This window comes from Bos indicus x Bos taurus, chromosome 18 (genome assembly GCF_003369695.1).
Source record: "Bos indicus x Bos taurus breed Angus x Brahman F1 hybrid chromosome 18, Bos_hybrid_MaternalHap_v2.0, whole genome shotgun sequence".
Lineage (NCBI taxonomy): Eukaryota > Metazoa > Chordata > Mammalia > Artiodactyla > Bovidae > Bos > Bos indicus x Bos taurus.
In genome coordinates this window covers 39,821,502-39,891,729 of record NC_040093.1, presented here as the reverse complement: position 1 = coordinate 39,891,729, position 70,228 = coordinate 39,821,502, and the positions used below count along the sequence as shown (strand labels likewise).

Here is a 70,228-nt window from a genome sequence, read left to right as displayed (position 1 = left end):
GCACACACCTGCAACCTGCCAGTCCCCAGCCTGGAGAAGGCTGTCTGTCTTGGGGAAGCCACCACTGAGCCATTCTGCCCTGTCCCACTCCCTCCCTGGCTGTCCCACTCCCTCCCTCCCAGTCTGCAGCCGTTCTGCATAAACCAGGCCCTCCCTGCCTGACTGAGGTGTGAGCTGCAGCTCCTGGCCTCCTGGCCTGAGAATCCAGGCTCCCCTTTCTGTCCTCCTATCTCTGGCTCCAGCACCTAGTCCACTTAAGTGCCTTTGGTTTTCATCAGAGAAGCTTTGGTCTTTCCCCACCCCCTACTCCTCCCCAGACACACCTGTAGGCCCTCAGCCCTCCTGCCCTGCCCCAGGGAGGTGACTCAGGCTGCCAGAGTTCACAGGTGTGGTGCCCCTGCCACTCAATCATGGGCACACCCACTTTCCCTGAGCAGACTCCTGGGTACCTTCCTTGCCCTTCCCCAGCAGCTGAGGAGGAGAGCAGACAAAGGAGGGTAGGGGTCAGCTCGAATTCTGCCTTTGACCTTCAGGTCTAACTGGTGAGCCACAGCCCCAGGCTTCCGGTGTTCCAGTCTCTGTCCACACTTCTGTGCTGGCCCCTGGGGCTCCGCGGGTGTGCTCATATTAGTGCCCTGTCCTAACGGTGGAGCAGAAGCTGCAGGGGCCCCCATGCCCACCCTCAAGGGGAAGAGGTGTGATCGTGTGAGGGCCTTGTCTTTGAGAACCTATAGAAGCTGAATCTTCTTTTCTTTCTATTCTCTTATCAGTAGCAAGCCACTGTTCTCCATACTTTGTTTCAAAACCCAGGGAGAAAGGGGCTGATGAGTGCTGCCGGGGACTCGGGATCTGTTGGGCCACGCCCTTTATGCCAAGTCCTTCTCCAGGGCCCTATGTTTGGGCTGCCCTGGGGTCTGGTCAGTCGGCTGCCTCCTTGCAGAGAACAGCTCTGCATGCGCTCCGTGTCTGTGCGTCACAGACCTGCCTCTTCTGACCCCTAGACGCAAACTGCTTCATTTGTGTCCAAGGACAGTGGGGAGGAAATAACCTAGAAACACACCCAGACGCCGCCCCCCTCCCAAAGAAGACTTCCCCCAGAATCCCTCCAAATACTTCCTCCAAAATCCCTCCAAATACTGCCTGCATTCTCTAATACCAACTCAGAATAACAAGACTGCCCGGCAAGGATAAACCTCTCCCTGCCAAGCACTGGGTTCTGGCCACTCCTCCGTGCCCTCCAGGTGTTCCCTGCCATGGACCCCTCTGCCCAGCTGACAGTTTGACTTCTGCCTGAGGCCACCTCAGCTGTGGTGGTCTTTGTGGTGGCTGTAGCTTTCCACCTCCAATTAAAGTTGTTGCTATAGACTGAGTGAAGCCCCTCCCCTCCCTCTACCTACCCCCCAGCTTTCTCAAATAATATGTTGAAACCTAACTTCCCCAAGGTGACAATATTTGGATGTGGGGGCCTTTGCAAAGTGATTAGGTCATGAGGGCAGAGCCCTCGTGGGTGGGATTAGTGTTATTCTAAAAACTGTCTGAGGGACTTAACTGGTGCTGCACTGGTTAAGACTCCAGGCTTCCAATGCAGACGGTGTAGGTTTGGTCCCTGGTCAGGGAACTAAGCTTCTCTCAGTGATAAAGAATCCACCTGCCAATGCAAGAGACACGGGTTCAATCCCTGGGTTGAGAAGATCCCCTGGAGAAGGAAATGGCAACCCAAACCCATTCCAATATTCTTGCCTGGAGAATTTCATGGGCGGAAGAACGTGGTGGGCTACAACCCATGGGATTGCAAAAGAATTGGACATGACTTAGTGACTGAACAACAACAGTTAACTAAGATTCCACATCCCTCACGGTGCGACTGAGGTGTAAAAAGATAAAACACAAAAACTGTTGGAGAAATCTCCCTTGCCCCTTCCATCGTGTGAGGACACAGCAAAAAGTTAGCAGCCAGACCTGAGCATGCTGTCACTCTGAACTTGAATTTCTTACTTCCAGAACTGGGAGAAATAAATGTTGTTATGAGCCACCCAGCTTATGGTATTTTTATTATAGCAGCCAGGATGGACTAAGGCAGTTGGCACCTTCAGTGTCATCCCAAGATTTATGTAGTTCACACAGCTGGCTCCTTAGGCAGGGGCCAAACCCCGTGGCCAGCTCTGCCTTGGGCGTGGAGAAGTGTTCTCTGGGTCAGCAGAAGCAGAGAGGGCTTGGGGCTCTCTGCTTAGAGCTTCCTCCATCTCAGAGAGGGCCCCAGGAGGAGTCCACAGATGACGGTGAGGACCTGGCACCGTCAGCTGCTGAGCACTCCAGGCCTGAGGCACACAGTAGGCGCTTTCTGACTGGACAAGCCTCGACTGAGTTAGGCTCATATGAAGCCGTTCCCCAGCAGGACCCTGATTTTAGGCATGCCTGAGCGCTTTAGGGGAGTAGCACAGATTTTTGCAGCTGTGTTTTGGAGCAAAAACAGCAGAGATGTTCAAGGTGGGCCTGGATCACAGAGACAAAAAGGAAAGCCTCTCACCAGCTCCCGTTTCCCTCGTGGGATCAGCAGACAATGAACAAATAGACCCAACTCAACCTCTAGGATCTAGACAGACAGACCCTGGGTCCCAGCCATTAGCCAGCCCTCAGACATGCCCCCATGGCCATGGAGGCTGGAGGCCAAGGTTTGGAGCTGCTCTCCAGGACTAACCCTTGAACCTTGGGCACCACCTTGTCCTCCTCCCAGAGGGTACTGATCACCACTGCCCCCACCCCCCAGGGGTGAGAGCCCAACTTTGAGTCCACTGTATTTGAGCACGGCGCCTGGTACATAGGAAGTGCTTACAAAATGGTGGCAAAATACAGTGAGACACAGATGGCATTTGCTGTTGGGCAAATCATTGACCCCATCGGAGCCTCAGCTAGGTAATACGGTTAGAGACAGTTCCACAGCATCACTGACTCAGTGGACATGAATCTGAGTGAACTCTGGGAGATAATGAAGGACAGGGAAGCCTGATGTACTGCAGTCCATGGGGTCGCAGAGTTGGACTTAGCGACTAAGATAGAGCCTCGGTTTCCTTGTCTACAAAATGAGACTAGTGGTAGTGTCTACGGGATGGTGTTATTGGGGAAATTCAGTGTGGTTGTATATAAAATACCCAGTGCTTCACACGATATCCCTCACGCAGTGCCCAGGGGAGAACCAGGCGTTACTTGTGAGCACCTTCAACATACTTGATTCCATCCTGGGCAGGGCCTACAGGTGTTTTGTAAGATTTTCACGTTTAATCCTGAATTAGCTCTGTAAGTTTAGGTGCAGTCATGACTTCACTGTACAGAAGAGGAAGTGGAGACTGTGAGGTGAGAGAACTTACCCTTGATCCCGCAGCCTGGATGGTAGCAGAGCCGGTCAGTGTGGCTTGGAGCCTGAGCTCCCAGCTCCCGGCTGGGTGAAAGGCTGCAGGTCAAAGCCCAGGGTGTCATTTTTTGGAAGCTCCATGGCCAGACTGGAGCCTGCTGGGCCAGAGCCAGGTGGGAAGGAGGGGATGGGGGTGGGGCCAGGGCCTCCCTCAACCACGGGAGCCGGGAGCCCTACCCCCACCTGTCCAGCCACTCGGGCCAGGCCCACTGAAAAGACCACACCTACCGGGGGGTTTCCAGGTGGACCGCCCAGGCCTGGCCCTCAGCCAACCGGAAACCACCAGCCAACAGGGCCCTTTCACCCCACCCCTGCCCACCCACTGGCCAAAGGACCCGGCTGTTGTTTTCTCCAGGTTAAGGAGTGTAGGGGGAGGCCCCTGGGTAAAGAAGCGGTGTCCTCTTCCTTCCTGTTTCCCTGGCCTGACATCCCCACCCCGCCGGCTCTCCCTACCACCCGGAGCCCCTTCCCCACCTATAGCTGTCCCATCTTGAGGGCTTAGATTTGAGCCCCAGGAGAGCAAGTGTGTTCTCAAACCACTTGAATATGACCCATGCTGCCTCTAAAGGAAGTAAATGGTCCACCAACGACAGGGCGGCCTGGCTTGGGGCCCCCGTAACTGGTCCCAGGACACCGTGAAAGGTCTGTGTCCACTGCTGACAGGCCTGACAAGACGCCTTTTGTGCCTGTCTGGGCAATCCTGCCAGGGTCTGCCTGGCCTGCAGAGAAAGTGGGATGACAGAAGCAGAGCTGAGCCAGGAGCGATTGCTCTTATCGTGTGGGGTCTGATAAGGCCGGGTGGGAGGGGGCTCCACTGATCTGAGCCTGGAGGAGCTGGCTGTGGGGTAGCTGAGGCTTGCCCCTACCCTGAGACTGCTTAATGCACATTATTGATCTGGTGGCTCCTTCCTAGACACGCCCTCAGGATGGGGGAGGGCCTGCCTTGGCAAGGTCTCAGCAGTCCTGGGGAGCAGCCTTGCTGATGTGGCCCAGTGCCCAGACCCAGACACCCATGGTGGGGAGGATTAGACTCCCTCCCCCAGTGCCCTCCCCCAGCACTGTGCTGGGCACGGTTCCCCAGATGGGCCAGAGCCCAACATCCCCAACCTCAGGCCAAGAGAAGCCGACAGTGCTGCCTCCGGGCTCCAGTTCTACCCACAGACCTGCTGGGTGAGCCGTGCACCCTCTCTGAACCTTCCAGTCTGTAATGGGGATAGGCTACTTGTGAGCATTGAATGGGGTGATGAGAATCAACAGCCTGGCTCCTGCAGATTCTCAGCCCCAGGCTGCTATATTTATGACCTCTCCTATAGGGCCAGGGGGCCAGGAATGCCCCCACCCCCAGACTCCTGATGGCTCTACATTTCCCTGCCTGGGGCCAGCCACTCACCTGAAGCTTCTGTCCATACTTATGGGGTGGGGTCTGGAGCTGGAGAAAGAAGTAGCTGAAAGAACAGGTTGGTGGGGCCCGTTCTCCCAAACAGCCTCCCTCTCTGGGCTGCAGGAGGCAGGAGGGGGCCTCGTGCTCTCCCTGTAGAACCCTTCCCTGCCGCCCACTGGGCAGTGATCCTCACGGAGGGGGTCTCCCTACTCTGCTGCTTATGGGCCTGCCTGAGCCTCAGTTTCCCCTTGTGAAAAACAGAACTTCACTGCTTGGTTCATCCCACCTGTGAGACTCGGGTGACAGGAAAAGGAGTCCTGATGGAAGGGGGAGGGAGGCAGTGTTTATACCGGTAGGAGCAGTGGAGCCTTGAGCAAGCCTCTCCCCCACTTTGAGACCAGGGTTCTGTCGTGACTTTGGGAATTGCTCCCCATTTTTGTCCCGTGGCTGCAGAGCCCTCAGGAGACTGGAGTCAGGGCAGCACCTGCCCTACGCCTGGTGCCTGCCCCCGCCCCATGCTCTTTTCCTTCCACCCCCAGGGCCTGTCGCACTTAGAACAGTCGGGTGATGAGAAACTTCCTCCTGGATAGTGGCGGAGGCAGGGTTGGGGGCAGCCCCAGCCCCGAGGGTGGTGTAGACTGGTTGGTGCTTAGTCAGCTCTGAGCCCATCGCTTGCCAGTCAGGCGTCTCCATCAGCTCCTTCGCCTTATCATCCAGGGACTCAGCTGCTCTGCCAAGGCCGTTTCAGCCTGGTCCACTCACGTCACCAGCCCTCGGCCTCAGCTTTCTACCCAGACACTGGCCGAGAGACATTTGTTACCGAGGAGGCTTGGCTGATACCGAGGTGGAAGCTCTTGGCTTCCCTGGGACTCAAAGGGTGCCTGGTAGTGTGACGGAGGGTCCACAGGCACCCTTGGGCCTTTGGTGTCAGCCCCCGAGCTGCCTCAGTACTGAAGGGGCCCCTCTGCCCCTTCCGCCCCGCCGGGCTCTGGACCTCTTCACTGCAGACAGGCCCGGCTCCCTCCCTTGCCCTCCTCTCCCCTCCCCAGGGCCCCAGCCAGCCTCCCCCGCCTGCCCTGCCCTCCTCCTGTCACTCGCCAGACACCACTAATCAGCCCCTTGGTGGCCTGTGATTGCGCTCCCCGGATATTTTTACCTTATGCAAATAGGTGATGTAGAGGTGCCCTAGTCTGTCAGCTGCAGCCCCAGGCCCTCCCCCCACCTCCAGCCGGATTCCTGTCACTGTGAGAGCTAGCCAACCTCACAGCCTCGCCTTCTAGATCTCTCCAGGCTTCTTCAGGCAAACCGTGTCCATCAAGGGTGGTGGACGTCCCCCTCTCCAGACATAACAGGCGCCTCAGGAAAGGTTTCTGTGCTTGGGAAGAAGGCTGTGGAGGGTGCCCAGAACATTGCCAGGGTCTGGAAGCTGGAGGAAGGAGCTGGAGAGGTGAAGGAGGCCTGTAGGGGGTGCCTCAGGGCACTCCGACCTCCCCCAGCCCTGAGGCTGCCTTGTCCCAACCGTTCTAGGAACAGTGGGGCAGCCCTCCACCCCCACCCCAGCCCTGTCATTAGTAATGCGCTTATTGAGCACTTTTCCCGCCCAGCACAGTGCCCAGGGCTCCTGTGGACATCCCCATTTCATCCTCATGGAAACCCCTGAGATGAAGCAGGTCCTGATACCACCCCTTTAACAGAGGCACGGGAATATAAAGGGGGCTGACGAGGCTCTGTCTCCAGAGCTGTGGTGGTTTCCCAGCTCGGTGTCTCTGCCTCTTTCGTTGTCCTGTGACTGTCACCCAGGGCCCTGTGAGCCCTCCAAGCTGAGGCTCGGCATCCCCAGCCTCTGGCCATCTCCTGACTCCGCCCTTGTTGGCTCAGCCTCTGCTCCCTCCAGTGGCAGCCTGGCATGGCTGAGCCAGGCTGTGTGGGCAGCCCGTCCACTCCGGGGTCCTGGCCAGGTGCCAGGGTGGCACCGAGGGGAGCCAGTACCTGAGGAACTGGACGTGGCCCTGGTGGCAGACTGATGTGGGCATGGCCCAGGTTGACACATGGCTGTCAGCCCAGAGCAGTGTCTGTGTCCAGCCGCCATCTGCCCCGCGGGCCCTTGCTCTGCAGCCTCTGCCTTCCAGAGCCTCTCAGAGCAGGTCCCCTCACTTGGGTTTTCAGAGACTGAGGATAACAAGGAAAGCTTCAAAGGACACGCTTCCATGGCCAAGGCCCACACAGCAGTCCCTGGCCTCTGTGCTGACCAACCTCCCACAGTGGTCACCATGATCTCATCGCCTTGTGGGCACGAGGTGGGCAGGGCAGAGTCCCCTTTCTCAGTACCACTCAGCTTGGCTCACTGGGGATCCCACCGTCGGGTTTCAACTGCAGTGGTCCTGTCTGCTCACAAACTCACAGGTGTGAACTTCTCTGCAGTGGGTCTCCCCGGGGAAATCGTAAGCCCCTGGAGGTCAGCCGCCTCCTCCATGGCCTCCAGCTGGCATGGTGCCTGGCACAGAGAGGGTGCTCAGAAACATTTGGCAGGGTGGCTGGCTGGGTGGGTGGACAGACAGACAGATGGGTAGATGGATGAGAAGACTTGCTCAAGGACTTCCCTGGTGGTCCAGGGGCTAAGACTCCGAACTCCCAATGCAGGGGGCCTGGGTTCGATCCCTGATCAGGGATCTAGGTCCCACATGCTGCAACCAAGAGTTTGCACGCCACAGCTAAAGATCTCACATGTCGCAAGGAAGATCAAGGATCCCACATGCGGCAGTCAAGACTCAGCGCAGCCAAATAAAGATACAATTTTTAATATCTTTTTTATATATATAAAAAAAAAGACTAGCCAAGCAAATCCTGAAGGGGATAGGCGCCCCCACTGTGTCCCAGCCGCTCTTCACAGGGTCATCTCTTTCACATTGCACCCACCAGTAACCCTATGGCTCCCCATCTTTCACATGAGAAAAGTCAGGCCCAGAGAGAACAGAGTTAGTGGCAGAGCAGAGACTGAACTTCAGGCCTCCGGTCCCACCCTGCTGGGCCTGGGTAGACTCCCTGAACCCACATGCTCTCCTTCCAGAAGGCTTAGGATCTGGTGAAAGTGTCAGTCGCTCGATTGTGTCCGACTCTTTGCCATCCCATGGACTGTAGCCTGCCAGGCTTCTCTGTTCATGGATTTCCCAGGTAAGAAAACTGGAGTGAGTAGCTGTTCCCTTCTCCAGGGGATCTTCCTGACCCAGGGATCAAATCCGGATCTCCCACATTGCAGGCTGATTCTTTACCACCTGAGCCACTAGGGAAGCCCCATGGTTTTCCTACTAGGTGAGAACTCAAGAGGTTCTAAACCCCATAGAGGTCCTAGGGGTCTGCCTGGATGGTAGGGGACCCACCCTTGCAGGGGCCAGTGCAATAATAAAGATGGCAACTGTGGGCTGTCCTCATGGACACAGCTACCATCCTCATGGGGGAAGACAAACGATAAACAGCCAAGTGAAATGTAGTGTGTCAGATGGTGACGAGGGCAGGCAAGCAGGAGAGGGAGGGCGTGCAGGGTACAGCAGGTGGGTGTGTTTTCTATATTTGTCAGAGAATACCCCTCCAATAAGGTGAGGAAGCAGAGACCTGAAGACAGAGAGGGCATGAGCCATGCAGATGTCTGGGAAGAGCACTCCAGGCAGTAGGAACAGCAATGCGAAGGCCCAAGGCAAGAGTGAGCCCGGCTGGGCTGAATGAATGATAGGAGCGAGGTCTGAGAGCCAACCTGGGGCCCAGTAGCTCCTGTAAGAATTGGCTTTTCCTCTGAGGCGGGGAGTCTTTGGAGGGTTCTAGGCAGAGGACTGATCAGACCCGGCCTTTTGTTCCAGCTCTTGTGTGAGAACAGACCACAGGAAGTGGAAGCAGAGAGAGTGGTCCAGAAGCCCACACTGGTGGGAGGTGATGGGGGTGGGAGGGGGTGGGAGGCAGACTGCGCATGCTTGGAGGTCAGGGGGCCAGGACCTGCTGACCAGGCCGTGGCCTCTCCTTTGCAGAACTGGCTGCGGCTCTACGGCTACCTGCCCCAGCCCAGCCGTCACATGTCCACCATGCGCTCCGCCCAGATCCTGGCCTCGGCCCTCGCCGAGATGCAGCGCTTCTACGGGATCCCCGTCACGGGTGTGCTGGATGAAGAGACCAAGGCGTGAGTCCTTCCGTCAGGTCATTCCCAGACCCCACTAGCACCTGCCCTCCTTCCAGCCTGCTGTGATAAAGGCTTGGCCTGTGGAGTTTTCCAGGAAAGGGTGGCCTAGATACAAGGTGGCAAAGGGTTTGATCCTCCATGCTAGCTCTCATCGGTTGGGAGGGGCTGCTGCTGTCTTGTATTGAGAAGGCTCCTGAGGCTGAAACCCAGCTCAGCAGCAAGGAGCACAGGATTGATTAGTGGTGTCTGCCATTGGCTTGGGAATGGGAGGTGTGGTATACGTGCTGTGATTGCCTAGTTAGGCCTTGCTCTGAGTCTGACAGAGATGCTGTGACCCAGAGCCACATTCTTGATGAGCACTCAGAGCAGAAGGTATCAGGGATAAAAGGCCTTAGGGTAACTCAGCTCCTGCTCCTGGGTGATACTGGTAAACAGGGGCTCTCCTTTGCAGAGCCACTCCTAGACACGCAGTCTTCCAGTACCAGGCCATCATACCATTTTCCTGAGAAGGAGCTCAAAGCTTAGGGAGAGTCTTCTCACTGCCGCTGCCCTCATAATAGGTGCAGCTGGAGGCCGGTGGCTGGAGGGTGGGAGATGGTGGACTGCCTGGAAGAGGCGGTGCCCAGCAGGCAGGTGTGTTGAGAGGAGGCTTTGTGCTCCCAGGTGGATGAAGCGGCCCCGCTGTGGGGTGCCAGACCAGTTCGGGGTACGTGTGAAAGCCAACCTGCGGCGGCGGAGGAAGCGCTACGCCCTCACGGGGAGGAAGTGGAACAACCACCACCTGACCTTCAGGTAGAGACCCCAGCTGCCCAGGGTGGCCTCCCCTCAGGGCATGTTTCTGAAGTGCTGGGACCGCTCCTTCCCTGGGCTGAGGCCTCAGGCTTCCCAGTGGGCTTGTCTGGAAGGCTTCCTTTCCCAGCAGCCCACTGCAGGGTGCCCGGCCTCCCCATCCAATCCCACCCCCATGCTGATTAGATCGGCTCCTCCCCCACTGCAGTTTCCCTCTAGAGAATGGTGGGGCCCTTTGAACTCTGCTCTGTCCTCCCTTCCTCCCTCCCTGCACCCACCAGCAGCCAAGGGCTGGCCTCACCCACCCAGGTGGGCTTCTACACCAGTGAGAACTGGAGGCTTTGGGGGTGTGAAGGATAAGGGAGGCCCTGGAGCATTTGGGCAGTCCAGCATCTGCCCGGGGGGATGTGTGCACCGAGTCACCCGCACAAACCCTGCTTCAAATACCCCTCCTTCCTTTCCGCCAAATTCTTTGGCAAGAAACCCCCATGAGCCTTGAGCTGCATGGCAGTCCTCAAGGGTCCCCCTTCCCGTTCCAATCCAGCCATGACCCACCCTCAGCTCCGTCTCCCGAGGAAGAGCAGCTCTCGAGGTCCTGAGGAACCCAGGCCACCAGAGTGAACTCACGATCCATGAGCTGATTCATGATCTCTGATGGAGCTCTGTCTAGCACACAGATGCTTAATCTGCTTTAAATGGGATCTAACAGGCCTCACCATGCTTTTATCATGTGCCGGCACATGCTCTCCGTGAGTTAAGCCGCTGACTCCTCCCAGGGACTCCGTAATAGAAGTGCTGCCCTCCTTTCCCATTTCACAGATGAGGAAGCTAAAACTCAGAGAGCCTTAAGTTGCTTGCCCAAGGTCACACAGGAAATGTTAGAGCCCAGCCTTGAACCTGATTCAGCCTGACTCTGGAGCCCAACATTCAGAACCACTTGGCCTGTGTTTCCCAAACCTCAGCCGTTTGCATCCCACTTTCTAGGCCTTTCTCTTGGCTCTGTATCACCTATACGTTTAATTACTTAATGTTTTCTTAAAATAAGCGTATTTGGCAAAATGCAACCTTATTCAGTGATATCCTAATGAATTCCTGGGCTTGACAACTTAATTCTTTTTTTTTTTCAAATTCACATCAGAGTAAATTAACAGTCGGTATTGATGAGCATCGTCCATGAACCGGCTCAGATCCTATGCCCTTTCCCTGGGACCGTGTGTCCCCGCCCCCAACCCAGTCGATGCTAGCAATGGACAGCAGCCCCGGCCGTGGGCTCACTCACGTCTTCCCGTCTGCCTGCAGCATCCAGAACTACACAGAGAAGCTAGGCTGGTACCACTCACTGGAGGCAGTGCGCCGGGCCTTCCGTGTGTGGGAGCAGGCCACGCCCCTGGTCTTCCAGGAGGTGCCTTATGAGGACATCCGACTGCGGCGGCAGAAGGAGGCGGACATCATGGTACTCTTTGCCTCTGGTTTCCATGGCGACAGCTCGCCATTTGATGGCACAGGTGGCTTTCTAGCTCACGCCTATTTCCCTGGCCCTGGTTTGGGCGGGGACACCCATTTCGATGCAGATGAGCCCTGGACCTTCTCTAGCACTGACCTGCATGGTGAGCACCTCTGGTCACAGAGACAATGGGGGTGAGGGGTGGGGGGTGGGGAGGGTAGAGCTGGGGGCTGGGAGGTGAGAGCATCCCCCATGCAGTTCTTGGGAGCATTGACTCTTGGTCTCAGTCTGCTGTCCATCATCTCCAAGGAGGGTGATAGGGAAAGGAAGGAAGGGATTGGTGTACCCATTTTCCAGATGGGGAAGATAGAGGAAGATAGAAGTCACAGTGGCTCAGCTTCTTCTGAGAGTAAAGCGTGGGCAGGCTCTTTGGGTCCCTCAACCCATAGAGTGGGGTGTCCAGGTCCTGGGCCAGGCCAGAGCTGATCCCACTGCCCGCCATGACAGGAAACAGCCTCTTCCTGGTAGCAGTTCACGAGCTGGGCCACGCACTGGGGCTGGAGCACTCGAGCAACCCCAGCGCCATCATGGCACCATTCTACCAGTGGATGGACATCGACAACTTCCAGCTGCCCGAAGACGACCTTAGGGGCATTCAGCAGCTCTACGGTGAGCCGGCGGCAGTGGAGGACAGGGGGCTCTGCATGCCTGCTCTCAGCTCCCAGCCCCATGAAGCATAGGGACCGTGGCCACACCCATTTTGTAGATGAGGAAACTGAGGCCCCAAGAGAATTAGTGATGGTTCAAGTCATCCAGTCAGTAGAGGATGGTGCTAGAAATCAGTCCAGGGCTGGCTGACTCCAGGCCCAGGCCCTCACCCAGAGATTCCATGGTGGCTCCAGGGGACACAGGTGACCCCAGGGCCCCTTACTTCCCCCGTTTTCCTCCTCAGCCTGAGGGATATTCTTATTAGACCCAGGGTGTCCCTGGGGTCCCTGTTCCTCCCACCATTACACCCAGCCCAAGCGTGTCCCACTGAGGCTGTCCTCTGAGCATTGCTGGTTTATCACTTCCCAGCTCCTTTGAGGCAGGTAGCACCCCCCACCCCCCACCAAGGAAGCCCCCAATGGGGAGGTCTCTGGGGGCCAGTTCAGTGGGTCAGTGCCCACCCCAAGCCCTCGCTGTGGCAGGAACCACATTCTTCCCTCCGCTTGTGTCTATTGCTTCTGGAGCCTCCACTGGAACCAGCCAGCCTCCTAAGAGGAGCATCCCCAAGGGGAAGTGCAGCCAGGGGTGGCTTTAGGGTGCAGTGACCCTAGCGCAGTGTGGGGAGGTCAACGAAGGGACTGGAGGAATGGAAGAGACTGGAGGTCCCCCCTAGCGATGGTGGTGTGGGGAGGGGTCTGCTGTGGTCAGATAGGGCCTCTCACCTGGGTGGGCTGCCCGTGGGGCACAGGACTCCTCAGGCCACCAAGGTTCTGAGTAGGAGAAGCTGGCATCCTGGCTGGGTTCTGGGGCTACCCTCCTCACTTCCCCCTCCCACCCCTCTGCAGGCACCCCGGATGGCCAGCCACAGCCCACCCAACCTCTTCCCACTGTGACCCCCCGGCGGCCTGGCCGGCCAGACCACCGGCCCCCCAGACCCCCTCAGCCACCTCCCCCGGGTGGGAAGCCGGAGCGGCCTCCAAAGCCAGGCCCCCCACCCCAACCCCGCGCCACAGAGCGGCCCGACCAGTATGGCCCCAACATCTGCGATGGGGACTTCGACACGGTGGCCATGCTGCGGGGGGAGATGTTCGTGTTCAAGGTCTGGCCCCCGTCTGCGCCCCCGACCCCAGCCCCTTGGCCCAGGCTCAGAGCAGAGAGCTCCCTCCCACTTCTGCCCCAGACTCTTGCCCCACCTCCGCCCCCCTCACTCAGCAGCCCCTGCGGAGCCATCAGACCCTAGACCAAGAGGAAAACAGCCCAAGGGACAAGGGACTTGCCCGGGGTCGTACAATAAGCCTAGAGGCCCACACCCATCTGGGGCTCTCTCTCCTTGTGCCCCCTACCCCTGCCCTCTTCCTAAGACCCCCTGCACCAAACTCTCCCAGGCAGGGGGAGTCGTCCGCATCATCCACTGAGTAAAGGTGATGCTGGAAACCAAACCCAGAGCTGTCCAACTTCAGGGCCTGGCCCTCACTCGGCCCTCACCCAGAGCTTCCATGGTGGCTCCAGGGGACACAGATGGCCCCAGGGACCCTCGCTGCGCTCTCTTCGCCCAGTCTGAATATGTTATTAGACTGAGGGTGTTCCTGGGCTCCCAGGACCCATTCTTCTCACTATCACTCCCAGCCCAAGTGTGTCCCACTGGAAGGGGTGGGTGGGGGGCCCTCATGCCGTCCACTCACCCCCACGCCCTCCCCAGGGCCGTTGGTTCTGGCGGGTGCGGCACAACCGCGTCCTGGACAACTATCCCATGCCCATCGGGCACTTCTGGCGGGGCCTGCCCAGTGACATCAGTGCCGCCTACGAGCGCCAGGATGGGCGTTTTGTCTTTTTCAAAGGTGAGTTGGGGCAGGTGGGAGGGAGAGGGCTGGGCAGCCCTCCTGCCCTCACCTCTGGCCTGACCTCTGACCCAGCTGGGCCTGACGGAGGATGGAAAGGAAGGACCACGTGCACATTTCGTCTTGTCGCCCACTGCGGGCTTACTCAGGGGGACCTGACCCTGGCAGCAGGGCAGGGGTGGGGGTGGGGTAGACAGAGACCAGAGGCCTGGCGGGCAGAGGTGGACTGACTGAGGGCAAGTGTCCACCTTCTACAGCACAGGGCTCCGCCCCATCGCCCTCCTTCCTTGCATCCTAGGCCTCTTCCTTGCCCCTTCCTCTTAAGAGCAGGTCCCTGAGCCCACTCTGGGGAGTGTCCCTGGGTCTGTCTACAGAGACAGTGGAGCTCCCTCGCCCCAGCCCCTCCTCTGAGGCCTGCCCCCAGGAAGGGCCCCAGGGCAGCACCTCTGAAGGATTGGCTGTGTCCCCAGGCCCCCTGGCCTGAGTCTCAACTAGGCAGGAAGTCCCCAAGGACCGGGCTGGGCTCACACTACAAGGGAGAAGCCTGGGCCATGCACTGGGGGCCCCTCGGACACAGTCCCCAGATCCAGAGGCCAGGCCTCTTCCCTCTCTCTGTGCAAGAACTGTGTGTGGGGAGAGTGGATGTTCAAACAGGATCAGAGGCTCGTGTGTATTGCAATTGAGTGTGTGGTGTGTGTGTCACTGTGAGCTGGCAATGTAAATGTATACATGTAAATGGGTGCATTACACATACACCCTGAGTGCCACGTGTGTCCCTGAGTGCCACGTGCGTGTGATGTGAGCATGAGTTGTCTTGGGTATGGAGTGTCAGTGCTTGTTCTGTGTACAAGGATGAGAGTGTGTGTGCGTGGTGAGTGTAGCAGTGAATGTGAATTTGGGGACCTAGATTCTCACTCCCCGTGCCTGCCCCTGCAACGTCTCCCGCAGGTGACCGCTACTGGCTCTTCCGAGAAGCGAACCTGGAGCCGGGTTATCCACAGCCACTGACCAGCTATGGCTTGGGCATCCCCTACGACCGTATCGACACAGCCATCTGGTGGGAGCCCACAGGTCATACCTTCTTCTTCCAAGAGGACAGGTGAGCACCCCTCCGCTAAAGGGAAAAGGCTCCCATCCTCAGGCCCTCCAAGAAAAAACCCACGGCCTGGACAGGCCGGGCACAGCCCACAGCCTGGTACTTTTGGCCACAGGTATTGGCGCTTCAACGAGGAGACACAGCGTGGAGACCCCGGCTACCCCAAGCCCATCAGCGTGTGGCAGGGGATCCCCACCTCCCCTAAAGGGGCCTTCCTGAGCAACGATGCAGGTACCAGGGCCAGCCCCTGCCCAGCCTGCCCAGCATTCACCATCCCCCCGCCTCCACACACATGGGACAGGGCTTGCTTGCGGTCACCAGCATCAAGATGGCAGGCACGTGGGACCCAGCTGGGCCAGGCGACCATTGACACTATTTACAGAGGCCAAATAGAGCTTGAGTAAAGGTCCCCAAATCGCACAGTGAGGAAGTGGTGGAGTCAGGAGTCCAGCCAGGCCGGCCTGTGTCCAGAGCTGGTACTCAGAGCTGCCCTGCTCCCCGCAGAGCCTTGAGCCCGGCGGGGTTGTGGGGTGAGCTTGGGCTCAGAGCCTCGGGAGCAAGAGTCCTCCCGATGAACCCCCCTTACCTGCCTGGCAGGGAAGCCTGATCTCTGTCGTTATAACTGAGCAACGGGGAGTTGCAGCTTTTATTTCTCCAGCGGGGTCTCTGGTGAGTTTCAGAATGCCCATCAGCCTTCAGGTTCTCAGGGGCTTAGGGGAGATCCAGCTGGCTTTGCTAATGTCCAGGCGGGTCACATGGCTTCTGTGCACGGTGGCTTCACTCTGCGGCTGCTGTGACCTCATTGTGCCCTGCGGAGCAGGGATGCATCTGGTGGCTCAAACCTGGTCCTTCCTGGGGTTTAAAGGATGTGGACAAAATGCCCTGGACCAGAGATCTGGTCTAAGGGGGCATCAGGCTCCACTCAGGGTCTGACTGTGTGGCCTTGAGCAAGACACTGTCCTCTCCAGTGTAGGAGGAAGCCAGACTGGATCCCCTGACTCTAGCCCCCGACCCAGCAGGCTCTAGGACCCCTCTCTGCACTACCCTGGTCAGTGTCAGCCCAGCCAGAAAGTATGGACAGATTTCAAAATGCCCAGGGAAGCCAGTGAGAAAGAGGGTGTTTTAAAGCCAGGGCCCCTTTAGCTCTCCCTGGTTCTCCTCACGGGTCTCTGGCTGGTGGGGAGCCCCCACCTAACACTCCTCTGGCCTGCTTTGCCCCCTGCAGCCTACACCTATTTCTACAAGGGCACCAAATACTGGAAGTTTGACAACGAGCGCCTGCGAATGGAGCCCGGCTACCCCAAGTCCATCCTGCGGGACTTCATGGGTTGCCAAGAGCACGTGGAGCCGGGGCCCCGATGGCCCGACGTGGCCCGTCCACCCTTCAACCCCGACGGGGGTGCAGAGCCCGGGATGGGCGGTGACAGCGAGGAGGGCGAGGAGGGTGGTGAGGCAGGCCCTGGCGGTGGCGGCGAGGCAGGGCCTGACGAGGACGGGGGCAGCCGCGTGGTGGTGCAGATGGAGGAGGTCACGCGGACGGTGAATATGGTCATGGTGTTGGTGCCCCCTGTGCTGCTGCTGCTCTGCATCCTTGGCCTCACCTACGCCCTGGTGCAGATGCAGCGCAAGGGTGCGCCCCGCATGCTCCTCTACTGCAAGCGCTCCCTGCAGGAGTGGGTCTGACCCTCGGCGCCAGACCCTCCCACTCCCCACGGTGCTAAGGGGCCAGGCTGGCCGCGCCTGTGGTTCTGAGACGGCTCCTGGGGCCTTTCATCTGGAGCTTTCGGTGGCTCCTCAGCCCCCCAGTGGGGGTCCCTCCAGGCCCGCTGACATCCCTGCCAGCCCCGCCCCCTTGTTTATTTATGTCCAGGTATCTTTTTTTTTTTTTTTTGCACACTAATTAAGCATTTCTTCCTACTTGCCTGACCAGGGCGGTCCCTCAGGGCGATCCCTAAAGGCAGGGGCTTAGAGGTTTCTAAATATACTTCTGCACCAGACAGGGAGTTAGGCTCACACCCACCCCTGGTTTAGCCAGAGGAGCAGTGGGTCAGAAGGCCCTGTTGGAAAAGTAATCGAAGGGCTGCTAGGTTGGTCTCCACCCTGAGCACCTGGGTCAGAGCCGAGGGCTCTGTTGGTTTTAGAGCTTGGTGGGGCCTGACTGGTCTCCAGCCCCCTGCGTCTCAGAAAGAGCTTCCACCTGTGGCAGCCTCAGGCCAAAGGGGGCGGGGTGGGGAGGGGAGGGGAGGGGGCCCGCTGATCGAGAGTCCTGTTGAAGTTTGGTTGCTTCCCAGCCCACTTCTAACAACCCCAGCATTCGGGATTCCTTAGGCCCAAGAACCCTGCCTGCTCCTGGCCAGCCCGGGGCCAGCAGCCCCCAGCTCCCCTGTATCTCCTCCCCTCTGGGGAGAAGGGACCCTGGGCCTGCCTTACCAAGGACCAAAGGGGGTCTGCCAAGGCCCCTCCCCCAAGGGTAGCGCCAACCACGCCCCCCGGGGGCTGGGCTTCCAGCCTCCCGCCCACTCTCTCTGCTCTGAGCTGCGACTCAATTGGGTTCTTTCCACGAGCATCTTCCCTCCCCCTGTCACCCCCCACCACCACCCGCAGGGGTCTCAGAAGCCCACCAGCCTCAGGCTCAGCTGCCAGTGTCCTAGTTCTCCCGGGGAGAGAGGGGGTAATGGGTGCCCAGGCCGGGGTTGTAAGTGTCCAGAGACGCATGCCTACCAGGCTTAAGGGGTTCTTCCCCACCAGCTCGCTGACCCCAGGGACACTGGTGGGGGTGGCGTGGTGGCCAGCAGCTCATCCTCTCTCTCAGACTATGGGACGGGACTGTGGATCCCCCAGAGGAGCCCACTGTAGCCTGGGGCCTCCCCCGATCCTGGTTTCAACCCTGTGGATGGAGGTGATTCTGCCCTCTTCCTTCCTGAAGCAAGCAGGAGGCGAGGCTGCCGTGGGAAATGGTACTGTAGAGCCGGCTCTGTCCCCGCTGCTCCCCTAGCCCTGAGCAAGCCGGCCTGCCGCTCGGAATCCCTGAGGCCCCTGGGGTGAGGGGCCCCTCATGGACTGGCCCCCAGTGTGGGTCCAGCAGCGTCCTCCCCACTCCATCCTCAGAACCACTGGAGAGCCAGCCGAGGGGGGTGGGGAGGGGATCAGTGTCTGTAAATAATCTGCACTGATTAAATCGTTCTGCCGGCGACTGCGCCTCCTTTCTAAGAGGCCTCAGGCCTCTTAGAGGCCTTACAGCTGGAGCTTACAGCTAGAGGGACTGCAGGTGACTTGGGGGCAGGGGGTGGGGAGTGGGGGGGAACATGGTCCCAGCTTGGATTTGGGGACTTATTCCCCCCACGCCAAAGAGAGCTGATTCCCAGATCTGTGGGGGTTCTTTCCCAACTGGCCCTGGGAGGGGCAGGCCTCTGGGCAAGGCTGGGAAGTAGCTGCCCTCAATAGACCAGAGCAGGATAAGGCAAGGTACCAGGGATGGCCATGCTGGCATCGAGCGGAGAAGGGATGGGGAATTGACTGGTTATTCGTTCATGGTGAGAAAGAGCAATCAGCTTCCAGCCGTCTCAGAAGGGTGGGAGAACCAGTCCAGGCCACCCAGCCTTCCCACCCGTCCAGATTGGTTCTGGGAAGCCTGAAGACCCAGCTTGGGCAGGAGATGGGAAACAGTGCTACTGTGGAGTCTAACAATTCCTCTCGCCACACATGCTGCTCGGCCGGTGAGGGGCACCCAGTGCCACACAGTTTGTGACATGTTAGTTCCCCAGCCAGGAATTGAACCCTGGCCCTCAACAGTGAGGGCATGGAGTCCTAACCACTGGACTGTCAAGGAATTCCTTGCAATGTCAGTTCAGTTCAGTCGCTCAGTCGTGTCCAGCTCTTTGCGATCCCGTGAACTGCAGCACGCCAGGCCTTCCCATCCATCACCAACTCCCGAAGCCTACCCAAACTCGTGTCCATTGAGTCGGTGATGCCATCCAACCATCTCATCCTCTGTCTTCCCCTTCTCCTCCCGCCTTCAGTCTTTGCCAGCATCAGGGTCTTTTCCAGTGAGTTAGCTCTTCGCATCAGGTGGCCAAAGTATTGGAGTTTACTTTCATTCTTTTTTCTTTTGGCTGCACCGCTCGGCATGCTGGATCTTGGTTCCCTGACCAGGGATTGAACCTGTGCCCTCTGCTTGAAGTCTTAACCAGTGGACCACCAGGGAAGTCCCATTCCCTCTTTGAAGAAGCAGAGAATCTCACGCTGGGAAGAGAGCAGATGATACTCAGGAGAGAGGCATTGCCACCCTCGGGTCTGACCATTACTGAGGAGCCTTTTGCTCCACGTCCAGCCTCGGGCCCAGCCTGCCGGGTGCTGACCTGCGCACCCAGGCCTGCGATGCTCACCCACGGAGCAGGCCAGGCCCGCACAGCTCCTCGGGCAGGGTCCTCCAACCTGCTCCAGGCCCCACCCTCCCCTGCAGCTGCACGCCCCCTCCCCAGCCCCCTGCATCCCACCCTTTCCTCTCTTTGTGTTGAAAACTGGCTGAAGAGAGTAGGAAACACTGGCCCTCAGAAGCCGCAAAGGCCTCTCAGGCTTGGCTAGGAAACAGCCTATATGCTTCCCCCACCACAGGGGCCTTGGGGGCGGTGCGGGACGGGAAGGAGGGTCACAGATGGACACCATCGCATCAGCCTTCCTGTGGCGACAGCCAGGTCTGCAGGTCCCACCAGGTCCGCCTCTTGCCTGAAGCCTTAGGGGTCACCCAGAAGCCCAGAGGTCAGCAGGCAGGTGGAGGGCGGTGTGGAGGCACAGGGACGAGAAAGGACAGGATGAAAGGCCTCCTGGTTGAGTTCTTCCTCAGAGGCCGGCCAGAGGAGACTTGGCAGAGGCCTCACCTCCTCAGGAAGCGGCCTGAGGACCTTCCACCCCTGAGCTCTGGTGGATTCTCTCAAAGAAACCCAGCGGCTGCAGGAACGGCTTATCTCAAGAGTTTATCCTCTCTGGGGGTCCCACATGGATGAAGGTCTCTGAGGGGACAAGAGGCGGGTGAAGCACCTGGGCCCTGCCTCCCCATCCCCAGACAGCCCAGTGACTTGCCCCTCCTCCCCAGGATAAAACAGAAGCCCACGTAAAAATCAAGCTGTAACCTAAATCACCTTGGACCCCTCCCAGCCCCTATTCTCTCAGTATCTTTTGTTTCTTTATACTTTGCTGATTCCCAAGTAAAACAATTAAGACATTAGAGATTAAAAAAAAAAGAAGAAGAAGAATATAAGTTGCCGTCACTCCCCCAGCCAGTGTTGACAGCTTGGCATATTTCCTTTCAGCCTCTTTTCCTCTGCTTTTGCATAGCTTGGGGTTTTAGAGTCCAAAACATCCTGGGCTTCAGCCCTGGTGTTCCTGGTACTTAAACCTCCATGGAGGAGATCACATGCCCCTACGCCACTGGCTGCTGGGAGGACCATCGGAGGATGGTGGTTGTCAAGTGCTGGCGAAGGCTCGTAGTGTGATCATGACGACTCCACTCATCCTCCCCTGCTTACATTTCACTCCGGAGATGAGCAAGGCCCAGAGAGGTGAAGTGACCTGGCCAAAGTCACACAGCCAGGAAGTGGCCAATTAGAACCCAAACAGACCGACTTGCACAGTAACCCACTCCCCACCCCACCCCCACATGCTGCTGGAGAATCCAGCAGGGATGAGAGGGCCCCTGCCCACCCTGGCCTTCCCTCCTCACATGTTCTAGACATTAGAGACCCCAGGGCCACCAACAGAGCCTCCTTTCAGGCTGGGGCAGGGCTGAGCTGGCTGCTTCCTCCCCCTCCGACTTGGCAGAAAAGCCTTTTTGTTGTGGCTCACATAGAGGCCATTCTCCTCCAGCTCACGGGAAGGAATGGCCGGCTTCCTGTCCATCCATAGCCGCCCAGGCTGCAGTGGCGCCCCCGCTCCATGTATGTCCGAGAGGAGCAGGGCTCCCTGCCCCTCCACCTCTAGTTCTGCCTTGGGGGCCTGAGGTTGCAGGCTTTGCCCCTTCATCCATGAAACCACACCAGGGGGCTAGACACTGCCTCTGCTCAGCTATTCTGGCACATGCTGGGGATTCCAGGCCTCAGGGCACTCTTAGGGCATGGGAGTACCACTCTTAGACCCCTGCTCAAGTAGCCTCATAACCCACAAAGTGCTGGCAGAGCCCCCTGCCAGGCTGTTTGTTCTGTCCCAAATGTTCTCTGCATTTGCTTGCCTCTGTGCCTTTGCTTGTGCTGTTCCCTACCTCTGGAAAACCCTTCCTTGCACGTTTAAAAAATTTTTGTTTATTTATGTATGTATTTGGTTGTGCCCAGTGTTAGTTGCAACACATAGGATTTTCAATCTTCCTTGCAGTGTGCAGGATCTAGTTTCCCCACCAGGGATAGAACCTGGGACCCTGCCTCTGGAGCACAGAGTCTTAGCCACTGGACCACCAGGGAAGTCCTCCTACACATTTTATCCTGTTCAAATTGCCCAGATCCTTTAAGGCATCCTTAATCCTTTAAGATTAAGGCTTGCCTATTCCGGATTTCCACCCTTCCTCCTGAAGATGATTGCGCTTCCTTCCACCCCTAGCTCAGCCAGCAGTTGTGTCCTGACTGTTCCTTTCCTTTGACTCCAGTCAGGCCATCCTACCAGGCACCTAGATGCTCCATGTGGCTCCATCACTCACAGGCTGTGTGTCCTTGGGCGAGTCATCTCACCTCTCTGAGCCCAGATTCCCATCTATAAAACTCGGCTAATAGCCATGCCTATTTCATACAGCTGTGAGGCTTGATGCAGCTGATCCATGTAAACACTTAGAACAGCCCACAGCAGGGTCTCAAAAGTTAGTCACTAATATCTCTTTTAGGTACAGGTACCTGGTGGACGGACACTGGACTTCCCAGGTGGCTCAGCGGTAAAGAATCCTCCTGCCAGTGCAGGAGACTTGGCTTTGATCCCTGGGTCAGGAAGATCCCCTGCAGAAGGAAATGACAAATCCCCTCCAATATTCTTGCCTGGGGATTCCCATGGACAGAGGGGCCTGGTGGGCTACAATCCATGGGGTCGCAGAAGAGTCAGACACGACTTAGCAACCTGGTGGGCACCAAGGAGATGTCCCTCCTTGACTTCCTTCCCAGGAGTGTTTGTGGGATGGGGTCAAAGGTCAACAAGCCCTGGAACAGGTGCCAGGAAGAGGAACATTCCTGTCCTACCAGCTCCTCTCCTCAGCTGCCAAGGCCTCACCCTGCCGACCCCAGGGGCCCAGCCCTTCTTTCCAGATCTTAAGCATGAGGCCCCAGCTCAGGTTTTCTCCCCCAGCTCTCTGTCATCTCCCACCCCTACATTTTTCACCCACCTCACTCTTTGCCAGAAATAGCCTCCAAACTCCCCTTCTCTTGCAGACAATCTAGCAGGCCCCTCCTGGAAAAACTACATCATTCCCCTGCCAGCATGGATCATGGCAATAGCTGGATTCCATTAAGAAATTATTCCGAGTCAGTGGAAAGGGAGGGGAAGCTATGCCCCCAATAATTGCATCATAAAATTACACTGCACCATCCTAAAACCTGTCGACTTCAGCCAGATCAAGCTTCCTTTACAGACTAAGACCCTGAGGCCTGGACAGTGGGCTGATTCGGCCACAGTTGCTCGTGGAGTCTTTAAACTGATGCCCAGCGAGACTCCTGAAGCCCCACCCTCTCTCACCACACACCCCACACCACCTCCCCACCCCTCGGGGGACCTCCCTCTTCTTCACTTTGGAAGAACTGAGGGCAGAGTGTTGTGGTTATTCCAGCTTTCCTGATAAAAGGCATTTGACACAGCTAAAGAAGAAGGGTCTTGCTCTCTGCAAATATCCCCCTCCCCCACGCCTCCCCCACCCCACCGCCTTGTTCCAGGAGAATAAGACCCCCTTCCCCTTCCTCCCAGTCCATGGATTCTGGTAGAGCTGGCCCCATTCCTTTGGTGGCCAGAGGATCTCGTGACCTAGAGCCCAGCCAATCAGAACCCCAGTGCATGATCCAGGGGTGGGCAGAAAACCCAAATCTGGCCAATCGGGGACTCCCTGTGACTTTTTCTGGAGCCCCAGGAAGAAAGAAGCCATGTGTCTGCTATTGAGCTACTGGAGTGTGACTCTGGAGTTGCTAATGGGTCATCTCACCACCACACATAGACAGCTTTCCTCAGAGCAGAGACAGTTTAGAAAAATAGAGCCTTGAAGACTCTAGAAGGCACCTGGATCCAGCTGTGCCTAAAGCTGTTACAGTTACATGTACCAATAAACTCCTTTCATTTCTGAGGCCAATGTGAATTATTATTGGGCCGTTGTTGTTGTTTGTCCTCTGATGCCCAGGGTGCCCTGAGTTCCAAACTTGTGCTGAGCTTGACACATTCCTCCTGCCAATCTAAGACTCTTAAGCACCAAACCCCAGGGCCACATAGCACCATCTCTTCAACACTTGAATATTTACTTGGGTCCCTGGCACTACCCCCCAGCCTCAGTAATGCTGCCTAAGACAACACAGGACCCCTGAGTATTCACAAGAGGCCCTGGGAATCACGTAGCCAAATGGTGGCAGGTGAGGAAGTAGGAAGGGTCACTTAACTGTGACATGGACTTTTTCAGATTTCATAAGGTAACAGATAGACAATGAGGAAATCACAGAAAAGCGAAAACTGTCTACAAAAAATGCCAGCAATTTCTAGTCTCCTGCCAAACAACCGTAACATTTATTTATTTATTTTTTTTCTGCTCTACAAAGCTGATTGGATCTTAGTTCCCCAACCAGGGACTGAATCCATGCCCCCTGCAGTGGAAGCACAGAGTGCTAACCATTGGACCACCAAGGGACAGCCCCAACCTTGACAATTTAAATGTAAATCCTACAGGCTTTCCTTTAGGAGTATATATTTTATTTTTTTAAAAGTAAGCTCATACTTTTGAACTGTGCTTTTGATGCTTTTGAACTGTGGTGTTGGAGAAGACTCTTGAGAGTCCCTTGGACTGCAAGGAGATCAAACCAATCAATCCTAAAGGAAATCAGTCCTGAATATTCATTGGAAGGACTGATGCTGAACCTGAAGCTACAGTACTTTGGCCACCTGATGTGAAGAGCTGACTCATTAGAAAAGACCCTGATGCTAGAAAAGATCGAAGGCAGGAGGAGAAGGGGACGAGAGAGGATGAGATGGTTGGGTGGCATCACCAACTTGATGGACACAAGTTTGAGCAAGCTCCGGGAGTTGGTGAAGGACAGAGAATCCTGGTGTGCTGCAGTCCATGGGGACGCAAAGAGTCAGACACGACTGAGTGACTGAAGTGAGGCTCATACCAGACAGGTGTTTTTATACCTTTCTCATTTACTAATTTGGACAAGAAACTTGACCTACAGAAGACCGTCACTTTGTTTCTTGAATTTTTCTGAGCATGCTCTATATGCCCATCATGATGAAATAAGTGAGTAAACAGTGTATCTTCAGCCCCTTTTCATGTCCACAGGTTGATTTCTACATGCTTTTTGTTAGGTGCATTCTATGAACTCCCTGGAGCAGTTTCCTCAACTGAAACCATAACAGTTACAGATAATGTTTTGGGAACATCCATAATTATAGAGAATAGTTCTTGAGGGCTCACACTGTACCAGACTTTTTTTTTTTCTCCAAACTTTAAGCTTTTTATTTTGTATAGGGGTATAGTTGATTAACAATGTTGTGGTCATTTCAGATGAACAGCGAAGGGACTCAGCCATATATACACATGTATCCATTCTCCCCCAAAACCCTATCCCATCCAGGCTGGCACTTAACATTGAGTAGAGTTCCATGTGCTATACGACAGGTCCTTGTTGGTTATCCTTTTTAAATATAGCAATGACTGCCCCAGACTTCACCCACTTTACTGAAGTTAATCCTGATAAGAACCCCATGGGGTAGTTCTTCTATTTGTATTTCACACCAGAGGAGCCCGAGGCTCCGGGAGGTGATGGAACTTGATCAAGGTCACACAGCTAATCAATGGCAGAGCCGCAACTCCTGCTGCACCTGCTCTCAATTGTTTACTTATTCAATGAACATCTACTGCTGTTAAGGGACAGGCCAAGGATCCAGCAGGGGATAACACAGAGCCCTCATGGGGCTCACATTCGAGGGAAAGAAGCATCCCAGGAAGAGGTAATAGCCCGTGCAAAAATCCTGAGGTTGGACCAAGCCTGGCAAATTGAGGAAGAGAAAGAAGACCAGCAGGGTGAGAAGGAAGGTGAAACAGAGAGAGAAAGAAAGTAAGACCAGGTGACAGGGTCAAGAATTGCATTTATTCTAAGCTTGACAAGAAATCTTTGGAGTATGGGGGGGAGGAGGCTTTGATTTTATTGCAATAGAATATTTCTCTGCCTACTGTATGCTCTGCTAGACTACATTTGCAACATCCATGATTCTTGCCTCTAGAGAATTTTCTCGTTGTGAAATCAAAATGGGCTCAGCAGCCCACAATGTTCTAAGGCTTTTATTACATACTGAGAAAGTACCCCGCAGAAAGAAGGTCACACTTGTTTCTACTCCTCCCGGGCAGTGGCTGAGTGCCCATCCCCCAGCCCCTGACATACCTGGAATGAGATCACCTTTATCAACATGACTGGCGGAAGCAGTATTGTTTGGTTGGTTTTACTTGTAGTTCTTTGCCACTGAGTTTGAACATTTTTTGCACGTTTGTTGTTAACCATTTAGAAGTTGTTTTTTTTTGTTTTTTTTTTTTTTTTAGGGGAGGGGAGGTTGGCCTGCTTATGCCCATTGCTCAGTTTCCTTTGGGGGCATTTCTTCTTGTTCATTTGTGGGAACTTTTTATAGTATGAGGAAATTGACCCTTTGTCAATCAATGAGTTTTAGAGCCAGAAAGTTCTTAGCCCAATCTCCTTGTGTACCAACGGGTTAACTGAGGCCCAGACAAGAATGGGTACTGGTTCTAGTTCTAGTCAGTGCTCCGAGCTCTCCGGGGTCTCTCTGGTTCCAGAAAGATGCCTCTCCAACTGGGTTCATTGCCTAAAGAGATCCCCTCCGCTCCTGCTGGCCCCTCCTGGTGTCTTTGCCTGTTCCTACCCCCAACTCCCCACCAGATCCTCTTAGGGGTTTCAGGTAGACAGGAAGACATTCTGCAGGCCACTGGCTCTGTGTGTGCAAGTGAAGTCACTGATGGAGGAATGGGTCTCAGAGAACAGAGCTCAGTTTCCTGGGCGGGGTGAGCGTGAGGGTGAGGGTAGGGGGGTAGTACCCCTGTCCTTCCCTTGTCTCCAGGTGCCAGGAGGGGCCACAGAGTCTGGCTGGGAGACTAGCTGTGTGCACACCCTGCACCAGCAATCTTCCTTGGCTAGTGGGGGACCACAGGAGCATGAAACATGAAGGGGATATCAGAGAAGGGGCAGTGGGGTGAATCAGAAAAAGTCCTAGATCAGGGCTCAGAAATCCTGGGTTGGAGACCAGATTTGTCTGGACAACTCTTTGAGCTCTCAGCCTTTGCCATGAGATGGGGCTTTTTTTCCCAGAGCCGGTGCTAAGAATCGGTGGAATGATGGACTTAAATATGTGCAAATATGAAGCTGTGTTTACTTTGGTGGCAGCGGTGCTTTTGCCTGCCCAGCACCCATCTTCCCATCTCTTGGCTCCTCTAGGGAGCTACCTCTTTCCTACTCTGAGTTCATGAAATGAAGAAAGGCTGCCCCTCTCCCCAGTTCCAGGGGCAGGTGAGACCCAGGTGGAGGCAGCCCCCTATCCCCACCTCCATCTCTACCAGGGATGAGCAATGTCCAGGTCATCTCTGGCCTTTGTCCACACATGGAACTGCCTGCATGAAAATGAGTAGCACGCAAGAGAACAGAGACAGAAGACAGAAAGGTGGCATTGTTTGAGCCCCTGGATACAGCCAGAACTGATCCCCCTCACTCTTATGAGAGACAATAAGTACTCTCTTTGGTCATTCCAGTTTGAATCAGAATTCCCGTGATTTGTAACTCAAAAGAAAAATACAACCAAACACAACTGTCATTTAATTCAGTCCTTCAGTGCCAAAGTCTGGAGCTCAGTGACAACAGACTTGTCCCAGGTCACATACCACTTAGTTGCAAAGTGAGAGTTCTGGAAGCCCAGACACACGCCTCCACAGCCTTCCAGCTCCTTCCCCTGCTGGCCTGGTCAGGATGTGCAGCCCAGTCACTCTCCCTCACTTCCTTGAGGATTTGCAAGTTAACAGAAGGTTTTGTAAACACATGATCTTGGGTTGGTTTGTTTGTTTTTTCGTAAACAAATCAAGCAGAGTGTAGATCTGGGTCTAGGGTGGCCGTGGCAGCCCACGGGGCCGGTCTTGTGCCTCGACTTGCCCTTTAGTGTCCAGTGATCCTGATCACACCTCAGTTAAGCCACTAGAACATTTTGCTGGGTCTGTGTGAAGAGAATTCTGTATCGTGCCTGGGCTGGAACTGATACAGCTGGAGAGAAGGCAAAATTGCCAGGTCCCTGGACATGTGTGTTGTCTATTTGAATACTTGCTTCCATGTTGCCCTTCCAGGTCACACGACAGCTCGCCTGACCGGGCCACTGGGCACCCCAGTGGGAAGTCGGGGGCGTGGGGCTCCCTCCATAGGTCCCTGCACTGCCCCTGAGGTGCAACCTCAGGTTCTGGCTGATGGACAATCACACCCTGGGGCACGCAGGGCCACTTCTGGCTGGATGCATGCCCAGGTGCACGTGAGGGGCCCAGGCGCCGCCAGCCACTAGCGGCCACTGCCAGCTGAGACCAGCCTGGGGCGCCTTCCCCTGTCCTGCTCAGGGGCAGGACAGAAACCTGACAAGCATGTTTTCACCAGGGTGAGAGTTTCGGCCCCTCTTTGGGGACTGTTTGTGTTTCGGGTCACGCTGTTGGCTGCCCCCGCCCCCTTCTTGCCTCTGCCAAAGTGACATTCCCCGGGGCCGGCAAGGGCTCCAGGAAGCTGGCAGTCCCTGCCCTCGAGCTGCCCAATGGGAATCTCCTTTACCTATTCCAGGCACTTCCATATCCTCAGTTACATTTCATTCTCTCATCACAGTCCAGCAAATGGTGAGTACAGCCTCTATCTTACAGACAGAGAGCTGAGGCCCAGCAAGGGAGGGTAGCTTGCCTGAGGTCACACAGCAAGTGTGGGGCTGAGAACATGAAAACTGATCCCCAGCCCAGTATCCACTCCCCACTTCCCAACCAAACCCAAACTCAACCATGGACAAGGATCAGAAAAGTGTCAGTCCCTCAGTCATGTGAGACTCCATGGACTACAGCCCACCACGTTCCTCTGTCCACGGAATTCTCCAGGCAAGAATACTGGAGTGGGCACCTTTCCTTTCTCCAGGGGATCTTCTTTATCCAGGGATTGAACCCGGGTTTCCAGCATTGTGGGGAGATTCTTTACCATCTGAAACACCAGGGAAGCCCAACAAGGGTCAGGCCTGATGGCAATCCCACCCTCTCCAGTTCATCCATTCATTCAACAAATACTGGAACTTCCCAGGCACCAACTAGGTTGGCCCTGGACCCAAAGCCCACCCACCTCCTGTTTTTGTAAATAAAGCTTTGTTGGAACACAGCCACTCCCCTCCATCTGTTTATGTGACGATCGCTTTCTGCTGCTGGCAAAGTTCAGTCAAAACAGAGACCACCTGGCCCCCAGGCTTAATATATTTACTACGGAGCCCTTTGTAGAAAGAGTGTGCCCAGGGTCACATTATGACTTTCTAGGTACTTTTGCACCTCGGTGAATCCTTCCTTGTAAAAAACTATATATATTTATGTACACATGAATCTGAGTCCCCCTAAAACCAAATGTCCTCACTGAGTTTATGATTAATATCTCTATCCAAAACCTGACCTACCTGCCCTGTCTCTTCTGACTTCAACCTCTTTCTTGTACCCTCTGATCTCTGTCCTGTGCTAACTGAGCCCTAATCAACCTGAGCCAGATGACTCAGATTGCTGTTGTCCGTAACATCATTAATGTTCTAAGATTGCTATTATAGATTCATCATTAGTATACAAATCTGGGTTGTTTCTGCAGGGCAAGATGAGCTCACAGACAAGCCCCCTAGCCCCACCTGAGCCATGGACCACCTGGCCAGAGAATCATAAGCTCAAGACATCCTGATTCCCAAAAGTGTGATTAAGAAATGTCACAGAATGTCACAAGACAAGGATTAATCACAGTTCCTTTGTTGTTAACCTTTAAAACACCCTTAACTCAAAGACCAAGATGGAGTGGATCTGAGGCTTGGCTGCCACTTCCTAGCTTGGTGCCCTGCAAATAAAGCCTTATTTTGCAGCACACTCAATACACTCGGCTGTCAGAGTTGGGCTGTCTGCACTGCACTGTGGGCACAGGAGTTCTTGCTCGGTTACCTACACATAAAATTATGGATTTAGATATAGATATAGCAATGTGTGTGCTTAGTCACTCAGTTGTGCCTTTGCAGCCCCATGGACTGCAGACCCCGCCAGTCTCTGTCCATGGAATTTTCCAAGTAAGAATCCTGAAGCGGGTTGCCATTTCCTACTCCAGGGGATCAAATAGATATACTTAATTATGTTTTATGACCCTGTTAGTAAAAAGACAAATATAATCTAGGCATGATTGTATTCTTTTTCTATTGTTTTAAACCAATTCCAACATTTCCATGAGCCCCTGGACCTCTTGTGGACCCCAGGCACTTCACCTGCTCTGCCTCATGGGGAGTCAGGCCTGAGTTGGCCACAGGTGGACCCCATATTGCTGTGAGTAGAGCCCCAAAAGGAGACGCCCCAGTGTTTAGCCCTCACCTTGGTCCTTACCCCAGCAGTAGGGGTTGCATGGAGAAGTTTTGACAGCTCTGAAGGGAACTGTTCAGGACTCAGAGTGATTGCATACATTTCTTAGGATGAAAAATTGCATTCCCTTTCAAATGCCTATATTTTGTATTTTTAAATTTTCAATTAGTTTGGTGGGATAAATAATAGGTGCACACAGGTTAAGAGTATGTTGAATGCCCCCAGCGATTTGCAAAAGAATATAAGGCTCTCTTCTACTCCTGCACCACCACCCCCTTCCCATCGCTGGTGTGAGTCCTTCCAAGCAGACTGCATTTTCAAGATGAGTGCACAGTTTACCACACAGACTGTTCCACTCTTGGCTTTTTTCCCCTCTTAAGTCTACATTCTTATGCATACATTCATCTTGTCTGTATTGAATAGCTCTTTAGTATGCCACTGAATGAATATACCATAGTTAGGATGTGTGGGTATTTCCAATATTTCTCTCTCTCTCTCTCTTTTTTTTTTTTTCTGATTTCTTCATGTAGCTTGCAGGATCTTAGTTCACTGACCAAGGATTGAACCCGGGCCCCCAGCAGTGGAAACGAGGCGCCCTGACCACTGGACTGCCAGGGAATCCCTCCGGTATTTTTCTTTTTCTTAAAACATAATTTTATTTATTTATGTATTGGCTGTCCTGGGTCTTTGTTCCTGTGCAGGCTTTTCTCTAGTTGCCTCAAGCAGGGGCTTCTCTCTTTAGCTGCAGTGCGTAGGCTTCTCATTGGGGTGGCTTCTCTCGTTGCGGAGCACGGGCTCTAGAGCAGAGTCGATGTCTGTGGTGCACGGGCTTAGTTGCTCTGTAGCGTGTGGGATCTTCCCGGAGCAGAGATCAAACCCATGTCTCCTGAATTGGCAGGTGGATTCTCTATCACTGAGCCACCAGGGAAGCCCCCTCCAATATTTGTCTATTACAGCCCTAGAACAGAGAATATGTCTGTACAGACTGGCTATGCCTGAATATTAGGCAACTTTTTTCCCCTCCAAAAAATCTCTCTCAGAAAAGAGGAAGTCCCTTTACTGTATATACAAGTTCTGATAAAGGCTCCCATTACCTGAGGATTTCTGATTCCTTTATTTCAAACAAGGAAGTACTACTTGTGGAAGACACAACAGCCTGAAATGACCTCAGTGAATTCTAATTTGAGATATTTATGGCGGACACTCAACAGAATTGGCTGTGGGGGAGAGAGGAGGCAGAGGCATTTAACACACATGCTGTAATTTTTCCTGGGGATATGACTTCACAGTTGCAAGTGTTAAAATAACACTGTAAACAAATCTTCTTCAAGATTACTTTAGAAAGCAATGCTTCAAAATTAAGAATGTCCCTCACCAGACACCATTAAGAAAATGAAGAGGAAGTCGCAGAGCAGGAGAAGATACCTGCAATCTGTATATCTAACAAAAGATCTGTATCCAAAATGTATAAAGAACATCTGTAAAGCAAGAAGGGGGAAAAGATGATCCAGAAGAAAAATGGGCAGAAGACTAGGTCAGCACTTAATTTAAAAAAAGATATCCTGATAACCAATAAACATACGAACACATGCATAACTTCATTAGCCATCGGGGCAATGCAAATGAAATCAACAATGCAATCCTGCCATCTACTCACCAGAACGGCTAGAAGGAAAACAGAAGATAATGCCAAGTGTTGACAAGGATGCGGAGCAACCAGAACTCTCATTCCCTGTTGACAGGAATACAAATTATACAACTTTGGAAAACTGTTTAGCATCATATGGGAAAGCTGGACATAGGTACACTCTCTGAGCCAGCAGCCTTGCTCCATATGCAGCAAAAATGCTCACATATATTCATGAAAAGGCATGTTTAAGAAAATTCAAAGCAGTACTATGATATTGTGATTGATAATAAAAAGTATACGTTTGGTCTTCCTCTGGGTTCCTGGCACAAGGCTTCTAAATCTCTTGGAATTTCCTAAGTGATGAGAGTGATAAAGGTATCTTGTTACGCTATTGAAGTGACTTTTGGAAAGCCCCCAGGTAAGCTAAGATTGGGGCAGGTTGTCAAGGGAACCAGCCACAGGATTGGAGGATTGGAGCTTTCAGTCCTACCCCAGTTTCTGGTGAAGGAAGAGGAGTCAGTGATTAAGGTCAGTCACCAATGGCCAATGATTTGCTCTATCAAGCCAACGTAATGAAGCCTCCACAAAACCCCCAAAGGGTGGGGTTTGCAGTGCTTCCAGGCTGGTGAACACATACAGATGTGGGCAGAGTGGTGCTCAAAGAGGACACAGACGTTCTGAGTCCCTTCCCATATACCTGCCCTATGCATCAAGTCCATCCAGCTATTCCTGAGTTGTTATTGAGTCACTCAGTCACGTCTGACTCTTTCGCGACTCCATGAACTGTAGCTCACCAGGCTCCTTTGTCCGTGGGATTTTCCAGGCAAGAATACTGACATGGATTGCCACTCCCTTCTCCAGGGAATCTTCCTGACCCAGGGATCAAACCTGGGTCTCCTGCATTGGCAGGTGGGTTCTTTACCATCTGAGTCACCAGGGAAGCCCAAAACAAGTCTAGTAAAATGTAAATTGCAAAGCCTACATAGTGGGTCAATGGATGGTCATTGTACAATTCTTTCTACTTTTTTGTATGTTGAGAATTTTCATAATAAAATGTTTTGGGTGGAAAGAGGCTCAGTAATCAAGGATGTGTAAATTATGAGAGTCTATCTGCCACCCCCTGGATCAAATTAGAGCAGGACTCTATCTTCTACTCTCTGGATTGACAAAGATGTTAAAGACTGAGGGTACAGTAGGCACACAAAAGTGTGGGGATTCTCACACTAGGTGGACGGAACCGATGTGGTATCCCCGAAAAGCCGCCAGCCCTGACACCCTGGGTGTTTCCTTCCTATCCCCTTCCTGCCCTGATATTCTTGTTCTTTACATACGATGTATATCAACGTTGTATCCTGTTTTCCCCTCAGCTTGGTATCAACATTTCCCCCCTTCTTTAAAAACTCTTTGTAAACACTGTGCTTAAAAGAAAACAGGTATTGCAGGATTTGGGGGGGGTTGTGTGTATGTGTTTAATGGTTACAAAGTTCACTGTGGAAAAATTAGAATTTCAGAAAAGAACAAAGAAGAAATAAAAATCCCGATACTCTCCACTTTGACCTTTTATCGGTACTCTTTTCTGTCCCGTCTGTGTGCATGTGTGGAGACATACACACATTTTTATGTTTGTGTGTATTTTAACAAAATTGGGATCCTACAGGATATCATGTTTTATTGTTTGCTTTTCTTAATAAAACTCTTCTGGGGAATGGTTTTACAGGCTGCCTGGTTCTCTAATGAGAGATCTTGTTGTTTCTCCATTGTTGGGGTTTGGGTAGGGTCAGCCTGGTGCTCACCACGCCCTTGGGGAGCCCAGAGCAGGGACAGGCCCAGTGACACCCATTTAGAGATGTGTGCACCTCTTGGGTCAGAGAGCCCAGCTGAAGCACCCCCTGATCCGGGGGCAGCCTCCTTGGCCTGGCCGCTGGCCCCTGGTCTGGCTGCCCCAGCTGCTCCCATCACTGCCTGGGTCCAAGCTCAGCTGGGAGCCGAGCCCATCACGGCTCTTCCCTCGGGGGTTCCGCTGCCTGTCCTGGCGTGTGCTGGCCTGTCCTGAGCTGCCCTTGTCTGGGCCGGGTGGGGTGAGGGTGGGCCCTGCGGCCTCCGAGGACTGTGGGAAGAGCCGGGCATCTGAGGCCAGTGGCCAGGGAGACTTTGCTTCAGCAGAGCCTTTGGCCTAAGAAGCCTCCTCGGTCCAGCCCTCGGCCTGGAGGAAACCCCTGCGCCCCAGGCCTCATTGTATTGTCAGGATTTCCTGTTTCCTGACCGCCTAACCTATTTATGGGCCACAATGGCCGCTTCCCAGGGGAGGCCCCTACTGTACTTGGGCCTTCTCCACAGATCCCATCGTGGGATCTCTGGGGAGGGGACACTGAATGGGTCACCTCACGTGCTAATCCAGTAGGTTGACAGAGCCTGCCAGACATAGCGTGAGGACTCTGAGGCTCCATCTGGGCTCAGCAGGTGCTCCATCAGCCACGAACGCTGTGCGGGGCTGGGTGACGGCTGTCCTAACTTCTCATCTCCTACTTCCCTTCCCTCCACCACAGGTCCACTCCCTGCTCTGAACATGCCCTGCCTTTTCCCGGGTTTCCCTGGTAGCTCAGAAGGTAAAATATTCACCTGCAAGGCAGGAGACCCGGGTTTGAGCTGAGTTGAGAAGATCTCCTGTAGAAGGGAATGGTAACCCTCTCCAGTATTCTTGCCTGGAGAATCCCATGGACAGAGGAGCCTGGCAGGCTGCAGTCCATAGAGTCAGATATAAGTGGCTGAGTGCTTTTTCCTGCCCCAGGGCCCTTGCTTGTGTTGCACCTCTGATGTCTCAGGTCCTCAGCAATTAAATCAGGCAAGATTGACTCAATGGACACAAGTTTGTGCAAACTGTGAAGAACAGGGAAGCCTGGCGTGCTGCAGTCCATGACGTCGCAAAGAGTTGCACATGACTTAGCGACTGAACAATAACAAGATACATTACATGAAACAGGCACTGTTCAGCTCAACAATTCTTACTCAACCTTCAAGGCCCCGATTCAAACGTCACCTCATCCAGCAGGTGTTCCTGTGCCCCTAAGACTGCCTCCCCATTCCTCTTCCCCAGCCCTGATATCATTCTATAAGTGAGGCTACCAGGTCAATTCTGAGCTCAAGCTCCCGAAGCAGAACCCGAGATGCAATATTTATGCAAGTGGTTTACTGAGAATCTCAGTTCGTGTGAAAGTGAGGGAAGCAGGGAATAGGGCAAAGGAGGCAGCCCACCAGGATGAGGCTTCAGGAGAGCTCTTGCCTAAGCCTGATCCCGGGGACTCTGGAGGGTGAACGGTACTGAAGACACCGTGGACTCTGGAGGCTGGGGGACTGCACGGCTATCTGCCCACATCGGTCAGCCTCAGTTCATTACTCCCGGGCATCTGTGGGTTATGCAGCTCCCATCAGCCAAGAGCAGCCTTGGGAGGGGGTGAACTGAGAGCAGCCCACTGCACAGCACCAGGTGCACCAGACCGGGGATCAGGGCGCCTGTGAGCAGTGCCTGCCTCAGGGAGAGTCCAGCGTTCCCACCAAGTGGGAGCTACCCAGGGCTGCTGTGGCATCTGAGGCACCCCAGAGCTCAGAACCGTGCACCAGCAGACAGACGTGACACGTGACAGCTGAGCCCAAGGAGGGCAGCGACTTCAGGGCTGCTACTGGCTGACTCAGTGGCCCAAACCCGGGTGTGTGGGATCACCTTGCCCCAGTGCCTTCCCAGGAGGCCTGAGGTCTATGCCACCTGGCCTCATCTCCTCTGGTTGTGTCCCACTTCCCTCCCCTTGGTTGGGCTCCCTGTGCATCCAACAGGCTCAAGGAGAGCTGCAAGCCTCTGTGCCAAGGATGCTCAGGACCTCTCCCCAGCCCTGTCCACCTCCCACTCCTCTCTCTGCCTTGAGCATCATCCCCACACAAGTCACCCCTAGACGGGCAAGTGGAGTGGAGTGTTAGTTGCTCAGTCGTGTCTGACTCTTTATGACATTAGGGACTGTAGCCTGCCAGGCTTCTCTGTCCATGGGATTCTCCAGACAAGAATACTAGAGTGGGTTGCCATTCCCATCTCTAAAGAATCTTTCTGACCCAGGGACCGAACCCAGGTCTCCTGCTTTACAAGTGGACTCTGAGCCACTAGGGAAGTGGCAAGCAACTCCCTAAATAACCTCCTCCTCCTGGAAGCCTCCCCAGACCCAGACTCAGGAAGTAGGTGATACTGGGGAAGGGGCATGGTTTGGGCTACTTCCTGTCCCCTGCCGGTGGGTAGGGGGCGGGGGTGGGATGGGGATGGGGGGTAGGAGGTGGTCTCCAGGCTGACCAACCAAGGAACTGTTCTCAGCGGCCTTGGCCATCCAGCCAAAGGCCATGGGGTTTAGACCCTGATGAGGGGGGTTGGGGTACAAAGCTGCTGGAGAAGGGCTGGGTCCCTCCAAGCAGCCTGTGGGGGGAGGCATTCATGTCCTGGAAAGGGGTGGGGCCAAAGGGGTGTCGAGAAGCCTCACTCAGCATCCTTACCCTGCTCACCCTCTGTTCAGGGAGGTGTGGAAAAAGTGGCAGGGTTGGGGGCAGGCAGAAGAGCAGGAGGAAGGGGAGTGTGCCTGTGTTGATAACCCTACCAGGAACCAGTCTATGCTTAAAGGAAGGAAGAGAGAAAAACAGCCCACATCCGGGACCACCAGGCAGGAAGCCAGAACCCCAGCCCTGCCTCACGTGCTTTGCAACCTGAAGCTCCGGGCCCCTGGGCCTCAGGCTCCTCAGATGAGTGACAAGGAGTTGGAGCCCATGGCCTCTGGGGATCCTCTAGGCAAGAAAGGGCCCTGGTCCCTCGAGAGAGGCTGCTCTTCACGGGGGCAGGACAAGGAGCCTCAGAGCCCTGGAGGGAGGAGGAGGCGCCCAGGGGCAGTACCTGCATCAGTCAGACTGGGCTCCAGTCTCAGGACAGCCACTGGCCCATCTCTGAGCTGGGAAAGGGGGACAGTAATAGCAGCACCTGTCACCAGAAATGGTATGAGTGCAGTGGGTATCCAGGGGCCTCAGGGACATGTTCCTGCTCCGCTCATCTTGGCGTCTGTGACCCTTACATCAGCCCTATTAAGGAAGCGAGACAAGGGCACGCCCATATCTCAGATGACAAAACTGAGGCTCCAGGTGCTCGGCTCAGGCTGCTCCTTTCCCTCTGATGCACCCTGCCTCTCCCACACCCATGGCTGCAGGCGATGATGGCCAGGCAGCACCTGTATGCATATGTGTGCACACACACACTCACACACACACTCACACGCACACACCCTGCCCCCTCTGCAGGGCCACCATGGGTTCAGCTCTGCTGAGGTGGGAGTCGGGAGCACAGCACGATTTTTCCAGCTGCTGGGCTCCTCCTGCCAAAAGGGGAGGGGGGAAGGAATGGAGCTGGTTCCAGGATGGGGTAGGGTGGGGTGGAGGGGTGAAGTGGCGGGAGGCTGCCTGTTCCATGGAAGGATGGGTTTTTCCCTGGAAACTCTCCTGCCCTCCACCCCCTCCCCCAGCTGCCTTTTCCTGGAACAAAGGCTGGGGGTGAACAGGAGCTGGTCCCACCTGGACAGATGCTGTGACTCCTGCCAGCCCACCTTGGTCCCAGAGTTCTGGCCCCAACCCCATCGGGGAACTCAGGCCCCTGACCACCACCCTGCCTCACAGGGGGAAACCAAGGCAGATGGTCAGAAAACCACCTTCCTCCAAAATATTGGATCCTGTCATCCCAGAATAGGATGGTGCAGCCCACACCCTTGGAGAGGTCTTGGTGGCCAGCCCCCTGCCTCGGAAAGACCAGGGCTCCAACGAGGGGGCACTTCGTTCTGAGGGCCTGTTCTGTTGTTTTATCAAAAAGTTCCTGCTTCTGTGCAACTCAATTGTCCCCAGTGGAGGATAGCCCAGCCCCCGCCATGCCCGCACCTCCCTCCCGGGCCAGCGAGGATTGGGGTGGGGTTGTGGGGCGTGGGGCGGGCAGTGGGAGGTCAAGGCTGGGGAGGTCTGGGGAGAAGGCCTCTGGCTTTTCACCTGCTCTGCTTTCTGCTCTGGCTCTGGCCTCGGTGCCCTCATCCTCCCCTTCCCCCACTCTGCCCCTTTCCCGCTTTCTCCCCACCACCCTCTCTCTTCCTCTGAATCTCTCTTGTTCTCGCCTTCGGGTATGCTCCTCTCTATCCTAGGTGCTCTCTCACTTTCACTTTCCTTGGCTTTCTCCTTCACTGCCTCGGTCCGTCTCTCTTTTCCTCTCTCTCTGCTTTGCTCACCCCTCCCGGTGTCCCCGTCTCTCCCCCTAACTCTCCAGCACTCTCCTGCCTGAGAGCCAGCTTCCTGCAGGTATCTCCCCAAATTGTTCCACCAGCTCCTCAGCCTACACCTCCTCCCTCGGTGCTCCCCCAGGGTCTCACCATCCCCCGCCCGGGGCCACCGTGTGCTCCCCACTTCCACCTGTCTCCCTCCAAAGGCAGGTCTCTGTCCAGGAGAGAATGTCAGAGCTGCAGTGCGAGGGACCTGACACAGATTAGGGCTGAGAAATCCAGGTAAAGATGAGCCTGGAATGAACAGACCCAAGAAGAGGCCAGCAGAGGTGGCACCCCAAAATAGCAGAGCTGGGGTGGGGGGATTCTGAAATTACCAGCACAACCCCTGCCTTTTGCAGCTGGTAAGTCGGGGCGCCCACTGCGGGGTCCTGGGCAGGCAGCCCCCTGACCCAGTGGTGCAGAACTCTCTGGTTGATGCCAGCCCAGCAGGCAGCCCTGTGGCCCAGCAGACTGTAAATCATCACCATTGTCTGGCCTGGCCCCAGTCTCGCCTGTACATTAAAAGGAAGGACACGAATCTCCCAGAATGCGGCCCCTCTGCCCACCAGTCCAGAGAGGGCTGACGCGGCAGAAGAGAAAAAGGGTCTTTATGCCCACAGGCAGAAGGGCACTACATCCCCTCCCAGTCCCCTGACATTGCCCTCTGGTGAAAGGAGCCTCTGTGATGCTCCCTGAAACGGGCCAGAGCAGACGCAGCATCCTCCCCAGACAGGAGGCAGAACAGGCGGCTGGGGGGGTGTGGGGGTCTCTGCCCCGCAGTGAAGACGGTCACAGGCCACACTGGGGGAGGCCTCTGGGCCCAAGGACCTGAGGAAGAAGCCCTGGGCGGGCAGAAAAGGAGAAAAAAGGCACTCATACGGCAGCACGGAAGCGGGGTTGGAGGGGCTGCGTCCTGTGTCCACACAGCCCTGGCCTTTCACAGCTGCGGAGGAGCGAATTCCTGTGGAACTGGCCGCAGAGGAGGGGCAGACCCCCCGCCCCCTCAGTCTCGCTGACCACATTCTCACCTCCTCCAAGCCTCACCCACTCTGCTTTCCCTGCTTCTTGAGTCACTTGGCACAGCCCATGCAGGTACTTTGCAATGCTGTCCCTCCCACCTAGGATGCTGTTCCCTGAGTCTACACTGTCCCCTTCCCCAGCACCCCCCACCCCTCAGGGCTGGCTCTATTTCCTCTTATCCCACCTCCTCACCTTCCAGTCTACTGTATCACTTGTTATGTCTGTATTTTTATACAAAGCCTTTTAAAAATTATTTATTTATATTTGGCTGCACTGGGTCTTCTTGGCTGCATGTGGGCTTTCTCCAGTTGCAGAAAGCAGGGGCTACTCTCTAGTTGCAGTGCACAGGCTTCTCATTGCAGTGGCTTCTCTTGTTGCAGAGCACAAGCTCTTGGCCCATGGGCTTCAGTAGTTGTGGCACATGGGCTTCGTTGTTCCATGGCATGTGGGATCTTCCTGGACCAGGGATCGAACCTCTGTACCTGCATCGGCAGGCCGATCCTCAACCACTAGACTATCAGGGAAGTCCCTGTTATGTCTGCATTTTGGGGGTCAGTCTCCCCAGTCGCAACGTGAGTTCGATGAGGAAGCCTGCATTCATTTTTCATTTATCTCTTGTCCCAATGCCTGACACACAGTAGGTTCTCAATGACTATATCTTTGAATGAATGTATAGCTCATTTCACTTCTCCTTTCTCCTACCCTGAGGGGGAGGCACAATGGTTCTCCATCCAGAAACTGAGGGATACTTCTCAAGTTATGTAGCGAAAAAGAAGTGGAACTGGGATTCAGATTCAAGGCTATCTCACCCCCACAAAACCATGCCTTTAATCCATGTATTCACTATCTCCCTGTGACAGCTACCCACACACACCAGGACTTGGCCAGATGGGACCCCAAGGAGAGAAGGGCTTAGCCCCGAGGGAACGTTTGGATGGCCCCATGCCTCCCTTTCAGATTGGATGGGGGGCCCAAGGCCAGGTCCTCCAGCAGAGCTCAGTCCCTGTGAGAACCAGGGAGCAGCTCCCCCGCCCCCCCAACACCTCACCTCTGCAAGTCTGCCCCTGCCCAGCTGTGCATCATTAGGCTGGGTTCCTCCTCCTTCTGGAAACTTAGCGCCCCTCTTCCCACCCCTCATCAAGTGGGGCAGCAACACCTGCTCAGCAGGTCCACCTGTAAGCACCACAGGTGAGAATGTGCAGAAACGGCTCCCGGGACCAGACTAGAAAGCTGCAGACCCCTCTGCAAAGGCCCGAAGCTGACCAGAACCTGGGGTGGGAAGGGCTCCAGGGAAAGGCTTGGTCCCCCTTGGCCCCCAGCTGGAGGGAGGGTTCAACTTGGGGCTGCCAAAGCCCTGAGTCAGCCGGCCCTGAAGAGCCAGGCAGCCAGGGAATGGAGCACCAGGGGCCCCGGGGGCCTACTCCGTGGGTGGGGACGGTCTCCCCACGGGAGAGTAAAGCCACTCAGCCCAGGAGCCATTGGAATCTGTCTCATCCAAGCCTGATCCAAAGACCTGGGTGATGCTAGCAGTGGTCCCTGAAAAGGGGGCTTCCTTATAAAGGATAAACATGGGGCTGCCCAACCTCTCCAGACTGCCTTCATGCCCCCATCCTACCACCCCATCCCCACAAGTCCACAGTGTCCCCTAGGGCCCCTCCGAGCCAGGGACAGGGCCTTAGCGGACAGCGAGCTGGGCCCTTCATCGTGCAGATGGGGAAATCATCTCAGGGAGGAGCAGTGAGCTGCCGGGGGTCACACAGTCAGCCAGCGGGCCCCAGCTCTTTCTGCCCCAGGCCTCTCACCTGGCTTAGCTCCAAGGACAAGCTGCTCAAGAGCAGCTGTCTCTCATGGTGTGGGTTGGATGCTCTGCAAAGGCAAGCTCTGACCCTGGAGTGGAGACCCCGAGAAGTGTATCCTCTCGCCCCATCTCTCAGCACCCCGACCCCAGCCACGTGGAGTTTCTTGCACTTCCTCAAGTTGGCTGTCTGTAGCCTTTGGCCACGCCATCCCTTCTGCCTGGAAGGTCATCTCCCCTTTCTTTTTCCCAGAAAATCTGTGTCCATCCCTCAGCTCTCAGTGCAAACCGTAGACACGGCTTCCCCCAAGGAGCGCTCCCTCTCCTTCCACTTCCATGAAGCCAGGGCTCTGACGCCCTCTCTGGGTTTCTGCCCAACGTAAAAGCTGCACTCCAGCTCCCAGCACTGTGGCCAGTACACAGCAGGGGCTTCATGTTTGCTCAGGCAGGGAGACTGTGAATGAACCAATGAGCGCCTCACGGTGGGGGGCCTCTAGGATTGGGGGCAGGCCGCAGGGAGTATGGCCCTCCTCTCTCAACCTTGCCCCTCTGGATGGAGGGGAGGAGAGGAGGTCCCGCTCTTTCCCCACCACCTTCCTCTCAGAGGGGCCGACTCCATCCCTGTTCTCTTGGGCCCACTTCTCACCAAGTTCAACTGCTAACTGCCCCCTTCTCTATTTCCTTGTTCAGATTCCAGACAGAAGGACTCAATGGCCATGTCCTGGGTCACTGACCAGCCCACAAGTTCATCATCCAATCTCCTTCTGCCAGGGGCCCAGGGGCCACCTCCCAGGCAGCTAATCCACTAAAAAAATTTTTCATTCATTTATTCATTCAAAAAATTTGCTCTGAGCACTAAGATGTGCCAGGCACTATCTTAGGTACTGGGGATATAACAGGGAAGAAATAAGACATGGGCCCTGTCCTTTCAGGCTCACAGTCCTGCGGGCTGGTCTCCCTTTCCTACATTCCTGGGAGCCTCCGTCTTCCTTCCTGGGAAAGATGTCTTTGTTTCTCCTCTCCAAGAAACCCCTTGAAGCAGGCAGAGACACCTGGGCCAGAAAGAGGCTGACCACCATGACATCCATGAGGATGATGAGCTGAGAACAACCGTCACCATGACAACAACCCGCCCAGGGCTGGGTCCTGCCCTAAGCACAGTCCCCTCATGCTTTCAGTGAACCCCGACAACAGGCCTATGAGGCGAACATCACTACTGTCATTCCTGTGGCTGTAAAGCGGGAAGGCTCAGTCGCTGAGTTCACAGGGCTGATAAGCAAGCAGTGGAGCCAGGATGCAAGCCCGCACTGGCACACCCTACAGGGAAGGGCTTAACCACGGGCCACTTGGCTTTTCCAGGCTTACAGGAGGCACATCCATTCATCTCCCTGCCCTACAGTGACCCCACAGGGAGGAAGGCCAGATGTCCCAGAGGCTCTGGTCTCCATCAAACTTGCTTTCTGCTGGGAGGGCGGTGCTGGGGAGGGCCTGCCTGGAAGATAGGGCAGCCCAGTCGCTTACAGGCAGCTCATTCAGTGAGAGACACCCCAACCTCTACCCTGCAGCCCCAGTCCTGGTCACGGGGACTCCCGGGGCCCATTTGGAGAGGCTGTCTCCACCTTCCCCACCCTCTCCAGCTGATGCCGACTACATTCATGACACGGGCTCTGTTTTCTACAGACCATGACCTCCTCCCCAACACCCTCCGTAATTAATCATGGCTCTGGTCCTGCTCGCCCACCCCATGGCCAGGCCCCGACACGGCCATCCACCTCTCCTGGTCAGAAGCCAGTGACCAACTCAAAATAACTATTTCCCTTCCCTCCAACACAACTGTCTTTCCCAGGGAGGACAACAGCTGCAAGGGATTAGGTGCGGGGAATGGAACCAGAGAACCCCCCACCCACCGAGCTGGAGGCTGGGGCCAGGGAACATGGAGTAGGAGCCTGCCCCACCCCAGTGTCCGGCGCCCAGGGCTGCCTGCCCCTGGAATAAAGTCCTCTTCCCCAGGAGCAGGAGCTGAAAGAAGGGAGCAGAGCACCAGCGCCTGCCCCAGCTCAGCCCACCCGTGGCCGGGACTAGGCCCCGCAGCCTGAGGCTACTGCTTGAAAGTCAGGTGTAAAGGCACTGTGTGATCTGGTAACTGGAAGCCAGAGTTCCCCCTTCCAGGCCTCTGCTCCTGTTGTTCCCTCTGCCTGGACTTGCTCTTTCTACTACGGCCTGGTGTCCACAGCTCCTGGCCCCCAAAGTCCTCCTCCACAGAGCCTTCATGTGGTGAAATCTCCCCTCCAATCTGGAGTCTATGGGATGAATAGACTCATTCCCTCATGCCTCTAACAAAAGACGTTACACCTTTTACCTGATCACACAACCATCTCTGATGGTCCTGCTCATGAGAGCGGACCCTGGGTAAGGGCAACTCAGTGAGAGGGCAGGGCCACCCTCAGCTGGAGGAGATAGGGGGCTCTTGGAAGACTCTGGAGTTGAACTGAACTGGACAGGCTTCACTTGGAACAGTGACCCCTCACCCAAGGTCAGCTCAGCCAAAGGACAAGGGCAGGCGTGATGGGGTCGGGGAGCGAGCTCTGAGCTGAGACACAGGGGCACCAGCCTCGGTACAGATTTTCCCACCTGGGGGCCTGCGGCTTCTCTGTGGACGGCCCCTCTGTGCCTGTGTCATTCTGCCCTGGGGCCACTCAGAGGTCACCTTGCCCCTCACTCGCACCTGCGACTCCACCTCACTCCGCAGACAGACACCCATGGTCCCTGTGTCTCTTCCCTGAGGTGGCAGGATGGATCATGGCTTTCTCCCTGCAGGTCTTGGTCACGAGGGCTCTCAAGCCACACTTTCAGGCCAGCCCCTCCCTCAGCAAACACGAGAGCGAGAGCTGGTGTGTCGACACACCTTTGTCAGGCAGGAGGCACGTCGCCCTCCCACCCCCAGCCCGTCACGTCCAGATGAGGTTACACAGTGACCAAGGTCAGTGATCGAGGTCAGGAGTAAAAGGCGACGCTCACCTCCTCATAGGTTTTGAATTTGCGTCCCACTCCTAAGGCTCATCACCTAAAATCCACCCTAAGTGTTTGTAACTAAGCCTCCAATCCCTTGTGGCTCAAAGGGAGGCCTGTGGATCAGCAGCATTAGCACAACCTGTGAGCTTATTAGAAATGCAGAATTTAGGGGCTCACATCAGATGTGCTGAATCCAAACTCGCGTTTTAACAAAATCCCTAGATGATTCCTAGGCAACATTAACGTTTGAGAAGCCTGCTCAGATCCACTTTTAAGGAAACGATTCTGCTACACTGAGCTTTTTTGTATGTCCGACTCTTTGGGACCCCATGGATTGTAGTCCGCCAAGCTCCTCTGTCCACAGGATTTTCCAGGCAAGAATACTGGAGTGGGTTTCCATTCCCTTCCCCCCGGGGATCTTCCTGACCGAGGGATGGAACCTGTGTCTCCCACATTGCAGGCAGATTCTTTACCGTCTGAGCCACCAGGGAAGACCCTTTTTTGACAGTGGTGGTAAAATCTTGTTTTGTTGAAATAAGCATTTAAAACAGCATTGTCCCATCAAAATTTCCTGTATCTGCATTGCCCAATATGGTGGCCATCAGCCATGTGTAGCAGCTACAGAACGCTTGAGATCTGGCTAGTACAACAGAAGGATGGAATTTCAAATTTATTTTAAATTAATTGAAAGTTAATTTAAATAGACACAGGTGGCTAGTGGTTACTGTATTAGCATGTATTAGCATGAACCCACTTCATTTTCTTCAGGTCTGCCAACCCAGGAATCTGCTGCCTGGCTCCCTTCCCCAAGAGAATATGCACAGCCCTGAACTCCTTGTTACAGTATGAAACTGTGATACAAGAAGAAACACGGATTCTGGTCTTTGGCCCCAGCTCTTGGCCAGAGCTCCTAAAACCTCTGCAGTTTTGTAAACTCCTAAGCAGCAAAGGTGCTTCTGTTCTGATATTTGGCCTTTGACCTCAGTTCCTAATACAGAGGTCTAAATCCCTGGGAATTTTCTGGGTGATAGGAATGTTTTGTTCTAAAGAAGTGACTTTTGGTGGGTTCCTGGATGGGAGCTGGTTACCTGGAAGACCAAACCATAATTAGAAGTTAGCCCCTCCCCATCCTCTAGGGAGAAGAGTGTGGCTAGAGATTGAGTTAACCATTAACCACACCTACATGATGAAGCCTCCATAGAAATCCCTAAAGTACGGGCTTTGGGGAGCTTCTGCGCTGGGGATCACACCCACGTACAGAAAGATGGTGCACCCCAACTCCACAAGGACAGACGTTCCTGCAGTCAAGAGCCTTCCAGACCTGGCTTTCTGTGTCTCCCATCTGTATCCTTGACCACATTCTTTACTACATAATAAACTAGTAAATGCATTTATTCTTGAGCCATCATGGCAAATGATCAAACCTGAGGAGTGGGTCAGGGGAATTCCCAATTCGTAGCTCAGTCAGACACAAGTGTGGGTAACCTGGGGACCCACTACTGGCAATCAGCCTCTGAGTTGGGAGTAGAGGGGGCTGTGGAACTAATCCCTTAGCCTGTGAAATCTTATATGAACACCAGGTAGACAGCATCAGAACTGAATTGTAGGACCCTTAACTAGTGCTGGGGCTTCCCTGGTAGCTCAGGTGGTAAAGAACCCACTTGCAATGTGGGAGACCCAGGTTTGATCCCTGGGTGAGGAAAATCCCCTGGAGAAGGAAATGGCAGCCCACTCCAGTATTCTTGCCTGGAGAATGCCATGGACAGAAGAGCCTGGAGGGCTACAGTCCATGGGGTCTCAGAGTCAGACACGACTGAGTGACTAACACACACACACACACACACACACACACACACACACAGCTGGTGCTGGAAAACTGGTAGGTATCAGAAGTATCGTATGAATAGAGGAAGACATCAAAGTTTTTCTCTTATGTGATTTCACAGACAAGGCGGGAAAACTAGTGCCTCTGAAGACCAGGGAGCCCCAGTTGCAGGGCAGGTGGCAGCCACCCGGGGTCTCCACACCAGGTGATCTCAGCCTCCCAGGGAATGAGTGATGCCCTGAAGCATCTTCAGCTTCAAGCGCCTCCTCAGGCAAGGGCGGTAGAGAGGGACAAAGCTAATGCACAAATCCCACTGGGAAGCCCAGGGGCCCCTCAGGGGCTCAGCGCCTCTGCTCCATTTCTCTTCCTTAGGGTTTCCTGGGGGCGAGGACTGGTGAAGGGCCTCTCCCCTCCCCCACTGCTCTGCCAGCCCACTGACCAGAGTGAGCACAACTTGTGGGAACGAATCTCTACTCTCTGTAAGCAGTGCAGATATATCAGAAATACCTTTCCCTAAGAAATAAAGAAGGAGAAATTCTTTCCACTGGGGAAGTGAGTCAATTCCAAAATATGCAATGGCCAGAAGCATTTTACATATACCTCTGTCTGTCCCCGTTAATATGGAGCATGCATGGGAAGTTGGCAAGCCCAGCCATCCAAGACCTTCAGAACGGTTTACTCTGGAACTCAGATGGGATGGGTAGCTCATCCCTCCTCCCACCCATGCACACTCAACAGAGAATCCACATTCGGTTCTGCTGTCCACACGGCCTCACAGTCCCCACACAAGCGCGTCATAGGAGAGTGCATAGACACTTCACCAAGGTTTAGGAACAGGTGACATGAGTCTTTTTTTGCATGCTCACTGTCAGTTTCATACTTGTGGTCTGAGACATGCTTTTACAACATACCACGTGCAGTAGCTGGCTTGGAGGGGAGAGATTTCAGTTTTCCTCTACCTCCTCTGACAGAGGGGCTCAAGGTTCACCAGGACCCACATGTTGGCTTAGGTCACTTTCCAGCACCAAGAAGAGAGGCCCAGGCTTGGGAGCATGCTTTAGGCTTCAGGGGCAGCACCGGATGGGAGGTGGATTTGAGGGTGACTTGGAACTCAAGTAGTCACGTATGGATGTGAGAGTTGGACCATAAAGAAAGCTGAGCACCCAAGAATTGATGCTTTTGAACTGTGGTATTGGAGAAGACTCTTGAGAGTCCCTTGGACAGCCAGGAGATCAAACCAGTCAATCCTAAAGGAAATCAGTCCTGAATATTCATCGGAAGGACTGATGCTGAAGCTGAAGTTCCAAAATTCTGGCCACATGATGCGAAGAACTGACTCATTGGAAAAGACCCTGATGCTGGGAAAGATTGAAGGCAGGAGGAGAAGGGGACGACACAAGATGATGAGATGATTGGTTGGCATCACTGATTCGATGGACATGAGTTTGAGCAAGCTTTGGGGGTTGCTGATGGACAGGGGAGCCTGGCATGCTGCAGTCCATGGGGTCACAAAGAATCAGACACGACTGAGCGACTGAACTGAACTGCAACCCAAAGGCTAGTGTGTGTGTGGACTGATTCTACTGTATTTCCTGATTTTACTGTATTCCCTCCCAAATACCAGAAGGATTCACAGCTTAAGACTTTATGGAAAAAAAGAACTGGGGGGAACCCATGTGATGAGGGAACTCACAAAGGCCCTTATTAATATTTATTACCCGCACGCAATAAAACAGCAGAGGTTCTCGGTGACATTTTTCACCCTTTAATAAGGGGTTCTGTCCAGTGTGTTTCCATATCCCACCCTTGCACACTGTTTTGCTTTGCCTCAGACACCATGGATACCAAGAAGCACAATTTTTCCAAGGCTCACGCTCCATCCAGATGTTCGGTGCCTTATGGATTTACAATTTGGAAGGGCCTCTATTGCAGCCCAGAGGTACTCGTGGTTTGCATTACAGGACTCCATATTTTCAGGTTACGGAAAAGGAATTGAGATGTAAAGTTAGGCAGTAGGATTTTGTAGAAAGGCAACGTAAGCATCTGGGAGGTAGGGGGCCAGAGTTGGTTTGCTTTATTTACCCTCTCCTTCCCTCCCCGCATCTGATTTCTCCGCACTCAGAGGTACCACTTCAATGCTTGCTTGCTCTACCTTCGAGCAGCTTCAAGTGACAGAAACACCAAAACCCACCAGGGGCAGATGTCGATCTGGGCCAAATTTAGATCTCCTGAAAGAGAATCTGCATTTTGATGAGCTGGGCGCAAGAGCCTGCATTTTAATAAGCTAGGGCTAAGTCATCTAAATTTGACGTTTTTTTTAATTGAGAAACATAATCAGAAGAATATATTCAATGGTGTGTGTAATTCAAATAGTAATGAAGCAAACATCTATGAGTAAAGATGTTAAGAAATAAAGCATCGATAGTCCTGAGAAGCCCCTAGAGTGCCTCCCCCATCACTTTCGTCCCCCACCTCTAGGCAAAGCGCTCTCCTGAGTTTTGAGATAGTCTTCTGCCTGTTGCTACAGGAGTCCCCAAAGGGATACATTCCAAGACACCCTGTGGATGCCTGAAACCCTGTAATAAGCATGAGCTCAACACTTTGCGACCCCATGGATTATATAGCCCACCAGGCTTCTCTGTCCGTGGGATTCTCCAGGCAAGAATACTGGAGGGGGTTGCCATGCTCTCCTCCAGAGGATCTTCCTGACCCAGGTATCGAACCTGGGTCTCCTGCATTGGCAGGTGGATTCTTTACCACTGAGTACGTTCCAAGACTCACCATGGATGCCTGAAACCCTATATATACTACTATATATACTACGTTTCCCCCGATATATACATGCCTATGCTTGTGCTTAGTCACTCAGTCGTGTCTGACTCTGTGTGACCCATTCGACTGTAGACCCAATCTCCACTGTCTACAGGATTTTTCAGGCAAAAATAGCGGAGTGGGTTACCATTTCATTCTCCAGAATACATGCCTATGATAAAGTGTAATTTATACTTTAGGCACAGTAAGAGATGGACAAATAATAAAATAGAACATATGTAACAATACACTGTAATGAAAGTTATGTGAATGCGGTCTCTCTCAAAATATCTTACTGTACTATACTCCTCATTCTTCTTGCAATGTGAGATGATAAAATGCCTACCTGATGAGAGGAAGTGAGGTGGGTGACACAGCATTAGGCTACTACTGACCTGACAATGTCAGGTGGAGAATCATCTTCTTCAGGTGATCCTGTGTCATGAAGCCATGACAATGTCCATGGTGGATGGTCAGAGGCAAACGATGGTGATGGCTGGACATCCCAGGTACAAGATTTCATCATGCTACTCAGAATGCCCCACAATTTAAGATTGAATTATCTCTGGAATGTTCCATTTAAAATGTTTGGACTGCAGTTGACTACAGAGAACTGAAACCAGGAAATGCAAAACTGTGGATAAAGTGGGACTACTGTATAGACTGTCATTTATAAATGCATCCTAAACAATAAATTGTTTTGTCTATTTAAAAATTGTATAGAAGTAGAATCATCCCTACTATACTTCACCTTGCTGTCTTCACGCTGCTTTATGGTCATGTGGTTCTTCTGTTGTTGCACCTAGCTGGAATTTGTCCATTTTCATGGCTGCATAGTATTCCCTTGGGTGAAGTTAACACAAGAGATCTAATCTATTGTTCATAGGTGGACACCTCGCCCCACTCAGCTCTTAGGTAAGTTTCATGTGTATTATCATAAGGCTATTCTTAGGAGGAAACAGCAAGTTAAAGAAGTCAAGTGATTTAAGAGCCCAGCACAGACGCATGAGTTGAAACCTGCTTCTACCACCACTGTGTGAGCTTGGACACAGTAATCTCTGGGCCTTGGTTTTCTCATCAGTAAAATAAGAATAATAGTTTCTATTTCAGTGTCGTGATAATTCAGTAAAACAAATACATGTAAAGTAGTTAAAAGTCATTCTGGTCCATTCAAATACTTTCAGTTAAGGAATGGGAACGGTGACTTTATCTTACTCCATATTCTGTGTACTGTTTGAATTTTGCATGAGCCTATGCTACTTTTACAATCCATTAAACACAAACCTTTGCCCCACAGCTTTCTATCCTCAGCCTCAGGCCCTGAAGTTCAGCTAAAGTGCAACCATGAAGGAACACCCCAGGCGAACCCTCACCGCAGAGGCAGAGCTGAGTCTAGTCTTCCTGAGCAGCCAGCTCTAGCCTGGCCCAGCCTCCCAGGCAGACATTATCTTTGTTTGTTTTTACAGTATTTTTGTTTATTTGACTGCTCCGGGTCTTAGTTGCAGTGGGCAGGATCTTTTAGCGATGGCTTGCAAACTCTTAGTTGCAGCATGTGGGATCTAGTCCCCTGACATGCGTTTCAACCCGGGTCCCCTGCATTGGAAGCTTGGAGTCTTAGCCACTGGACCTCTAGGATATCCCCCGACAAAGGCATTATCTGCCCCATCAACGCCTCTACAAAGAGGACAGCCAGCCACGGAGGAAGCAGGGGAATGCCAGCGTACAGGAGGACAAGGATGGCATATGACTCCCACGAGGGTTCTGTGTCCGTGTTCCATGCCTGCCACCATAAGAGTCGCTCAGCCCGACGCTCTCTAGGTTACAGTGTCCTCATCAGCAAAATGTGGGAAGAGAGGGCTAGACAGGAAGAGCTCCAACATCTTCTCCAGTGAATTCCTGACACTTGATTTTGGCTAATGCTGCCGAGGAGCTAAGGAAATCAGCTTGGGGGGCTGTTCTCTGGCATAGTTGCCTCCTTGAGAAATGCCCCAGGAGGCAGCTGGACCAGCACCGTCAGTCTTACTGGGCTGGCTGTGGGGAAGCAGTGAACATGCTGGTAGCAAATAAGGGTTACCGTAGCAGGTAGGCTGTCCCCCTAGATGGGCCCTGTTGGGAACAACTGCGTGGCTGTCCATTCAAGTTCACACCAATTAACCAACACTCCTATTTGGGAGGGAACTCCTTCTAAAACACACACCATGGCTTCCAAGGAGCCAGCTAACGTGACCCTGCCTGCTCCAGTTTCCTCAATCTAAGGTCACTCTGGCCCCGGCTCCGTGCAGGAGGCCTCTGGGCCCTGCAGCCTGTCCCTTCCTTCCTCCTTCCCTTGGCCCCATAATTAGCTGTCGTCATCTTCCTAGGGAGCTGGAGACTGGAGGGGCAGGGGCCGTCGCTGGTGCCACAGTTCACGTTGGCCGGGGTCCAGCTTAGATAATACATCCCATCACCCTCCACACCCCCTCACTTCCTCTTGGATGGATATGTGAAGCATCTGTGAAGTCAACAGCTGCCGCCTTCCACCCTGAAGAGGGTGGTGAGGTAATCCCCGTACTTAGTCTGACAAGGGCCTGGGGGAGAAAGGGGCTCTGTGTGGAGGAGAGTGCGTTACTGTGTTTCTCCGGACTTCCAGGAGCGCTCCGCCGATGTCTCGGCACCGGAGAGACATGAGAAGTTGACCGGGTTTTCTCGCCTCCACAAAAGCAGCTTTCATCCCACAATAGACTCCAGATTGGAGGGGAGATTTCACCACACAGCGGCCAGAGACAAGAAACTCTGTTGACGTCCCAGAGTGCCCCACCCCCACCCATTTCTGAGGATTCCTCTGTAACCCAGAAGGCTCAGGACAGACACACGGAGTCTAAGCACGGGAACCCTTGGGTGTTTAAGGATGGAGAAGCAGAGTCAATGTTCAGATGTGACTGGGGGTGGCCCTGAGAGAGCAGGCTGTCACCTGGGCCGACGGGTGCTCTGTGACAGAGCCGTGGTGACTCTCCAAGGAGAGTGACCGTGGCGAAGGTGGCTCCATTTGGTTAGCAGATGAGGAAGGCAAAGTCATCTTGGCTGAGCCTACCTCAGAGTCAGGCCCCCGACAACCATAAGAAACAAGAACTCAGTGAGTGTCTGAGGCAGCAGCAAGGCACCCTCCCCTCCAGGCCTCCACATCCTCAGTCTCAGCCACGCTTACCCAGAGTGCACGGTGCAGAGTAAGGATGTGGGACAACAGGGCTCCTTGCCACTTAACTTCTCAGGAGGCAGCCACGGTAGTGACCAATTCAGCCCTGTGGTTTTTTTTTAACTTCTAATCAAAGTAAAAATGCCCACAATTCCAGTCTTATCCTGTGGGATGAAGCCAAATCCGGGGGAAGGTCGGTGAGAGCACGATATCCAGGGTGGCCTTTTGTTGTTTTTTGACTTTGAAATGTTATTACTAAATACGACCTCAAAGAAAATGTTTTTTATAGTATTGAACACACAAAAAAGTATATAAGCAAAAGCACCATTCTCTCCAGTAGTAATCACTGCACAGTTCTTATGCATCCTGTGAGATCTTGCAGGTGTAGTTACATAGGCTCTTCTCCGCCCCCAAACTGTTTTCCCTCCAGAAATATTCCATACGGTAGAGTTGTGTTAAGGGGTCAACTTTTGTAAACTCAGCTGTCTGTGGCAGGGTCATTTCACTAGCCCCAGGCACATGCCCTAGAGTAACTGGGAGCTGGGAGAGTGGTGTTAAGATGTCAGTTCTTTCAAGTGAGTCCAGTGGTTTTTTTAAACACTTTTCTTCTAGGTTCCTAAACTCAAGGCAAGTACTTCATCTGGAGCTCAAACAAGGAGGCGGTGATCCGTTCCAATGCTGAGGAACACTGTACGTGCTGATGGTCACACAAGGGCAGGTGAGGCTTCAACGTGACCCCTTCCCAGGGGGTTTAAGAGCAATCTGGCACATGCGCCGTTTTGTCTAAAGCTCCACTTGAGACCCGCCCCCCCAGGATAAGATGATTCTAGGTGATATGCTATTCATGTTTCTTCCCATTTAGTTTATCTTGGGAGTTGTTCCAAATCAGCATCTATAGACGTCCTGTTCTTTCAGTGCTTACTGCAAGCTACTTCACCACATGAATGTATGGGATGTTCTTCGCAAAGAGTTCTATTTTCATACCATAAAGAAAGAGAAATGTCACCAATTAAAAAAAAACCAACACACAAACCAAGAACAAATTTACAAACCAAGAATATAACATTTTATTCATTTCCAGATTATGAGCACTACACAGCATATACATATATTTAGATAACATATAAAAGAAAGAACAAACCGTAGGAAGAAATATCGGTCTGAAACTGCCTTACGGGACCATCTTTAATTCTGTAAATTCGTGGTAAATCTCTCTCCCCACACATCAAGGCAGGCAGCGAGATACACTCCAGCATTCACGTATCAAAGGACGGCTTATCCCCCACTGTACTTACAACGCATGGCATAGTCACTGGCGTCCACGACGAGGGACGCCAAACAGTAGGTAAAAGAATCACAGCACAGTGAACTAATACAAATATCTGTTTTTTTGCATTGTCCTCCAGATAGTTTCCTTTTTAAACTAAGAGTCATATCCAGGGTCTATCCCTTGAGCTGCGTTCCAGTTATTGCTGAAGGGAAAAGAAAAAAAAAAAAGAACAAATGCATCAGTTTAAGTTATTAGAAAACAGATGGTCAATGGCAGCGACCCCCTACCCCTAGGGACACTCAAGGGGATGCTGGCCCACGGGGCGGTGCATACGTGTCAGCAGTGGGCAGGCCCAGAAGCGCCCGTCATTGTGCCAGAGGGGAGGGGTCGGCTGATAACAATTGGGGCTGATGAAGAGGTTCAGATGGAAGATATTCTTCAGGGAAGGCCTGGGAGCAGGAAGGAGCAGGATGCCCCCCAAAGGGGCAGGGTCACTTCACGGAGGTGAGGCAGCAGCTCATGGGATTATTCCTGACTCCCTGCTGGTAGCAGGCCTAAGATCTTCTGATGTAAAGGCCCTCCATACTCCATGTCAACAGAGAGAGGGTCTGCACCTGACCTTGTAGAACGGAGCCCTTTCCGGGGACACAGTTTCTCCAACTCACTATCTGGCCTTCCTCTGAGGAAAGCCGGCTCACCTTTGCCTTGTTCTGAACTGGGAGATACAGTTTGAACTCTGCTGGCAGTTCGTCTTCTGAATAGAGTCTGTCTGAGAAGTAAACCCGTCGGATGCGACAGTTTGCATGGATCTGTGGATGCAAGACTTAAAATAAGTCTCTTAAAGTAAGAGGCAAATAATGACTGTCTTCCTTTTTTTCCTGATTCTCCTCCAGCCCCCTCACCCTGCATGGTGCTGTCACAAGCGTCATCTCTTTGGCATCTCCTCAGCTTGGCTTAGGCGGAGATTCTGACAAGAGGGAGAAGTTGCTTGTTGTATTCTCCACCATGAGGCTTCCCTGGTGGCTCAGAGGTAAAGAATTCGCCTGCAATGCAGGTGTGGGTTGGATCTCTGGTTCAGGAAAATCCCCTGAAGGAGGGCATGACAACCCATTCTAGTACTCTTGCCTGGAGAATCCCGTGGACAGAGCAGCTTGGTGGGCTGCAGTCCATAGGGTTGCAAGAGCTGGACACAACTTAGTGACTACATCACCCCCACACTCCCTACTATTGCTGAGCCGATGCCTGAACAGGTCCCGAGCCTCTGAGGTTAAAGCCCCCTGGACGGTGACTTGGGAACTCTAGCCAGAAAGCCACAGAGTTCTGCCACCTAGGTCACAAGCTCGGAGCAAACAGAGTGCAGCCCCCTCTCCCATCTGGGGCTCCCTCTTGAAAAGGAGCCAGTACCTGCACCCTGAGGGTCTCAATGTAATTTGTGCCATAGGCCCGCCGAGTGAAGTCTGACAGGTTGAACTGAATCTGGTTCCAGCCGTCATCCAGCCGCATGGGCATGGTACAGATGAAGGGCTTGACCCGGGTGGTGCTCTGGTAGTTGCTTGCCCGAAACCGCCGACGCACGTTCTTATCATCTAGTACCTACGAAATATGGAGAGGAAGAATCACAGTAATTCCATCGTGGAGCAAACAACCTTGGTAAGACCAGGACCTGAAACTCCCACAGCCTGGTTTCCCAAGGCTGAGACCCAAGGGAGAATAAACAGACCCACATGGGTCACACTGGATGCAGATGGCCCGGAAATAGTGAGTTTATCTTGTCTGTTGCCAGGACAACATCAGCTGCTTATGACATATGACACATGCATCAGGCCCTCAGACCATAGCATGATTCCATAAACATTCTTCCCTTTGAAAAATTAAAAATGCTAGACTAGAGACCAACAATAGCCAGCCTGATATTAAATAGTAACTTCCCAGATAGATACTCTTCCAATCCTCAAGCTTTGAAATCTTTGAACTATTGATTAGATTTTCTGGATGCTTTACTGCTTCTTTTAAAACTTGGCATGAAACTCAGATTACTAATACTGAAATTATGTCATAATAATAATGGCAGAATCAAGTGTACAGCAGAGGCAGAAAAGAATACATTCAAAAGGATAAAGATACTTTCCTACGGTTACTTTTTTCCCATAAATTGACCAGCCACCTCTCTGGTATAGTCGAGAGTGTACAGATTCACATGCATATGCTTACCTGTACTTCAAAGGTAAAATATTTCTTCAGGTTTTTGATGATCATGACAAGGAAGGGAAGTTTAATTCCCAGTGTTTTCTTTGGGTCTGCAGGACATGTGATATATGTGGTGCTGTAGAAAGAGGAAACACCAATAAACACACCACCAGCCTCTTCCTTTGTGATAGGCAAAGCAGTAACAGCCCAATAAGGTAAGCTGGAAAGCAGATCTAAAAGATCCAAAGATCCCTTAACCCTTAAGTTAAGCTAATGCTTCTAAAAAAAGTGCCAGACTCTGAAACAAAAGCTTAACACAGCGCTAGATACCAAGAAGAAAGTATCTGAAAAGCGAAAGCCAGGCCAGCAGATCGGATGAAGTTCTTCCAGTGAGAAAAGATTTAATTCTGTTCTAAGAAACTATTAAGTGAAAGAAAACCAAAACCAAGACCACTGTAACACTGAAAACTACACTGACCACCCACTGGGTGATTCTGGTAACACCCTCAACCTCCCCCCGAAAACACTGGGGTTAAATATTAATAACTAAGACTTACATAGCCCTTACTATGTGCTAAGCAGGTTTTATATATATTCACTTATTTAATCTTCACAATAATTCTCTAAGGAAGATGTATTGTTCTTATTCCTATTTTACAGATGAGGAAACTGAAGCCTGAGGGATAAAGTGACTTGCCCAGGGTGAGCCCTAAGCAGCAGAGCGGGATTCACACTGGACAGTCTCGCTCTGCAGTCCCCGCTATCAGCCTCTGTGATGTGCTGCCTCTGGGCATACAACGTCTCTGGGAGAACAGGCTGGCAACCTACCTGACATTTGTTCCTTCAATCTCTAGCACCAGGGACTGGATGTCATTATCAGTGATTCTTTTGATGTGGCCATTTCGTACCTACAAGGGAGAAAATTAAACTGGTGAGTACTGAAATATTTGGCAAAAATTTTGTTAAGATTTCGAAGGCTGAATGCAACTATTTAAAGAAAACTACAGTAGTCCAAGAGGCATTAACACAGAAGTTTGTGACATGATATGTTGAAGCTTCTATGTAAATAAGCCACGCAATTACCTCTAGATAGGGCCCAATCACCCACCACAGGAACTGCAGATAGCTGGGCCATCTATAAATCAGGACCAATTTCTTCCCAAAGAAATCAATTCAATTTCAATGTAGCTAATGTTTACCAAGTGTCTGCTAAGCACTAGGAACATTCCTAACAACAGCAATCTCAGTCCTAATAAGACCGACAACAAAAATCACAAGGTCAGACTTCCCTGGTATATGACTCTGCCTGCCAATGCAGGGGACACACCGGTTTGATCCTTGGTCTGGAAGATTCCACGTGATGTGGAGCAACTGAGCCCATGAGCTGCAACTATGAGCCTGTGGCTCTACAGCCCGGAAGCTGCAACAACTGAGCCCACGTGCTGTGCTGCACCTACTGAAGTCCATGCACCTAGAGCCTGTGCTCGACAACAAGAGAAGTCACCACAATGGGAAGCCCGTCCACTGCACGGACTAGCTCCTGCTTGCTGCAACCACAGAAAGCCCGAAAGCAGCAGTAAGGACCCAGTGCAGCCAAAAGATTAAACAAACAAATAAATGTGGAAAAAAAAATCACAAGGTCATTGGTGTTGTTTCCACTTGACAGATGTGGACACTGAGAGGCAGGGAGTGCAGATGACAAGCCCTAAGTAAGGAAGGCAGGAGTAACAGCCAGGCTTTCCACTGCCCGATACTGCCTCACACAGATGGTTCTTTGGCCAGAAAGGTCAAATGCTGAGTGTCACTGACAGGGAGGGTGGCAACCCAAAAGTGAACATATTATTCCCCGAGGTTTACTCTGACTTCACGCTTCCATATCTTCTTTTCCCTAAGTTTCTACTTTTTCAAGTATGACCTCAAGTCCCATCTGAGCCACACACAGACGCCTTCTTTAGTACTGTCAGCCTACACTGACCTCTCTTCTCTCTGATTTGCTTCTCTGGCTCATGCAGCCCAGACTACGTGATTCAGCACCTCACCCTGCGTTGTTTTGCACTGTTTGTGGCATATGTAGGGGTATATGATGGAGAGGAATCAATATGCAGTATGGACTCCTCCTCTCAAAAATTATTTAGGAAAGCACAATTATCTTCAAGTATTACATTCAAGCACTGTAGATGGACAGAACAGAGGCACACGGAGGCACTTCTGTGATGGGGCTGCCTCTTCAGGCTGAAAGTATTAACTAACACATGAAAAAGATCAAGCAGGGTTAGAACTGCATGCACCGGAAAGGTGAGCACATGGTCTCTTAATGGGTAGAGGGAAAGCGGCTGCCTGCGCCGTCACAGTCAGTGATTATCACGTGGCTCGCCATCAGACTTGCGTATAGGGAGAGAATACCGCACTGACTCTGACAGTTACACTGTTCAACATGGATTACTGGTAACATGGCATTCTGTCTTGAGACCTCAGCCTCTGTGAGCTCGTTTACTGTGAATTTGATCCACTTGTGGTGTGCTTGGTATTCCCCAGGTGACATTGGGTATTACTGCCCATCTTTTTCTGCAAGATGTAACTGAATTTTGTCGCCTCCAAAAAGTATAAGCACAACGGTAAGGATAGAGCATGAAACACTGTATGTTCTACAATGCTCAGTACTCTGCTAGGCATCAACTAAGCATTCAAATATTTGCTGACTTCTGGAATTTGTCACGCTAAGAGTTGGCACATCTGAAGAGATTCAAGGAGGGTTTTTTAAAAATTCCTGGATGACATATCCACCATGGACTATTATGGGAGGCCAGAGATCCCAGGGTATATCGCAAAGACAGTGCAGTTGCCAGCATCAAGAATGCCTTCCCACAAATCACCCTTCAGGACCCATTGTCAGAAACAGAATGCTGGGTGCATGGGCCCCGGGTCTCTGCCAAGGCAGCATTTCTGGATTCTCAAGTCACAGACACCACATTGAAGCTCAATCAAAGCTGGCAACATCCAGTGCCCTCCTGCTTTGAATTCCGGGCCTCTTTCCAGAGGAGATTAAGAGCACAAAGGCTTGGATCTGTGTAGCCCATGCCAACACTGCCCACCTCATTCCCCACATAAATGCTCCCAAAGTGGCAATATTCCTCCTCTATTTGCTAGCCCACAGCTGCTGTGGAAAATCAGGCTGACTCGCTGGTAAAGGAGGAATTCATCCAGAAATTCTTCCATATAATATGATGTAGTCATATTGATAAGAACTGACAGTACCCCACTAATTTTATAACACACCACTAATTATTCTCTGAAGAGTAACTTCATTCTTTCTTAAAAAGGTACAGAATGCAACAAACCAAACAGATGGGTAAAAACAAAGAATTAAGCAATCAGGGTCCAGAAACTACTATTGCTAAAAGGCAACACATTGCAATTTATCCAACATTGTTTAAAAGTGTGACCTCCTGGTCACACTGGACCACCACCTCTGTGGTCCAGTGGTTAGGAGTGGAACTACCAATGCAGGCTGCCTGGGTTCGATCCCTTATCAGGGAACTAGATCCCACATGTGAACTCCCAACCAAGAGTTCGAATGCCACAATGAAAGGTCCCTGGTGTTGCAAACAAGACCTGGCACAGCCAAATTAAAAGAAAAAAGAAGCAGCGTGACCTCAGATCTTACATCCTGGATGGTCTCTCAGATCACAGTGGACAGGAAGCCTCCCTCAACTTCAGAAAATTCTGCCAGATTACACAGGGAGGAAATGTTAGGAAACTTGCCTTCTGCCCATCTCAAAGTTTACAGCATACGACTTCACTCCAGTAAATGTGACCACTCAGGTCTTTACAGAAGAAAACAATGCCTTATACTGCGAGCAGAAGCCAACAGACTAAAAGCCAAAACAGACTTTGTGTATTCTTACAGACTTCTGGCCCGGAGGCATGTTAAAGCTGGACTGTCAGAGCTTCTTAAGAGAAATTTCTTTCACATCAACATCCACACTCACAAACTTAATTCTTACAAAATTAGTTAATGCAGCCCATAAAAACTCAAAAACCCAGAGGAGAAAAGGCAGTTTTTTTTTGAAGGAATACCCACCAGTTTCTCTAGAGTTTTAACCTGCCCAGTGGTGAGAAGAGTCTAAATAGAGCTATGCCCAAGAGCAAAGTTCAATCCTCAAAGAAGAAAAGCACAGGTACGGTCATATCACAAGCTGCCAGAGCCTTAAAATCAAATTGAATTAATTTCTTAGTGAATTATGATTTTTCTTCTTCATTAAGTTTTAAGCACTATAGATACAAATTCACTGGAAGAAAAGAGTGGAGTGGGGATGGGTGCAATTAACCAGAGATATGAGCAGTTAAAGAGTAGGAAACCTCCCAAAACCTTTCTCTAGGCTCTCAAACTAGGATCAAAGGAGAAAGAGACGTGGTCAATTTGGGGCAAGGCCTCCCAACCTCCCTGGCAATCTGCCTGTCACTGCCTTAGCCTGTCAAGGTCTTCCAGGAAGCAACCCCCTCCTCAGTCCAGCTTCTGACAAACATGGATAATAAGATAGGTGGCCTCAGAAAGTATCAACTTCCTTTCCTTACCTCCTTCCAGTTCAGAGGCCACTAGGCAGGCCTCGCTGTGAAAAGAAGATAAAACGCAAGAGGCGGCATTTATTGCTCGTGGTGAAAGTAGGTTTTATTTTACTTCCTTCATCTAAATTAGAAAGTATCTTTTGTTTCTGAATTGCTGTGAGTGTGTGCTCAGTAGCTGCAGCCATGTCAGACTCTTTGCGACCCCATGGACCCATAGCCCACGAGGCTCCTCTGTCCATGGGATTCTCCAGGCAAGAACACTGGAGTGGGTTGCCATTACCTCCTCCAGGGGATCTTCCTGACCCAGGGATCCGACCTGCATCTCCTGCATTGCCGGTGGATTCTTTACCACTGAGCCACCGGGAAAGCCCTCTGACTTGCTAATTCTTTTTATTTCATGACAGGTTCCTGCAGTGTGACTTATGAGTGTTTCATTCCTCCAAAATAATAATAATAAAAAATAAAGCCAATCTTACATTTTTTAATTTCATGAACACCTCCCCTCCTACCCCCACTCCCACCCCTACCCATGAGCTGGAGGTACTTTAGAAGCTTCAGAACCCCAGGCTACTAGCAATTAGCCATCAGAATGGGTCTCAGCCTCTGCAGACAGCAAAAGGGAGCCTTCAAGCCCTTTTTTGCAATCACTCTCCCAGGCTTTCCATGGTTGCTGGGGCAACTAATAAAGAACACTGATTTTTTTTCTTTCCCAAAGTAAGCCCCAGGGAGGAGGGTCACGCTGAGGCGGGGAAAATACTACTGGGATGGGGAGGAGGCTGTCCAATGCTGCTTTAAAAATAACAGGAGCTGTATCCACTCCCTACTCCCACTTTTCTCTTCTCTGGCCCCACCCACTTATCGTGGCAGACAGCTGAGCCCTTGGGCCATCTGGCATCCTAGTCTTAATGACACATGTTCCAATTTACATTAAGCCTTTAGAGCTGTCCATTTCAGCGGCAAAGTTTCCACCCTGAGCTAGGGGCTGGGCTCTAAGTCAGAAAACAGGCAGAGGGAGACCTCTGTGGGGAGAGCTGGGCATAGCGGTCTCAAGGCCTGGGCCTTGCAGGCGCCAGCGGGTCAAAGGCTTCTCTCCCTTTGCGGCACTTAACAGGGACTAACCAAACAGCAGACAGGCGACTCTGCATTTACAAGCAGCCTTTTAAAGTAAAGATGATTCTGTGTACCATAACCAGTCTCTTCCTAACAATGCCTTGGAAGGGCAAGTGTAAAACCCAGGCCTTTGCCCAATTACAGTAAAAGCTATCACTTGGAATAATGAAGAACATCCTCAGACTGACTCAGGGATAGTCTGAAAAAAAAAAAAAAAAAGTGCTACTACTTTCATGTCCAAACGCTCTCAAGTCTACTATTGGAAACTGCATTAATTTAACGTGTGCTAACACGGTTTGCTAATTAAAAACTAGGGTGTGGGGACTTTTTTTTTCTGCAAAGAGCCTTCATTCATTTTTAAAATTAGGAACTGAATGGGAATCTAATATCTTCCAGCAACAACCACAAAAACTATGGTTCTAATCCTCTGGGAATGTGGAGGATCAGCAGCAGCTGAGAAAAAGACAAGATGAGAGGAAAGAAAGATAGAGACGCTTATTATGAATTATCAATCTCATGTAGCAGACTTTAAGGATATTGCCGGTAAAGCCTAAAAGTTATATGTTTTACACCGGTCTAAGTGGGAATGGAATCTCCTGGTATTTTCTTTACAAATCAGAAGTAATGTTTACATTAAACATAAAGAGCCCTTTAATAATGTAGTATTTGCTGATCCCAGAAGTTAAGGGATTGTTAAGAAATCCCTGATATGTGTTTGTGTTTAGTCACTCAGTCCTGTCTGACTCTTTGTGACTTTTTGGATTGTAGCCCACCAGGTTCCTTTGTCCGTGGGATTTTTCAGGCAAGAACACTGGAGTGGGTTGCCATTTGCTCCTCCAGGTGATCTTCCCGACCCAGGGATTGAACCTGTGTCTCCTGCATTGCAGGTGGATTCTTTACCCCCTAAGCCATCAGTGTGTGTGTGCTCGGTCACTTCAGAAGTGTCTGACTCTGCAACCCCAGGGACTGCAGTCCCCCAGGCTCCTTTGTCCCTGTCAGTGGGATTTTCCATGCAAGAATACTGGAGTGGGCTGCCACGCCCTCCTCCAGGGGATCTTCCCAACTCAGGGATCAAACCTTCGTCTCCTGCATTGCAGGTGAGTTCTTTACTGCTGAGCCACCGGGAAAGCCCCTAATTTCTCCTAAATTCTTGGTTTGAAAAACTACAAAGGTCTCTATCAGGAAGCTTACCATTCAGTCAGGAATATAGATCCTGAGAAACTAATTTCAAGTTTGATGAAAAGGAAATGGAAGTGGATATAAATTAACCTAACCTGAGGAAATGCCTTTGAGCTGTGACCTAAGACTAATAAAGGCGGAAAAGAAGAAGTGGGTCCCAGCAGAGGGGCCGGCAAGTGCAAAAGCCTGAAGCTGAAAGGCTTCCTTCAGCTCAGTAGGAAGTCACTGCTAGATGGGGAGGTGAGCCTGGAGAGCTAGTTAAGCAAGTACCAGCCCACAGGCTATGTGTCCTGAGAGCCATGTTAAGGTTTTGGACTGGGAAAGCCATGGCACAATGACTAAATTATCCTAATTTCAGAAGTCTGAATTTACTGGACTTCCTGTTCTAGGCATCTGAATATTGGGCTCAGTTATAAACTATTCCTTTACTCTTGAGCAAATGCCTCAGTTCCCTGCTTTATTTAATACTGTATGCCCTAACTGTTGCTAAGCATTTATATACCTCTTCATTTAATCATCATAACCAGGAGAAGCAGGTGGCGTTATTACAAGATGAGAGAACTGAGTGAAGTATTGTTCAAGGTTACACAGCACAGGACATTACGTCAGAGCCAGGACACAAATTCAAGGTGTCCGACAACACCCAGCACTGGGGTTTCCAGGTGAGATACTAGTCTTCCCCTTAAGGAACCTGTAGTCTAGCGGAAGATATACAGTAAATAGGCAACTGCCATACGGTGTGATACAGAACACCACAGGAGCACACCCGAGACATAACTGAAGTTCCCACTGAAATAATGTTTAAGCTGAGAGCTGAAGGATGACATGGGGGAAGGGCTAACTTCAGTGTGTCAGATAAACGCAGATATTGTAAATGTATCCACACCCACAAAATGAGTATGACTATGGCATTCACTTCTCACATTCACAAGACACAGAGCCTAAACAGAAACCAAACCTAATTTTTCCAAGACTGTTTTTCACTATAAACAAATGACAGAAACTCTCTCTATAAATTCGGGAAGGAGAATAGTAAAGTTTTGTGAAATCAAAATATGTAATAACTAAAAACAGGCAGTTATAGCCAAAATGCACCTACTGGCAGGAGGCAGGGTCATTTCTAGGTAAGTGTGGACTATCCTTCCTTTCTTTATTATAACTCTGCCTTATTCAGAATCATGGGAGTGGGGAAAATGTCTTCTCTAACTCTATCTTTCCAAATCTACACAATGCCTCACTTAGCTGTTGCTCAATAAATCCTTGTTAAGTATATCAATTCCCAGCGTTTCCCCTTCTGGACTGGATTCCCAACACTGTCTGAGGACTTCGTAATATAGCTGAGAAAAGGCACACATATACATATACCAAAGCCTATGGATCTGGCCCCAAACTTTCCCTTTTTTCCTTCCTTTCCTTCCCTTGACCCAAGGGGAAAAATTTACAGATAAACACTTTTTCAATCTAAATAAAAAGAGTAGAAACATTTAACTCCCTATTACAAGAATTTCTCTTAAAATGAGAATTCCTCTAAAGGTTTTCTTTGCCAAAATGTCTGCTTAATTTACTCCACATAGCCCTGCCAGTTGATCTAACAATATTTTCACACACGTTTATGTCATTAAGGTACCATCTGACCTCTAGTGGCGTTGTTAAGGGACACAGTGCACTATGGTTACTCTGCTTTTATATTCTGTATGTAAACATGTTGACTAGTCAAAAAACTGCATTTGAAAAATAAAACATACCACAAAAGATCAAGCCCAGAAGGGTTAAAAGGCAACTCTGATAGAAGTTTCACTTAATAGAACTCTTAATAGCCTTTCTAACACTGGAATTGGACTTAAGTTCTTTGACCTGCTCTGAAAACCTATTCTCCTACATCAAGTCCCATTCTCTATTTCAATTGTCTCCTACTGACACTTTTGTTTCAACTGGCACACAATCCACTCTCTCCAGACTTTGGACAGTCCACAATTAAGGCAAGCCAGGTGGCTCAGTGGTAAGGAATCCACCTGCCAATGAAAGGGACATGGGTTCAATCCCTGGGTCCGGAAAATCCCCTGGAGAAGGAAAAAGCAAGCCACTCCAGTATCCTTGCCTATAAAATCCATGGGGTTGCAAAGAGTCAGACACGACTTAGCGACTAAATAACCACCACCACAACAGCTGAGAAGCCATCATGCTTACAAAGTTCCCAGGTACACTCATTTTGAGCTCTCTTTGTAGAGGTGCAATTTCAGAGTTTACAAGGTTTTTTAATCCAATGTGAACAAAACCATGGAACTGACAAACTCAGTAATGTAGGAAAGCAACTAAGGAACCGCTTTCTTGTGTAAAAAGCAATTCCCAGCATTAGATGTAGTTTGGGGACAGAATCACTGTGAAAGAAGAGAAGCTGGTCAGATTTCTCACACATGCATAAGGCCAAACTCGTTACATTCAGATCTTTCAACTGTCTTATAAAAATGACACTGTGAATACACCACCCCAAAAGCTGCTCTCAGAATAAAGAATTCCGTAGCAGCAACAGGCAGAAAGAAGGCTGTCTGTGTTCTCAGTCTCTCTGTGGCCGAAAAACCTTCATCTGTGGATGTGGGAAGACAAAAACAAGGACTTGTTCTGAGATGAAATCCAAGATTGTTGGCCTCATTGCCAGTAAACTGCTTATTTAGATGATCCCACATCCTTCTCTATAAAAACAGCATTCAACATACCACCTCTCTCCATTTTCCTTGGAGGAGTGCAGTACTAAGTCACCTGTCTTCCATGGTAAGAGTGCTTTATATTAACTTTTATTTTAAAAAGAGTACAGAAAACTGAGAATTTGCATAAGAAAGGAAATAGCACAGTAGTTAAGTGAGAACCAACTCATAGATTGCTAGGCACACATGCCCCCTAATCAACATCTCTAGAATGTGGACAGGGTCACCATCCTCTGGAGTCAGTGGAAGCATCACCCAGTGGATGCCTGAATAAAGACGATGAGGCTTGTACTTGGCTTTGAGCACGTTAACCTAGACAAGACTTGTCACCATTTTACAATTTTCCTGATGGAGATCAGTCACTGAAGGCACAGCACAGACCCCAAGTCACAGTGAGTGTGGAGCAGGTGCCAAAGACCACTGAATTCCGGCTCCGTTGGGATCAGTGAGAGGAAGGGAGCAAATGAATGAAACCCAAACATAACCGAGTTCTGGCTGTGCCTCTATAAGGGAGCCTGGGACAATGGCTCTGTGTCCAGTGCCCAGCACAGAGCCTGGCACAACACAGGATATTAGTAAATACTTGTGAAATCAGTGAACAGCAGTTTCTTTCATCTGCACTTTCCCAAAGCAACCTCATGTGACTTGACGCTTTTCACACTGTTAGATGGGTACTACCAACCCCACCATGTAAGTGGGGAAATCGAAGCTAAAGAACCGCATGTCCGTCAAGTCTGCGGCGAGAGACACTGGTCCACACCACGGCCGTAGGACACTTAAACTCCAGCCACGCCCACCCCAATGCACCTCCGCTGCTTACACTATGCCCTCACCTCGCGCCTCAATCACCCCAGGCTGGGGCCAGGGCACAGCAGAGATCGCCGGGCCTCCCCCAGGCCCCAGCTCGTCACAGCTACCTGCCACCCCAGCCCCAGCCCCGAGACCTCGCCCCGCCGCCGCCCTCAGTCCCTGACCTTTTTGTCCCAGATCTGCAGGGGTTTGCTGCCGATGCTGTAGAGGATGGAGAGGAAGCCGCTCTGGAACGTGTTTTTGAACATCTTGCCGGCGGCCTTCTCAGCCTCGCCAAAGCCGACCTAAATATGGGCACCAATTGGCAAAGGCAAAACAGGGGGCTGGCTGGTCCGAAGAAGGGAAGCTGAGCCCCTGACGTCCAGATCGGCGGCCACAGACACCTGGACTTGGACGCGGGACGCTAAGTCCGTGAAGCTACGCTCCCAAGAAAACAAAACCACACCAACACGGAAAACCACAGCAACTGCCGCCTGCACCGCACTCCCCTCCTTAAATGGAGGCGGCGGGCCTCCCGCCGCCAGCGATGAATCCCTCCGCTCACCTGAGCCCGCCCCCTCAGAGCGCAGAGCCCAATCCCGCCACGGGGATTACGGACTTCCTGTTCCTTTCGCTCTTAAGCCCCGCCCTAGTGCCGCCTCCTTGGGAATAGAACGCCCTTGCCGAGGGACTATTTTCCCATCGTTGTCCCAGAGCCGCTTTTAGAAAGCGGAAGGAGACAGGATAACAGAATGGGTTTGCACCTGCGTGGTGTCAAGGGAACCTGGAGGGGATGGAGTCTAAGAGCGTGAAGGCCAGGTTCCGCCCAGGTTCCGCCCACTAGGGGCTAGGAGGAGTTAGAAGCGGAAAAAAAGTGGGGAAAGGCAGGACCTGGAGTCCTGAGACTAACAAATAATTGCCTGTTGGCCGAGTACAGGATAAGGTTAAAGCAGCTAACCAGTATTACGCAGTAAGTGTGCTGAACGCCTTATAGGCATCATTGCTTTAATTATTGACTGGGTCGCTATGAATATGCAGCATAACCCGCGGAATGAAGTCAAAGCAATCCTTGAGGAAAAGTTACCACCTTAAATGCGTGATTAGAAACAAGAAGGTCTGAACTTTAAATGCAGACATTAATGCAATTAAAATAAAGTTGGTTGAGTTGAATCAACAGTTGTTTGTTTGTTTGTTTAATCAATTCTTAGAACCGTTTTTAAAAGACATAAACTATGATATTTCAAGTGTGGAAGAAACATCAAATGTTGGAAACCATCATTCACTCAGCCTCTAGTGTATGAACTTCTAGTCCCTCTGTTTCCAGCCTTCCTTCCAGGCTCCATATCAGTCAGCCTACAACATTCTCTTCTCCTGTTAACTTGTTGCTGCTGCTAAGTGGCTTCAGTCGTGTCCAACTCTGTGCGACCCCAGAGATGGCAGCCTACCAGGCTCTTCTGTCCCTGGCATTCTCCAGGCAAGAACACTGGAGTGGGTTGCCATTTCCTTCTCCAATGTATGAGAGTGAAAAGTGAAAATGAAGTTGCTCAGTCGTGTCTGACTCTTCAGATCCCATGGACTGCAGCCCATCAGGCTCCTCCGTCCATGGGATTTTCCAAGCAAGAGTACTGGAGTGGGGTGCCATTGCCTTCTCCGACCCTGGGTAAAGTCCAAATCCTGTTCTATATTTAAAGTCTTCAGAACTCACCAGGTGGGGCATCCAAGTTTTGTGGTGCCTACTGTGATCAGGCTTCCCCGGTGGCTCAGGGGTGAAGAATCTTGCAATGCAGGAGCCATAGGAGACTTGAGTTAGTTGTCTGGATCAGGAAGATCCCTTGGAGAAGGATTCTTGCCTGGAGTATCCCATGGACAGAGGACACTGGCAGGCTACAATCTATAGGGTCGCAAAGAGTCAGACATGACTAAAGTGACAGCATGCATACACTGACCACTTCTATTTAAGGCAGTTTTGTAATATCATTTTGTAATTAAGAGAATAGGATATTTGAGTCTTCTTAATCATGACTGATTTCTTTGCATTGATTGCTGAGGAAGGCTTTCTTATCTCTTCTTGCTATTCTTTGGAACTCTGCATTCAGATGCTTATATCTTTCCTTTTCTCCTTTGCTTTTCGCTTCGCTTCTTTTCACGGCTATTTGTAAGGCCTCCCCAGACAGCCATTTTGATATTTTGCATTTCTTTTCCATGGGGATGGTCTTGATCCCTGTCTTCTGTACAATGTCATGAACCTCATTCCATAGTTCATCAGGCACTCACTCTATCAGATCTAGGCCCTTAAATCTATTTCTCACTTCCACTGTATAATCATAAGGGATTTGATTTAGGTCATACCTGAATGGTCTAGTGGTTTTCCCTACTTTCTTCAATTTAAGTCTGAATTTGGTAATAAGGAGTTCATGATCTGAGCCGCAGTCAGCTCCTGGTCTTGTTTTTGTTGACTGTATAGAGCTTCTCCATCTTTGGCTGCAAAGAATATAATCAATCTGATTTAGGTGTTGACCATCTGGGGATGTCCATGTATAGAGTCTTCTCTTGTGTTGTTGGAAGAGGGTGTTTGCTATGACCAGTGCATTTTCTTGGCAAAACTCTATTAGTCTTTGCCCTGCTTCATTCCGTATTCCAAGGCCAAATTTGCCTGTTACTCCAGGTGTTTCTTAGAATGAACACAAGCTGGAATCAAGATTGCCGGGAGAAATATCAATAACCTCAGATATGCAGATGACACCACCCTTATGGCAGAAAGTGAAGAGGAACTAAAAAGCCTCTTGATGAAAGTGAAAGTGGAGAGTGAAAAAGCTGGCTTAAAGCTCAACATTCAGAAAACGAAGATCATGGCATCCGGTCCCATCACTTCATGGCAAATAGATGGGGAAACAGTGGAAACAGTGTCAGACTTTATTTTTTTGGGCTCCAAAATCACTGCAGATGGTGACTGCAGCCATGAAATTAAAAGACGCTTACTCCTTGGAAGGAAAGTTATGACCAACCTAGATAGCGTATTGAAAAGCAGAAACATTACTTTGCCAACAAAGGTTCGTCTAGTCAAGGCTATGGTTTTTCCTGTGGTCATGTATGGATGTGAGAGTTGGACTGTGAAGAAGGCTGAGTGCCGAAGAATTGATGCTTTTGAACTGTGGTGTTGGAGAAGACTCTTGAGAGTCCCTTGGACTGCAAGGAGATCCAACCAGTCCCTCCTAAAGGAGATCAGTTCTGGGTGTTCATTGGAAGGACTGATGTTGAAGCTGAAACTCCAGTACTTTGGCCACCTCATGCGAAGAGTTGACTCATTGGAAAAGACTCTGATGCTGGGAGGGATTGGGGGCAGGAGGAGAAGGGGAGGACAGAGGATGAGATGGCTGGATGGCATCACTGACTCAATGGATGTGAGTCTGAGTGAACTCCGGGAGTTGGTGATGGACAGGGAGGCCTGGAGTGCTGCGATTCATGGGGTTGCAAAGAGTCAGACACGACTGAGCGACTGAACTGAACTGAATTGAATCATGACTGATGGTTCATAAAACATGCAACTTTACCCACATATGTGCTGCTGTTTGTACTAGTAGTACTGCTCCTTATTTGTGCCCTCCAAACAGAGGGATTGATCAGTTCTATTTTGCATGAGTCTTATTTTTTTGTAAGTTTAAAAAGGAGAAAAAACATGTGGTATGTTTAACTATATACCCTGCATTATTGACTTTATTTCTGATGGGAAGGAAATTCTGTTTTGATCCAGCTTTGATGAGACTCAAATCTTCTGCTTACCTTTGCAGATTTTACAAAATCATATGAACTACTTGAATAAATTTCTAAGGCCCCTGTCAGGGCCTTGGAAGGGACCCAACAAGATCAATCGAGCAAGCTGATGGAGAAAATGAAAGTGCTTGCTTCTCTTAACTACTCGTTCTCAGTGAGTATCCACGTGAAAACTGTGTTCAGTTTTTCCTTATGTGGGGGTTCAAAGTTTACTATGATCATAGCCTTGGCTAAGATGATTTGATGATTTGATCAAAGATATGGCGGACATAAATGAGAGGGTTTGCTCCTATTGTAGACTTGATTTCGGCAAGCTCCTTCTGGGGGCAGACTGTGTCTTCTGGGCATGTATCCCCTCACCTACCACAGTACCAGCATGACAGACACACAATGAATGAATGAATGGATTAGTGCTAAATGGTTACCTCTGACGTTGCCTTCTTTTCAAAGTAATGTAGAACAAATTTAACCTAAAATCACCTATCTCTCTCACAGAAACATGCATTAAACACTATACAGTCAACCCTTGAAGAGCACAGTTAAGGTCACCAATCCACTCCTCAGAAATCTGTGTGTAACTTATAATTGTCCCTCTGTATAGACTGCTTCCTCCATATCGCCAGTTCTGCATTCTCAGATCCAACCAACTGTGGATCATGTAGTATTTATTATTGAAAAAAATCAACATATAAGTGAACCCTGTAGTTCAAATCCAAGTTGTTCAAGGGTCAACTCTATTCCTTCAAGATTGTTTTCTCTTCATCAAGAAAGCTAAGGACTAAATACATGAAAAATCTTGATATGTTGCTTCCTTCAATGATTATGATTAGAGCAAGGTGGATGAGTCAGTTTTAAAAAGTAATAAATGAAAAAAAGCAGAATTTAATGAGGTAGTACTTACAATCTAAGTAGTGTATGCAGAAGCTCAACTGAGGTTAATCAGGCCATTAAAAGATGCAGAGGATGTAAAAGTAAAGTAACTGCATGAGGGAAAAGATATGAGGTGGTCTTGAGAATCCCATTACTATTACTATAGGATTGACCAAAAATTTTGTTCGCGTTTTTCATACATTAGCTTGTATGGGAAAACCCCAAATGAACTTTTTGGCTAACCCAATACAAGCAGGAGGGTAGAACCACTGCAGAAGCAGCAACCAATTCTGTGCCCAGCTCAGAATCTCTGGCCATGAACGAATTAGAGTCCTGTGTTTAGACAGAATATCTCACCTTGGTGGCATAGGTGTCAAAATACAAGATTATGGGAAGTAGATCAAATACACAATGTCAGTAATACATGTCAAACAGAGGAATACATTTCTGATTATTGTGATGTTTTGTTGTTTAAGATATTTGAAATAGTTAACCCATTTAAAGGATTAGAGGATCTGGTACTTCGAATTTAATTTGAAATGCTTAAAGGAATTTGAAACTAGACC

The 70,228-nt window shown here is 51.6% G+C and overlaps 2 protein-coding genes across 3 annotated transcripts in view; one reads left to right on the top strand and one right to left on the bottom strand.

Moving 5' to 3' along the window:
* MMP15 (matrix metallopeptidase 15) overlaps positions 1-18,023 on the top strand; it is a 21,215-nt gene extending 3,192 nt beyond the window's left edge. For both annotated transcript variants that reach the window (XM_027516428.1, XM_027516429.1), the window contains exons 2-10: positions 8,807-8,955; positions 9,619-9,747; positions 11,044-11,351; positions 11,696-11,857; positions 12,742-12,995; positions 13,596-13,734; positions 14,683-14,833; positions 14,946-15,061; positions 16,056-18,023. In XM_027516428.1, coding sequence (XP_027372229.1) covers positions 8,807-8,955; positions 9,619-9,747; positions 11,044-11,351; positions 11,696-11,857; positions 12,742-12,995; positions 13,596-13,734; positions 14,683-14,833; positions 14,946-15,061; positions 16,056-16,513 — 1,866 coding nt within the window. In that variant the 3' untranslated portion in view covers positions 16,514-18,023. The remainder of the gene's footprint in view (positions 1-8,806; positions 8,956-9,618; positions 9,748-11,043; positions 11,352-11,695; positions 11,858-12,741; positions 12,996-13,595; positions 13,735-14,682; positions 14,834-14,945; positions 15,062-16,055) is intronic.
* Positions 18,024-52,261: 34,238 nt separating this feature from the next.
* CFAP20 (cilia and flagella associated protein 20) lies at positions 52,262-65,549 on the bottom strand. Its single transcript, XM_027516427.1, has 6 exons — positions 65,207-65,549; positions 55,504-55,583; positions 54,700-54,811; positions 53,893-54,081; positions 53,187-53,297; positions 52,262-52,690 (listed from the first exon to the last, which is right to left on the bottom strand). Exons 1-6 carry the CDS (start codon positions 65,288-65,290, stop codon positions 52,685-52,687), a joined length of 582 nt encoding a protein of 193 aa, XP_027372228.1. The 5' UTR covers positions 65,291-65,549; the 3' UTR covers positions 52,262-52,684.
* Positions 65,550-70,228: the final 4,679 nt, after the last annotated feature.

Excerpts from the sequence above, each read along its gene's own strand:
- CFAP20 (XM_027516427.1), bottom strand. The coding sequence starts at position 65,290 with ATGTTCAAAAACACGTTCCAGAGCGGCTTCCTCTCCATCCTCTACAGC. Across the intron at positions 55,584-65,206 it reads TGCAGATCTGGGACAAAAAG|GTACGAAATGGCCACATCAA; the intron begins GTCAGGGACTGA and ends TCTCCCTTGTAG. Across the intron at positions 54,082-54,699 it reads ATTTTACCTTTGAAGTACAG|GTACTAGATGATAAGAACGT; the intron begins GTAAGCATATGC and ends CATATTTCGTAG.